Here is a 72,089-nt window from a genome sequence, read left to right as displayed (position 1 = left end):
CAATATTTATCAAACTTTGCATTTTGAAATTCTCCTCCATGATCACTACGAATCTGTTTTATCTTATTTTCATTTTCATTATGCAGAACCTTAGCTAGTTTCTTAAAGGCTTTATATGCATCATTTAGAAGCAAGAAACAAAGTCCATGTATATCTTGAAAAGTCATCAACAATCACCAAAGCATAATAATTTCCAGCTAAGCTAGCAGTCCTAGATGGTCCAAACAAGTCCATATGCAAAACATCCAAAGCTTTATTTGAAGAAACCATATCTTTTGATTTAAAGGTAGTTCTAATCTGTTTTCCCTTTACACAAGCATCACACAATCTGTTATTTTGAAACTTTATGTTTGGTAAACCAGAAACAAGTTCCTTAGACCTTAGCTTATTCAAGGGATTTGTGTGAATATGAGCTAGCCTCCTATGCCACAGCCATGACTCATCATTTTTAGACAACAAACACTCATTTTCAGAACAATTCTTTATAATATCTAAGAGATAGATGTTATTTACCCTTTTTCCAGTGAACAACACCTTACCAGAAATTTCATTTGAAATTGTACAAGTGTTGGCTTCGAAATTGACCTTGTATCCCTTGTCACACAGCTGGCTAATGCTTAGAAGACTATGTTTTAGCCCTTCAACATACAGTACATTCTCAATAGTGGTTGAGTCTTTAGTACCAACATCTCCTCTTCCAAGAATTTTTCCTCTATTGTTATCCCCATATGTGACATGCCCTTCAGCTTTGAGTTTCAGATTTATGAACTGAGTCACATCACCAGTCATGTGCTTTGAGCAGCCACTGTCAAGGTACCACTGGTTTTTCCTGCTGTTTTTCTGCAACAAAAAAGATTTAGCACATATGGTATCCCTTTAGTCTAGGGTCCAGCATGATTAATACCTTTCCTTAGGAAGCCATTTGGCCAATCCTTTAGGAACAAGGTACCTCCTAGCTTTACATGTTCTAGATATATGACCAGACTTCATACAATAAAAACATGTTGCAGTATGCATTGTTTTTTAATAACTAAGAGAGGAAAAACCTGTTTTGGAAGGAACAAAGAAACTAGACAGCTTTTTCACATTACTTTTCATTCCAGGATTATATCCTAGACCATTTTTATTGAAAACAGCATTCTGTGAACCTAATAAGGTTTCAAGATTTTATCTTCCTTTAGTGAAATTTGAAAGAGTTTTTAACAAATATTCAACCTGTTTTTCTAGCTTCTTACAATTATCACAGGTTTTAATTGATGCATGCAAACATGTTAATTCAAGGCTAACCAATTCAGTTTTAGCTTTGTGCAGTTCTTCTTCAAGAGCTTTGACCTTAGGTTCAAGTACCCTATTTATTCTATTCAATCTGTTGCACATTATAGCCAACCTGTTTGCTTCATCATGTGTTTCCTTAAAAGCTATTAACAGCTGATCATAGTTTTCAGAATCAGTGGAAAAATCACTTACTGAGTCAGAGTTGGATTCTTCATCATTCACCATGAAGCACAGATTTGCTTCTTCACTTTCAGTTGAGGAATTACTGGATGAGGATACATCATTTTCTTCCCATGATATGTATGCTTTTCTACCTTTGCCTTTGTCACTCTTCTTGCTTGCTGATTTTTCTTTATTTTGATTGTTTGGACAATCAGCTTTTATATGACCTGGTTTACCACATCCAAAGCATGTGTAATTGGAAGAATTTGAATCATTAGGTTGTTTGGAGTACCTCTTTCTTTGCTGAGTTCTGTCACGATTTTTCTTTCTAAGAAACCTGCTGAATTTTCTGGTGAGCAGACTCATGGTCTCATCATGTTCAGGATCAACTTCTTCCTCACTTGTATCATGTTCCATGGTAGTTTTCAGAGCAATTCTTTTGGCCTTCTTCTCCACAGTTTCTTGTTCTTTCAATCTTTTCAGCTCTATTTCATGCTCTATCAGCTTTCCAAAAAGTGCAGCAGTAGACATCTTGGATAAATCTCTGGATTCTGAGATTGATGTTACTTTAGGCTGCCAGCTCCTATCCAGGCATTTTAGTACCTTTATGTTAAGCTCTTCCTTGTCAAAGACTTTACCAAGGCCAGTGAGGTGATTTACAATGTGTGTAAATCGTTTCTGCACATCTGCAATACTTTCTTCTGATTGCATTCTGAACAGCTCGTACTCCTGAATTAGTGAGTGCTTCCTTGCCCATTTCACATCATCAGTTCCTTCATGAGTCACCTCTAGTACATCCCACATCTCTTTAGCTAAGTTACACTGAGAGACTCTAAAAAACTCATCCATGTTCAGTGCAGAAGTGATGATATTCTTGGCTAAGGAGTCATATTGGGCCTTCTTCTTCTCGGTTGACTCCATTCAGACCAAGGCTTCTTTATTGTTTCATCTTTGACAACCTGCATAGGTATAAAAGGTCCACTGACCACTGCATCCCAGATTCCCATGTCAATAGACTCCATAAAGATCTTCATCCTGATTTTCCAGAAAGCATAGTTAACACCACCAAACATAGGAGGTCTATTAATAGACGCACCTTCAGCAAAAGGCATTTTAAACTCAGACATCATGCATACACTTGAGCAAAATACAAGCCCTAGCTCTTGATACCAATTGTTGGGTCTATTAGTGTCTAAGTTCAAGAGGGGAGTGGTGAATTGAGCTTATAAAATTTTCGCAAGAACACACAATTTTCAGTATACCAGAGGCAAAAAGAACAGATTGTTTTTACATGAAACAGATTGATTCTTCATAGCAGTTTAGCACAATTTGAATTTGTTCAATATAAAATTGTCATCAACAGAAAATTATACCAAAATCAGATTAGCTGAATATTATGAGGATGAAGGATACAGCTATGCTTATACATCAAACAAATTTACTCAACACAAGGTTTTAAGGAGAATGATTCTTTCTCAGATTTTAATGATTAGACTGTTTGTTTACAGATCACTTAAACCATCATATACAACTGTCTTGTTTGTGATTAGAGAACTTTAACAAATCAGGAAGAACAGTTTTTACTTAAACCCATAATTAACAGATTCAATTTCAAAAGCACAGATTTAGTTCTTGACAGAATTAACCAAAACCAGAAATGAGTGCAGGGATGAAAAGAAAAGGCACACAAGTTTTTATACTGGTTCACTCATACAGAGCTACGTCCAGTCTCACCTTACCCCAAGGTGGAATCCACTAAAAAACAGTACCAATTACTTACAAACACAGCAGTTCTTGAACACTACAAGAACAACACAATCAATGCAACTGTCTTGTTTGTGATTAGAGAACTTTAACAAATCAGGAAGAACAGTTTTTACTTAAACCCATAATTAACAGATTCAATTTCAAAAGCACAGATTTAGTTCTTGACAGAATTAACCAAAACCAGAAATGAGTGCAGGGATGAAAAGAAAAGGCACACAAGTTTTTATACTGGTTCACTCATACAGAGCTACGTCCAGTCTCACCTTACCCCAAGGTGGAATCCACTAAAAAACAGTACCAATTACTTACAAACACAGCAGTTCTTGAACACTACAAGAACAACACAATCAATGCTGAAAAACCCTATTTCAGCACACCTTGCACTCCAAGAAACCCTATCAAGGAGTGACTAACACATACACCTTTACAAACCAGAATAAAGGAAAGATTACACCTGAAAAGAAGATGCAAGAACTCAAAACCAGTAGTTCAATTTGCTGCAGAACTGCACCAGCACCTTCACCAAGATCAAAGGTTTCCTAGAACAAGCACACTTGAAAATCTCTTTGGAAAACCTTTCAAAAATCTTTTGATCCTTCTTCTCACATGGAAAATGTTTGATCTCTGTCAAAAACGTAATTGCTCAGCACCTTTTCATGTGAGAGAGATTTTTCTTTATATAGAAAACCGTTTCTAACTTCTTTTCAAAAAACAGTTGAAAAGCAGTTATGAAAACAACAGATTCATTTTTGAACTTAACAGATTTATTTTGTGAAAACCGCCAACTCAGCTAACTGAAATAACTGTCTGAGTTGTACCTTTGGTGCCCTAACTAACTTGTGAAAAACCTTTCAGTTGACCAAAGAATAAACCTGTTCTTTCATAGTGAAACAGATTAAAAGATAGCAAACAGGCCAGCTCAGCTTTAACTGAAATAACTAACTAAGCTTTACCTGTGGTGCCCTAACAGAATTTTAGAAAAGCCTTTTAACAGAGAAGAATTAAACCGATTCTTTCTCCATAAAACTTTTCAAAAACCCTTTAACCACATCATGTGCTTGATCTAGACTTGGTTAGGCATCTAGGATGGGTCATACAGCAAAAGGCAACCTTACACAATTACAAGCCAACATACAAGATCATCTAAACCTATTACAAACTTCAAAGCAAACTAGCTATTTTTCTACATCAAACACACACAACACTAGGTAGAGAAAAGACTTCATCCATCTTCAACAACCTTGTCATCGTGTTCCTTGCTGAAGGAAAGGTGAGTTTGGTCATCTTTCTTAAGGCGGAGGATATCACGGTCGGAGTTGATGGATGAAGTCTCGCCCAACAGGGTTGCAGAGGCCCAAGGATATAGTTGCTTGTAGTTGGGAAGGGGCCTCGCAGCTGCGTTGGTGTGAGGTGGGTTTGGCTGCGCTTGGCTAGGTCGAGAAGGCGCGGATCTCACGACCTGGCTCGAAGGGACGTTAGGATCCCTTGGGAGGTTGCGGGAGGAGGAAGGGTTTGCCCTACGGGTGTTCGCCGGAAGGTTGCGGGGAGATGGAGGAGGGTTCGGTGTAATTGTGGAGCGAGCCATCGGAGAAGCTGCAAGAAGACGAAAAGAGGAAGAGATGAGAGTTCGTAAAGCAGAGAGACTCAACAGAAGAGAAGGAGACAGAAGAACGAAGGGGGGGGGGGGGGCTCGCAGAGAAAAGGTTTAGAAACCCTAAACGCAGAAAAGAAAAAGCAAACCAGAGAAAACATCCCACAACGTATGCACCAGACAGTTAATGGATGATGCAAACCAATTAAAATGCAGCAAATATCAGTGGGAGTGATAAAAAAGTTACCTTTTGATGATCAGAAAAGTGTTTCGCGAGATGTAGATTGAGGGAGTCGAAGCGCTCGCTGAGGTGTTTCGAGAGTTTGGAGTAAGGAAGAAGATAATGAAACAGTGAAGTGGCACGAAGTGTTTAAAGGTTTTGAAGAATCCCGAACGTTGCGAGAAGCGCAAGCGACGCGGGATTATGGTCGTCGATACGTCCACGTGTCAAGCGATCGAAGGGGGTTGGTGAAGTGTCAAATCGATGAACAGAATAAGCGCCAACGCGCAAGGCCACGTAGGTCACTGGAAATTTTACCCTATAGCCTTTTCGCTGAACAAGTCGCAGCTCAAGACTAGGGGGCTTGTGTACCGACCAGGTCATCGGTTGTGATGACGTATCTGCCACGTGACCGTGTGGGGCGTGCTCAGCAACGCACGTGGACAAGTGAGAAACGAATAGTCCAGGAGGGAGCATAGTCGCCGACTCATGGAAGTGGCGAGCTGCAATGAGCATGGCCGGTTGTCGCCGGGCTTCTGTGACATCGATGTGTTAGACAATGGAAGATCGGGTGGTCAGACATCGCCAATGGGGGGACATCGCCGGATCTTCCAGGAAACCTAGTTAAAACTGTTGGAGGCTCAGAAGAGCAGTTTCCAACGGGTAAGTCCAGTAAGGTGGTTGTTGCACCAGCATGGGGAACAAAGGTCAAGTAAGCTGGGGGAAACACCTTGCTCATCGGCGACGGGACTCCCAGAGTGGACATTCGTTGGTGGCAAGGCTTCCCCAGACCGAACGTGTATGGCGTAGCAATAAGAAGGGTGGCACTCACGACAAGCGATATCACAGAGATGATGCACTTTGTTGCATCCGATACTCGCCTTGTCATGTGGTGTTCCACAGCGTAGTACGTGCTAGATTACCCTTCGAGTAGGGGACTTAGCCGCGCGACTAGTTACTACACAAAAATAACGCTCAAGTTACCCCAACCATGATGACAGCACGTGTAGGGATGGATGCTACCTGTTACTCCAACCCAGATGATGACACGTGTAGGGTTGGATGCAATAGAGAAATGACGCTCGAGTTATCCTGGCTCAGATGATGACACGTGTAGGGCTGGGTGCTACCTGCTACCCCAGCCCAGATGGTGACACGTGCAGGGTTGGATGCGAGCCACGAGTCCAAAGCATAACTGCCTGGAGAGAGAAAAAACCTAGTTATAAAGGTAAACTTAACAGAATTTGCAGAGGTACGTTTTTCATTACGGCTCATTGCTAGGGTTGTGTGCACTTTAGTACGGTTCTACAGAGTATATTTTTCTCTCAGTTTTGGGTGTTCTTGTCACTGACTTGAGCGTCAGAGCGCCACCGGCCGCAGAGGCGCCACCTTGTGTTTTTCAGGTTCTCAGAGAGGCTATCTGTGGTGTGGACTTGAAGGGCACGTGGTGTTAAGCTGGTGAGGGAGAACGTGACGAGGCAACGCTCTTGCGCTAGGTCAACCGGCAGGAACACTAATCTTTTGCTTGTAGATAATTTTTTTAACAATGATTGACAGGATTTACTATAATATCATCTCTTTCATGTTAAATGTTATAGCATTGCGTTAGATGATCTCCACTGAAATCAATTGAATTTGACTACTAAACAACATCTCTTAATGGGAAAAATCAAATTTGGTTCATAGGTCAATTTCTTCTTCAATTCTTAAAAACTTCTCATGTATGCTTCACTCCAAATGAACTCTTGTCCCTTCTAAGTTAATTTTTTTAGTCATAATGCTAGAAAATCCCTTAATGAATTTTCTCTAAAATCTTGCTAATTGAAGAAACCTCATATTGGTGTAGGTATTGTGGGTCTCACCCAATGCATTAGTGTACCGATCAGGTCATCGGGTGTGATGACGTGGACAAGAGAAAGGTGGGTGGTCAAGAAGTCAACATAGTCGTCGTTTATGGATATGGCGTTCTGCGGTGTACATAGTCGCTGTTTATGGAAGTGGCGTTCTGCGGCATACATAATCAGTTGTCGCCGCTTTTGTGTGTCACCGACGTGTTAAGATAATGGAAGATCAGGTGGTCTGACATCGCCCAAGAGAGGCATCGCCCAAGAGAGGCATCGCCCAAGAGAGGCATCGCCCAAGAGAGGCATCGCCCAAGAGAGGCATCGCCCAAGAGAGGCATCGCCCAAGAGAGGCATCGCCCAAGAGAGACATCGCCCAAGAGAGACATCGCCCAAGAGAGACATCGCCCAAGAGAGACATCGCCCGAGAGAGGCATCGCCCGAGAGAGACATCGCCCAAGAGAGGCATCGCCCAAGAGAGACATCGCCCAAGAGAGACATCGCCCAAGAGAGGCATCGCCAAGCGGAGATATCGATGGTGTTACCCCCTGATGCCCATGGGTAGGAAAGACCGTGGAGGGGGCGACACCGTGAGGAAGCCTTGGACCTTGATAGCTCAGAACAGTAACAAAGAAAGGTGGCTTCGAGGTCATAAGTTCTAGTACCAGTAGGGGGTAAACCTGACTTGTGAAGTATCCACACCACTGTTGGGAGACCCTGGGACAGATACGACCCATGAGAGGGCCATGACCATGGGAGAACCACGTGCGTGGTAGTACGAGAGAACGTAGATACACCCCAGGTCAAGTGACTAGTGATTGGGACGCATGAGTTGGCACCCAGAAAGTCAACCCACGCGCCAAAAGCACTTCGAAGGAAGGAGGGCCCACACAATGGATTAACCCTAAGTTGGGTTGCGGCGCTGTGGGACCCTCTGCGCAGAATAACGATCAAGTCAGAAGGGCACGTGCTCATTAAAGGTTTCATTGAAAGTTTCCCAAGGTACGCGTTAATTCAGTTAAGATTTGAACGTTCCAAGGAATATTTTTATATGCTTTCAATGCGCTTTAACGCGCTTTAAACATGAGAGATGTATAAAAAGGGACCTTGGGGCATTTGAAGAGGGGAGAGTTTTGGACCTAATTCTCATAGTTACACAGAGCACAAACCCTAGTTGTTTTCGCTGCGCACCCACAGTGTGCACAAGGCAATTAGGGCAACACAGTTTCAGTGGTTCAGTACAGTTATTTCTGACCACCTTCAGAGCATCCGTTTACGGTGTTCCGATACGGAGGTGCGTCAGCTTAGATGTTTATCGTCGGAGTGTAAACGGTCGCGAGGGCGCCCTTTTGTTCACTTCTTTTCAGGTACTCACAGACGGAGCAAAACAAAGGTGCCCTAGCTCGCGAGAACAAGCCACGCGCAAAGACGATCCCGGTCAACCGGCGGAAACACATTACAACTTCAACCTCTGCTAGGGCTACCATAACACAACATGTCCTAAAAGTTGTACTTGTTGAAGTCGAAATTCACATGTAGAAAACTTAGCATAAAGTTTCTCCTTCAAAATTTGTAGTATCCTCAAATTATTTGTGTGCTTTTCCAATCTCTTAAAATAAATGAGACTATTATCAATGAACTCTATCACAAAATTATCCAACTATTAGCAAAAAATCTTATTCATGTAATCTATGAATAGTGTTGGAGCATTATTCACGCTAAAAATAATAACTAAATATTTATAGTCACCATAGTGGTTTCCAAGTTGTCTTTAGAGATATATTTGTAGATATTGGTATATTGAACTATGTCTAAGTCAGTTATCTAGTGGTTGTAAACTTAGTTAAGTCATTTGATAGTTGTAAACATAGTTTATTAGAAGGTCATCTGATGACTTATCATTTGGTTGTCTAGTGAACCGATAGTCATTTGTAAATGTTTATTTAGTTATTTAGCTTTTAATTTATACATATTACTAACTTGTAACCATTTTTTAGCCCTTAATGTGTTACTCATATAATACACTGACATAGAGACACATATACTACATATCTAATAACACTTATTACTAAATATTTGAGATGATCAATTCATTTTTGTGATTTTTTTTCTTTGTTTTTCATATCTAGTTGGTGTGATTCATTTATTAGTTTATCAAGTTCTTTCATATTTTGTTTCTCCTTTGTTGACACTATAACCATAACAAACTGGTATTAGAGTAAGTGATTTGCCTTGGTGATTGGTTCATATGAGTATGATTTGTTATGGGTGATGGTCCTATGTTTATGGATTTGGTCACACTGAGGGACTAATGTGATTTCTTTGGAGGATGTGCATGCACCAATATGGAAGGGAGTCACACTTAAAAGGAAATTTGTTTGAGTTAAGGCTCACATTGAGTAGAAATGAATAAGATAAAATAAGAAACTTTGTGAATTAGGAATTCGTCTATTAAACATAATTGTTTCTAGCTTGGAGTTTATTTCTATTTGGTAACAAATTTTAATTGATATTATGTGAATTTGTGTTGATTATATGTTTAGTTCAATAACGAATAAATTAAACAATTCAATCTGTGAAAATAAAATCAATGATATTGATGGAAAGTGTAAGGGTTAGTTTCGGTATTCAAGAACAAATAAGTTCTTAGAATCTTTCGACTAAACGTAAAATTAATTAACTGATTATTCAACTGTGAAAGTTTGATTTTAAAATAAACAAAAGACGAAAGAGACAGAAGAGGAAGAATAATTATTACCTTTATTTTTGCTCTCTTATTCAAAAAGCACTATAACTAATTTTCTGCTGATTAAATAATTGTACAGCAACAAACATCTGCCATATAGTCATTTAATAGTGTATATTGTTTATATTTTTTTTATAATTTTTTTCTGCTGGGTTTGGTAGTTTTCTAAATTTTTTCACATTTTATAAATTATTTAATTATTTAACTTTTTAATTTAACAAAAATTGAATTAAATAGATTTTATTTATTTATTCATTTTATCTTATCTAATTTCATATTTTTGTAATTATAATTTAATTACTCCAGAATAGTTTTATCCATAAAACAAATTTAAAATTTATATAAAAACATCGCATGAACATTTTTATTTGTCATTTGATATCTATAGGCCCTCTTAATTGTTTTTTTTTTATATATAAATTACTTTTCCATTTTACCTCATTTTAATATTTATTTTATTATTTTATTTTGAATATTTTAATCATTTTGCAAAGGTTCTTTCGTTGTTTCCTTTTTATTTTTCTTTCTTTTCTTCTTTTTTGGGCAATTCATTATCTACCATGACTTTAAATTATATGCATACATATTGCAGTATGTGGATGTACACTACATTTTTCTCTTCTGGAGTGAAGGATATTGATGCAATTTTGAGATAAAGTTGGTTGCGAAAGAGTCCTATTTCAATGGATATCAAAAAAGTGCAACAAATCTAATACATATACTTCAAATTTCTATATCTTAATTATAAAGCATTAAAGTTAAACACATATTAATTATTGTTTCTATGATCATTTGATATTTCTTATTTGTTTTTAAAACTAATATATGTTGTGATTTTCTTCTACATATCAAGATTTTTTGGTTTTTTTTAGTCTTCTCAATAGATTCTTTCCTCTCTCGTCGGATTCTCTCTCTTATTTACCGTCTTTATAATTTGATAACATTGAATTTGTATTTTCTCAATATTGCACTATATTATAATTCATTCCACCTCCGCAATCATAGAATAATGTTTTCTCATCATCACTCTAATTCAAATTTGAACAGTAACATTAGTATGTAAAATGTTTCAATTTTTTATTTTATGCATTATCTTATTTTGGTTTATAATTTTATTTATGAAGATCTGATTTTTTTTTATATGTTGTGAAACATAATTTAATGAGAGGTCTTTTAAAATTATTTTGTAAACAGAATAAACATAATTTTACTAAATTTAATGAGTTTTAATAATTTTCAATCAATATGCATTTAAAAAAAATATTTTTATGACATAATTTTCACAATCTATGTTAAAACAAAATGATTATATATGACTATCTATATATTTGATTTAAAAGGTTAAATATTACTATAATCACTAAAAAAAATTATTAATTAGAACCTAAGTTTCTTTTATTTTGAAAATACTAATTAAGATAAATAAAGTAATAAAATATTTAAATTAAAATGAATTTTTTTTAGTTGCAAAATTCATTCAAGTAATTTATCTAATATTAATTAAGATAAACATTTTTTTTTTTACGATATCACAATAGAAAAGTAAAAAAAAATAGATATAAAATTAAAAAATCATTAAAAATGAGCAAAATATGTGATAAGAATATTTTAGTAGATTAATACTTCTTAACAATTTTAAAGTTTAAAAAAAATCATTCTAAAACGTTTGAAGTAACATCCAATATAAAAACCACACTAAGTTAGAGAGTAAAATTGTTCTTACATTTGATAAAAAAGTAAAAAATATTCAAATAAATATAAATAGAATCATATCATATATGAAAGATTTTATTTAAAAAATATGATTTTTTTATTGAAAACTGGGCGTTAATCCCCAAAGATACACTTCTTAATCTCCTTTATCTTTCTCTACTCTTTTAATAATTAATTCTACTCTTAATTAACCAAAGTAAATCACTCACAATATATTGTTACATTCATTTTTCTTATACTATTAGGTAATCATTTCATTAAAAAGATACATTAAAAAAATCAAAAAAAAATTATTATTTGTGGTCCAAGATTATACATATTTAAAAATCAAACTACTCTAGATTTGATGAATAGACAAATCCATAAAAGTAAAAAATATCGATACAAAATAATAATAATAACATTAATAGCAAAACTAAAAAATGAAAATACACAATAATTATAAAAATAAAATACATAATAATAAAAATAAAATACAGATATAAATTAAAAATAAAAATAAAAAATAGGGATACCGTTAATTTATATTACTTCAATAGATAATTTGGTGAAGCATTCATAATTTAATTATATTTAGTTATAAGCTAATTTTCTTAACTTGCAAGTAATTATTCAGTCATCAACAAACTGTTTAAGTAGTTTTACCACGCATGACCTAACGCGAATTCGCTAACGAATATAGTTTAAAGGTGAAAAGTGTGCTGCTTTTCAGGTGAAGAAAGTGGGACTATATCTACTGCTGTTTGTCCATCGACGTAAAGCCAATTATGATGTTATCATTCAGAAAATTAGCCTTGCGAATAATTAACTAATCATTTGCAGCGTCAGCAAAATCTCAATCACATATTAAAATATTTAAACAAAATGGTAAACCCAAAAAGGTTGAGAATAATTTGTGTTTTGACTCTTACCTGACGGAATGAAATTCATAACTTTATTTTGTAAAGCTATGGAGACCCCAAAACAACTAACTGAAAATCTTGGATTTTTTCCAAAATGATATAATTCCATTTAATATTTTCTAAAATAGATAAAAATAAATTTTATTCTAAAATTAGATAAATCGAATACGACTTCAATTTAATTCAAGTCGTACTTGATGATTACGGTTTCATTTATATCAAATTCGATTCGACTGAAATTGTACATGTACGATTTATTCAATTTTAGAATAAATAAAAAATTATCGATTTCAGAAAATATTAGATGAAATTATACCATTTTGAGGAAAAACCGAAAATCTTGATTTGTAAGACGCCTAAAAGGAAATTGTTATCTAATAGAATATACGGTCATTACACTAAAGTCTGAAAATTTTGAACCTTTTTAAAAAGGATGCAGTGATAAATAGGTCGCTAGTGTACTGCATTCCTTCTTCAAAAGTTTGGTCAGTTTGGTGCCTTACGGTTTCATTCCCTCAATAATCCTTGCATAACGCAACAGGTGTATGGCACTTCTAGGTACCACACGTCTTTCCCTGTCCTCTTGAAAACGAAAAGAACAGATTCGGATATGTATAAAGAAGACCTATGCGTAGTGAAATTATTTACTATACTCGTCAATTATACACTCAGGTTAAGCACCAAGGCTTTCTGTTCTGTGAACATTTTTTCATTTCAGACTCGGCTCTCCTTACATTCTCAATAACGAGTTGAATTTTTGTGGACAGTTCCTCTGTCTCCTCCTCAACATTGTTTATAAAGCTCAGCAGTTTTTCTCGATATGCAGCACATAGTTGATCTTGGCGTTCCAACTCCATTGTAAGTTCTGAAATTTTCTTATCTTTATCACCCTACAAGCAAAGGAAAAATATATATATTTTTTGAAATGGTGTTGATCCAAATATCTAGTAGCATTGGAATAGGACAATGAAGATAAAATAAAAAACCACCTAACAAAACAAAACTAGGAAAACCACAAAATATTGTGTTCATATGTTTTTCACCCAAATACAGGAGATGTTTGATAATTATATGTACTTAGCATATTATGTATTGCAATAAAGCACCAAATGTCACCTATAACTCCTTAACTACATTCATTACTTCGCAATAGAATTATTCAATCCTCGGCTTTTTAAATAATGAAATTTGGAGAGAGCAGCAGTTTAGCTTTGTGAACTTTCTTGTTTGATCATTTTCATTCCATTATTTTTATGTTCACTAGATAGATGAGCAATCTCTGCCTTCTTGCACATGTAATGAACATTAACTACACATACAAAGAACACGGTCTTTCAACTCAATAAAACAACAGGAACAAGGCCTTTCTAAATTATCTTTTAGCTCACATGGTACTGGCAGCCTAGCTTCAACTGAGAACAGCTGGTTGTCCGTAGTCATTGGTTAGAACCAACTCGGATTAGGGTAAGAACTCAAGAAAGGATTGAAAACAAATCTTTTTATTGCTAACCGTAACCAATGTGATGAAAACCTTACACTTTAGAGCTATATTAAGAGTACCTCAGTATCACAAGTACATGCCAATAAATCCCAACTCCCTCTCTCCTCATTCATACTACTTATTCTGTTAGGTAGCTAGCCACCCCTGTACAAACAGTTATTCAGTTATTAGTCAGACAGCATCATTTTCCCCTTTTACCATTTTCTTATACCTCACAAAATAAAACCTTTTAATAAGTGATCTGCTATTATCACCTTGCTCATGTCCGACACTTTATTTTCCCAAATAAACAACAAAAAATAACCTAAAAACCAAACACCAAAATGTAAAGAGGAAGCAAGCAGATATAGACATCAACTTTTCATTATCTGTCGATATCTAGCAGAAAAATCCAATAAATATTATAGATGACCGACCGCCGTTGCCGTTACAAGTTGTCGTGTTTTATAGCATACGAAGTTAGTGTTCAGTCCGGACAATTAAAGCCCCGCAAGATCATAATTTACCCATAACCAAGTAATGGAATACTAATTCCAGTAAAACTTCATGGTGAATGAAGTTACACTCGGCAAACTGAATTTTAAGAGAGGAGGGGAAACAATACTCAAAAGTATGATCTGGAGAAGGAAAAAAGAATAATACTACAGAAGAGTGGGAAAGTAAGAGAGCACTGTAGTTCAAGAACAACAACCTCATTGCTCATGAAGATTTCCAAGGAATCAATTGGTAACAATCAAGAACCAATGCAACATAAACTAAATGTCCAATAACTTGGTCAAGGAGGCTGACCGACCATATCAAGAACTTTTAAAGCTTAAATTGTTGGGAGGAAGCACATAAATGGCAAGATTTCCATTACTGATCAATAAGCCTAGGAACTGAACATGACATCTTAAATAATTAATTTAAAAACTTGGTATCAAACAACAATTGTTATTCAAACATAATCTCCTTTTCAAGTGCATAAACTATATTAGATTTTAGAAGAAATGCTACTGTCATGATACAATTGTCTATATTTGATTAAAACCAACAAATAATGCATCTAGTTAAGCATGTTTGTAGACAAATCAGTAACCTCTATATCCTTAATGGTTTTGACCTATAGTTTTTGACAGTCTCCTCTACCCTCTAGTGATAAGACTACCCTCGCTATCTAGCATCTGCTCTACTCTCCTTATCAGTTTCTACATGTCTTCTTCACACATGCCCAAACCACTTAAGACAACATTCTACTATTTCTTCTATAATAGATGCTACCTGCTCTTTCTCTAACGTCTTCATTCCTAATACTATCATGTCTATGATTAGGAATAAAAGCATTACAAAGAAAAAATGGACTAAATATTCCCTAAATCTGACTATCAATAAAATTTCATAAATATTCCCCACCAACATAATATAAAATCAGCCGTAGTTATGAATAAAAGGCACCAGGAAAATTACTCCTGATAAATGTCATTATTTTTCATCTCATTTTAGAATTTAGCAATCCTGCAAAACACTTGTGACTCCATTTATGCAAAATCCAAATAAACAGAGTCTTACAAACTAGTGAATACCTATGTGTCAGATTGTGACAGGTATAAACAAAATATATTGAGATAAGATGACTATATTCAGCAATTAATGTTATCAGCAGTTACCACAGGTCTTACATGCACAATTCACAAACCCACCAGCAAACCATATCCCAAAAGGTAAAAAAAAAAAGAATACTATCACTTAAAATTGTATGAAATAAGTTGTTACCTAATGCACAATGAATAATACAGCATAATTTAAACAAGCAGAAAGCTCACCACTGTACCAAACCCATTAGCCGTAGCAATTAGAGGATGGTTGTGATCCTTTATAAATCTGGTGACAACCCATTTTCCAGATTTTTCCAACTTTACCAAGATAGTTGCCTTGCAACCTTCACGAGCACTAGGTCTTGGTTTTTTCTCTGGTCCCAATGCCCCCTTGTTATTTGGTGAGAATCCTTGTTTGTTACATCCAAGCCGACGAGCAAGAGTCCTCCCATCAATTCCAGAACGCCGCCTTTGCATTATGCGTACAACAAATCCTACCCGTCTGGCGTAATCAATATAAAATTTCCGAGCAGCTACTTCAGAATCAAATTCCATGCCCACATATGGCTCTTGAATTTCAACTCCTTCATATATACTTGTACTCTCTTCTAGACAGCTACACTCGGCTTCATTTGCCTTGTCCGAATCCACCACCACAAAATCCATAAAAGTCTGCCTATTGTGTCATTAAGATAAACAATTTCAAATATTCATGGAACAAATATATAAAATTCAGTGTTTTTGAGTTAGCAGATGCATTATCAATTCCCCCAAAAGTGTGTCCAACAAGTTCAGAGAAAAAAAAAATAGAGAATAAGCCTCAGCATGGACATATTTAATGTTTATTTAGTTTAGAAAAGGATATGACTGAAGTATCTCAGGGCTTTTGAGAAAACTACATTAGGCTGGACCAGAGTGACAGCTTTGAAGGAACAAAGCAAATGAGAAAGCGAAGGGAGAAAGTGAGGAACAGTAAAATGAATTACATTTTAAGGAAATTGAGTCAATTTCATATATAATGTGTCTAGAGTGTATGTATTATACAGGCATGGGTTTGGCTGGGTATTGCAATTATTTTGAGAAAACAACCACTTTATTTTTTAGGAAACTCTCAAGAAGATGGAAAAGAAAAAATAAAAATGATTTATTTCTATAAAATAAGTACAACCAAACAAACACTATATAACAATTGTGCCACAGCAAGATTAAACGGCTAAAACTATTGTATCATAATTTATCCAATCTTAACTCTTATCCAAGTCCATCCATCACTCCATTTCCTTTTGGGGGTGAAAAAAAGACCATGGAACATTTTACAATCAACTAAAAGATTTACATGAACTGCCAGTGCATGGTTTTTGTGATATATTAAATGAAAGAAAGAATAAAAATTAAGCTTCTATCCTAGGAACCACACAATCAAAAGGACAGCAAAGCAAGTTGTTTTCATTAGGTTTGTTATCTAACCAGAAGTCTGATAAATTTGATGGTCTTCTTCATTTTCTTTCTCATCTCTTCGAAAGTTTAGGGAATTTTTGTTATGTTTCAGCTTACATGCTTTTTATTCTATCGATACTGCCACCTTAGGTTTAAGAAACCAGGAATTAACTGGTCAGTGGACAAATTGCATCATAAATGTTGTCATCTAAGCTGTGACTTGACTACGCATTTTCCAAGTTGAACGGTTACTAATAGGTAGTCATGGCTCATGTCAAGGTTAGACAAGATCACACACCTGGCTATATTCCTTCTCCGCCTAAAATCTAAACCCTGCATTTGTCAGCTCAGTCATGATTAAATGCTACAAATTTGAAGAAAATAACACACTTCTTCTCCTGCAACCACCTTAGGTTATGATTCTTTTTTAGCCAACACACCAACAAAAAGGATACTATTATTTGAAACTATGGTTATCAAAATCTAGGGCCAACTCATAAAGAGTTTATGAGTTTACTCACCTGATCCGAGTTGAGTCATGTCCAAACTCATTTTTTGGTGGACTCAAATTAAACTTAGATCAGACTCGATTAATTTGGAGTAGACTTGTGAGACTGAGTTCAAGTGAACAAGTCATCTCATTTGGCAGAAAAGTGACGTGTTGCATTTGAAATGCAACATTTCAAAATACCATGGCTAATTTTGATCCTTTTTTGGGTTGTGCATCCGACTCTCACGCTCGCGATCTCCTTCTTACGTTTCTGATCTCTTTATGTGCAACTCCCATTTCTCCAACAATTGTATCACATTTTCTCATGCGATCACGTACATCTTCTAAGGCCATTATGTGTCTTCTCTGAATGCCACTGTCTGACAATCTTTGGCCTCTGTCTCGCAATCTTTGATCAACCACTGTGTCTTCTCCATTAACACGTAACGTGATTTTCATTGTAAACTTTTGTTCCTTCAATTGGTGGATTCAGATATAAAACCCACAATGGTCCATTAAATTAATATCAAGAAGAGGAGAAAGATCACCACTTACATTTATGGTAGAATAGTGCAAATTAGCATGTTGAAAATGTCTATAAAGGGAAGAGACTTTATAAGGTTTGGTATGACTAGATTTTCCACAACTTATTTTACTTTAGCTTGCCTTTATGAATTGAAAGCATCATTGATGAGCAATTTTAGCTCTAAAGAGTGGGACACAAGCAAGTTTGGAACTTCATAAAATGGGAGTAAAGTTGAGAATATTGTATTAGATAGCCAATTTTGGAAGAATGTAACCATATACCCCAAAGTTGCTACCTCTCTTATGGTGGTCCTTCCATTAGTGCATTGAGATATAAAACCCACAATGAGGTTCATATACAAGGAGAAGGATTGTGCAAGTGCAACTTTAATAATATTAAGAAAACGTAAAATTTATAAACCTTCTACCATTAAAAATTAAACTATTTATTCTGTAATTATTTCTAATATAGCATAATTGGTGGTATTTTCATAGCTATGAACATGTTTGGAAAATCATTGAGGTGGATAATCAACTTCACAAGTCTTAGCATGCAAATGCCTATTGCCTTAACCCCTACATGCACTATGAATCTAATTTTAGAAATAATGATCTTGCGGTGAAAGAGGGGTTAAGTATTCGTTTGACAAGACTCTCACGAGTCTATGAGTAAGGTCCACGACTCGAGTCTACAAACTCACCACAAGTCTATGTAGACTCTCGGGTCTACAAACTCACCACAAGTCTATGTAGACTCTCGGGTCTACAAACTCACCACAAGTCTATGCAGACTCTCGAGTCTACAAACTCACCACAAGTCTATGTAGACTCTCGAGTCTACAAACTCACCACAAGTCTATGTAGACTCTCGAGTCTACAAACTCACCACAAGTCTACGTAGACTCTCGAGTTTGATAACCTTGTTTGAAACACTTAAATCCATAATTGATTTTGGATCCATATGTCCAGAAAAATAGCAAAACATTCTCCAAGCCTTATATCGATATGCCAAAAAATGTTACTATTGTAGATACTAGCCAAACTATGGGAGATCAAACTTGGAGATCTAATTAGGAACAGTTTTAATACTTTATATGAATGTGGATTTCCGATTTAAAATGCTTGATTGAGTATCTTGCTCTTTCTTATAAGTGAGTAAATGAAAAGGGATGAAATCACTCTATTTTGCAACTTCATGGAGTTGACATTGAAATGATACAGGTAGCGTAAGGTGGATGAATTAGAAATGTTCAGAGTATATTTGTGTCAAGTTTCCTTTGGAAAAGATATGACATAGTTATCCTGGAAACATCATTTTGCTGATCAGCACTTAAATGAAGAAAGTTAATAAAACAGTGTCCACATCTGCATTCGTGCAGTTCAAGGCTGAAAGTTTGACCTGACCCAATGCATTTATGTATTTAAATCTGTACTGGACAGTAAAAAAAGGAGAGCTCGTTGTTGCAGTCCTGTACTTAGTGATAAACCCCAGCAGAATAGCAATGGAATAAAAAAAATTGATGCTGAGGAGAGATTTTAATGTATACTTTTTAGCCTAGAATAATTTCATTCAAACAAAGATAACACAAGGAAATTGGAGGATAAAGGATCTTCCAATCCCTCTCGATATCTATTGTAAAATTCAACTAGAAAAGGAAATTACCAAAATCCTAAACATCAACCTCATACAATAACCAAGCCCAGCTTAACCATTAAATCCCTTGGTTTAGCTCTGCTAAAAACCAAACTATTCAATTTTATTTCACTTTCTAGACTTGTATTACCACCAATTACCAAATCCACAAACCCCATACTCATTTTGTTCAAGTATGGACCTTAGCATCTAAACACCGCTACACTCATACGCCATAATCTTCCAAGATACACTCTCACTCTGCCTCAATTAGAAGACTACCACAGCCTCATGTTCTTTAACCCAATTCTAAAATATCAAGAGACCGTGAGAAAAATCACTTTGACAAAGAAAACTTATAAAACTCTCCGTCTCTCTCTCGCTCTCACACACAAGAATATATATACATATACATATACATATATATATATATAAAGGTTTCCTCATTGAGAGACCATAGTTGCCGAAGTGTAGAAGGTGCATTAAAAAGATCTGAACAAGTACTTGTTTGCGTTCTCGAAAGAGAAAAACATTTCTGGGAAGAAAACAAAAAGAAAAAAGCAAGCATGGGTTAACTTACTGCGAAACGGCAGAGGGTGCAAAACCAAGATCTTTTCACCGTGTCACTTTTTGTCGATTGTATGGAAGTTAGGTAAGATATTGAAGAAATCTGACTAATACGAAGGATCTTTGGTGTTGTATTGTGTGTGTAAGGTGGAAGAATGAAACGAGGTTTTGGGTACTCTCTTTTACTGTTTTCACGAGTAACCCTCGTCATGCGGGTTTGGTATAGGTGCTCCACTTTCAGTTTTGCACCGCCATTTCCACCCAATTTGGCTTCTACACTTAGATTTAAATATAAATAAATAAACGTATTAAAAAATATTAATGATGGTTTCATTTTTTTACTTTTAAAATTTAATTTATATTTTTTTATATTTTAAATTTGGTTTAATTCAGTTTTTTCCTTGCTTTGAATCAACTTGCTAACAATTTTAAGATAATAGTAGTTAAATATTACTCTAAAACAGTATTTAAAACATTTTCGATAAGAGTTATGTATGAACAAAAATATTATTTTAACGAGTATATATAGATTGTATAAAATTACTTTTAACATCATATATTTCTCATATTTATTAGTCTTTATATGACTTAAAGGTTTGTAACCTGTGACATGAATACTTGTAACTCTTCAACTTTCCTACCCATAAACAAGATTTTTTGTTTAGAGAAAATACATAAATTTTATTCTAAGAAAAAAAAATCATTTTACATTGTGCTCTAAATTCCTTTTATTTTATTAGTTTCATATATAATGTTGTTATTATTAACTTAATATTCTAATTTATTGTGTTAGATATGAGAAAAACTTTAAATTTTGCAAAATTTGAACTTGTAGCACTTTTTATTGTGAAAAATAATTATTTATTTTAAATAATGTATCGGTTGGCACCGGACAAGTCATATCACTCAATGACCGGTTGAAAACACATTTTAGGTTTTGTTTGTGTCTGGTTGTTCATTGTATAAAAAAAAGAAAGACACATATTCTGGTCGTTTGTTTCCATTGATTCCCCCGTGTATTTGTGAGCAAAAAAAGGTGTTGAAATAACATTTTTTCATCTTCACTGGTGCCCAAAGATTTGCCAAGAAAGACACATAAATTATGTGAATTAACCATATTACCCTTGATGTTATAAAATTATTTAATAATATTAATAATAATAATTAATTATAATAATAAAATAATAAATATAAATATAATTATTTATAACAAAGGATAATTTATATAATAATAGTATTAAATATAAAAAATAATAATATTATCTAATATAGAAATAATTTTAAATACATTTATATTTTTTTAAATGAAATATTTGATCAATAATATTTTAAAATATGTTTATATATATATATATATTATAATAATAAATTATAAACAATAATATAAAAATAAATTACATATTTAATAATAGTTAAAATAAATTTATTAAATAATAATATTAATAAAACAAATTAATTTGATTTGATGAAAATATTTTTTTTAATGTATTTATAATAAAAATAAATTATTCAATAAAAATAAATATTTTTTACATCAAATATTTTAATTAACTTAAAATCTATAAAAAAAATATCTCATATTTTATTATTCAAATATTTTTAAAGATAAGGGTAAATTTGTAAACTTACATTTTAAAAAGATTAAAAATCCTCTCGCAACTATCATATCAATCACAAATTTCAATAAACTTTTCTCACAAATCTACTCTAACATACCTTAATCCAAACAACCTCACTTTCTTCACACTTTTCCTTCAAATCCACTCTCTAATCCAAACAAAGCATTAAAGCAACTACAATAAATAACACAATTAAAGCAGTTGTAAGAACTCTCTGAAAATACGGGACACGTCGCACCAAATTTGGGTAACGCCTCAAGAAATCAGGGAACCTCTCTAAAAATAAGCTAACAATGATATATGATAGATTTGGTCCATTACAACAGATGGTTCATGACTAAACATTATAAATAAACTCTCTACCAAGGGATAAGGGACGCTTTTAATCAATTCTTAATATACACTTCATAAACTAAGTACTTACTTGATTATTAAAGTACCTTTTGCAGGTCAACCCCGACCAAGCACCAACAAATTAAAGAAGAAGACTTAGAGTGGGAAGCAAGGAAGCAATCGAACGACCGACACATCAGCAATTGTACAACGAGTTCCAAGTACTATTTAGGCTCACTTTGTCTATACAAGTACAATTGGTCTTTACAAGTACAATAGGCGCCCCCCGTGGGGCCGAGATAGAATACAACAAACAACAATGGTTTCAACAAGGCAACATCGAGTGAACAATGACTGAATGCCTGAAGACCTCGCTATGCTCCAAATACTTCAAAAACAAATGGAAGAGATGTGTCAGAAAGGCATTGAAGATCAACAAAAGAATGAAGAAGAGGTGTGTCTCCTCAAGGAGCAGAATAAAGAATTGAAATGACGAATCTCCAGATCTGAGCATAGAGAGCAATCTCTTTCAAATGAGCCTACCTAAAGTCAAGAAAAAACTGCAATCGTTCGGACTCATACCCATCAGGCATCCAGACAACATACCGAACGAACACGGATTATTGAGGAGGAGGATGACCCAAAAGGAAATCCTTTTACTGATGAAATCATGGAGGCTCAACCCCACCCCCCCCCCCCCCAAATGGAAAAGGCTTAACATCAAGCTTTATGATGGTTCCACAATCCGAACGAGCACATGAATGTTTACAAGACACAAATGAATCTTTACAAATGAATCTTTACACTAGAAATAAGGCGATATGGTGCAAAGTTTTCCCCACCTCTATCAAAGAAGGGGCACTTAGCTAGTTTACTCAACTTCCACCCGACTCGGTGGATACTTCAAGGCTTTAGCGCTCAATAAGCTACTAGTCGACTGCACCACATGTCATCTTTAGCTCTTCTCAATGTCAGACAAGAAAAAGGGGAAACCCTTGCAGGCATTCATGGAAAGATTCATCAAGCTATCTTTAAGCATCTGAAATATCATGCCAGGAATAGCCATTTGATTTCAACCCTTAAACCCAGACAATTCACTGATAGTCTGATAAATAAGCCATCAAAGAATCTAGATGAATTGAGAAATCGGGCAACCAAGTTCATGAAAATTGAGGAACTACGTGATTTTCACAAAAATGTTCGAGCTAACAAAGGAAGAGATAGGGGAAAGGAGAAAGACCGATCGGTCGACAAATTCAGAGATAACCGAGGTCCTTGTTCCATACTTATACCCCATTAAATGTTGATACAGGTAAAATCATGGATGAAGCTTTACATGCCGACCTGATCCTGACATTGAAAAAGCTGCAAAGTTCAAGAGATGTAGACATGTCCAAACAATGTTGGTATCATCACAACTTCGAACACACGACCGAAAAATGTCAAGCTTTGAAGGATAAAATAGAATAACTCAGCCAATTTGGTCACTTACGCAAGTTTGTTTAAACAATGAATAGAAGCTCGTACTGATCTCCACAAAGAGAAAGGTACCCTTTCAGAGAAGAACGAAGAGAATCATACCCTCGACGTGGTCGAGAAGAAAGATCATGATGCCCTGAGGATGACCGATGTCCTACAAAGCAACAAAGAAGGAGCGAAAGCCCTAGACGGGGTGATCGTTCGAGAAGAAGCAAAAGTCCTCGGAATGATGATCGTTCAAGATGAACATTCGTGAAGTCATAAACAGGATCGCTGGAGGATTTACATTCGATGATCGGGGCCGAAAACAAGAGAGATGACATCGTTAAGATCGACGTTCCTCACCAAGGAGCGAAAGCCCTAGATCTCGTTCAGGACAACGCATTGGCAGAGTAGTAAACACAATTGCAGAAGGATTTGCATGTAGAGGATGTTCCAGTTCAACCCGTAAGAAACATCTTCGGGCTATTCAATTAGTCCATTCAACCACTATCAGAGACAAGCCGAGGATCCCTCTAATTCTCTTTATAGATAATGATTTTACCGCTATTGATCCAGCTCAGGATGACCCTTTGGTCATCACAATAGAGATTGAAAATTTTTCCATTACCAAGGTTTTGGTAGATCAAGGGAGTTCGATTCACATTTTATATTGGAAAAATTTCATAAAAATGAGGATATTGGAATCCGAGATTCAACCCTGTGATGATCAATAGTAAGGTTTTCAAGAGAACAAATTGACACCAGGGGTTACATTGATTTGTATACCACATTCAGCGAAGGTAGATTACCTTTGTAAAACAATCAAAATCAGATATCTTCTGGTTAATGCAAATACTTTGTATAATATCTTACTCGGGCGGTCGTCCATCAACCGCCTTAGGGCAATAGTGTCTATTTCGCACCTTGTTATGAAGTTCCCCTCAGCTTCAGGTGACATATTCATCGTTCATGTTGATCAAAAAGTAGCCCGAAAGTGTTATGTTACAAGTTTGAAAGTCGATCCTACTAATCGACTACGATATAGAGAATTACCACATAGTCGGTCAAAAGAATACAAAGAAGGCATTCACCAAGGTTTAGATGGTTGTTTAGAGATCGGTCTCGTGAAATTAAATCTCCTAGAAGAGAGAATATGGTTGCATTAGTCGACTTTGACCCTCGGTTGAATGAGGCTTGCATTGAAACGACCCCTACGTGATGAAGAACATGCAACACATATAAAAACTTCTTTAAAGCCAACCGATGTCAAATTTGTAAGTCAAACATTATTTGACAATGTTGTTTTATTTGTTTGGACAACCTCAGACATTCCCGTAGTGAGTTTTAATGTCATTACACATCGTCTCTCAGTATACAAAGAAGCAAGACCAATTGCCCAGAAGAAAAGAAAAATGGGTGAAAAAAAAGCGCAATGTTGCACGCAAAGAAGATGACAAGCTCGTCAAAGTTGGCTTCATCAAAAAAGCACACTACACCACATGGTTGGCAAATGTGGTTATGGTAAAAAAATTGAATGGTAAATGGAGGATATGTATTGATTACACTGACCTCAACAAAGCATGTCTGAAGGATTCTTATCATTTACCAAGCATCGATTGTCTAGTCGACGGAGCAGTCGGTCATCACATTTTAAGTTTTTTGGATGCATATTATGAAGTCATGTCGTTCGGTCTCCAGCATGTTGGTGCAACTTATCAGAGATTAATATATTACATTTTTAAAGGGATGCTTGGCCGGAATGTTGACATTGTGGTCAAATATGACTCATGCTTACAACATATCCAAGATCTCAAAGAAGTATTTAAAGCTCTTCGAAACCATGGTATGCAACTTAACCCCAAAAAGTGTGCGCTTGGGGTAGAAGGAAGAATTTTTTGGGTTTCATGCTCGTTTATCGTGGCATTGAAGCAAATCCAGAAAAATGAAGGGCCATCACTGAAATGTGAAGTTCTAAAAATGTAACAGAAATTCAGAAGTTGATAGGTCAACTTATAGTTCTTTCAAGATTTGTGCCGAAGTTAGCAGAAAAAACCAAGCCCGTCGTCCAGCTTTTGTAGGCAACTAAGTTCAAATGGATGAATGAGTGTGAAACAATCTTTCTTCATTTAAAATCCTTCTTGGAAGCTCCCCTGATACTAAGAGACCAATTGTAACATATCTTGCAGTCTCAGAGGAAGCGGTCAATACAACTCTTGTACAAGAGGTAGAAAAAGAAGAACAACTGGTTTACTTTATTAGTCGAGTACTACACAATGCAAATGTTAGCTATCAAATGATTGAAAAGGTGGCCCTAGCACTAGTTTTCACTGCACGAAAAATGTGGATGTATTTTCAAAATCACTGCATAATAGTCAAGATCGACTACCCAATTATGAAGATTCTAGCTAAGCCTGATTTGGCCGGACGAATGATTGGATGAGCAGACGAATTATCCGAGTTTCAGATTCAATATCAACCAAGGGGGGGTAATTAAATTTCAAGCCTTAGCTGATTTTACAACTGAACTCAATCCTTTTCCAACTGAGGTTGATGATCTCGAATGGACATGGCATGTGGATGGCTCATCCAATAACAATTCATGCGGGGCAGGAATAGTTCTCAAGGGCTCGAGCAGTATTCTCCTCAAGCAAGCATTGAAGTTTGATTTTGATACATCCAACAATCAAATTGGATAAGAGGCCATTCTAGCCGACCTCAATTTAAGATATGATAGGGAAGCTCGACAACTTATTTGTAGAAGCGACTCTCAACTTGTGGTCGGACAACTTAAAGGGGAGTTTGAAGTGAAAGAATCTTTATTGCTTGCTAATGCGAAAGAGGAATGATTGATAATGCTCCAACTCATTGGCCATGGCTATCTACTTAGTTGTTGCTTCCTCTTCGGCTTTCAATCAGTCGGCCTTTTCAGTTTGAAATTTGGCTTCCAAGGTCACTACTTTACCATTCGCCTTGTCAACCTCAGTACTGACTTGGCGCACTTTCTCTTCTAGCAACCCCATCACATCGAGAGTTACCTTCACCGAATTGGAGGACTCGTCCAGTTTTTCCTTTAACTTCACCATTATTGTGGTTGAATTCCTCTCTAGCTCACTCCCGAGCGTCCGGCTCACCACGAGTGAATGACTTAGTATTTCAATTAATCCTGAAACCAAGACGCTCGTGGGAGCAACTGCCAAGACACTCTCCACCTCGGGCGTAATTTCCACTTGAACTCCTCGGGCAAGTTGGAGACGTTCTCCCAACGTTGAGGGAGAATAAAAAGACGACCCCACCTCAGTACAAGGTTGAGGCACCCGAACCAGACGCCCTCTTTTCTTTGGATTTGGGGGTTGCTCAGTGCTGATCGGAGGCTCAAATAAATATACAAGTATATTAAAACGTAACATAACGGTCAAATCGACCCATCGTTGGGACGACTCATATACAGTGATGATGTGTGCCTTCATTCCAAATCGATTTCTTGAATTGTTGATGGATTGGGCAGATGCTTGATGGAAGAAATGGAACAAGGATGGCTCCAATGGAGCTATGGATTTCTTGAAGGTGCATGAGAAGTAGGGAGAGTTATTGGTTGAGCCATATCACTTGGAGAGGTGAAGAAGAATACCAAAGGTGTCTAACCTAGAGAGGTTTAGACAAGAGAGTGTAAGAACTAGCAACTTAGCAGCATAACACTCATAAAATTGATCTTATTAATTCATGAGCCAAGCACCTCAATTTATAGGAGAGATGACTGAACATTTTGGAGCCAAAATTTGAAAATTCAAAAATAAAACTCTTAAATGAGAAGGTGCCATGTGAACTCATGCTTTCCTTTTTTAGCTCACACCTTCCATGCTAAATCCTCTCCACTCCTAGGTTTCCATGTGGACGTCCATGTGCTCCATGCAAAGATAATTTTCGTCCTCTAATATACCCTAGACGTTTTAGGGTTACATTGGGCTTAAAGAAACCTAATTGTTACTCTAACTAGTCACTTTTAACCCTAACTATACCTATTTTACTATTGGCCCAAATACAAGCCCAAAACCCTATGCTACTTGGCCCAAATATTTGGTCCAATTATTTTATGCTACTAGGCCCAATACATGACCCATGAAATCCTAAACAACATTTTACAATTTATTTAAGCTAAAGCTTGGCCCAAAAATAATGTTAACTAGTTAGCCGAAACTCAATCTTCATGTGTTCTTCTGACCAAAGCTCTAGTTTATGTTTTGATTAGTTGGAGGTCTTCTTGGATATGTTTGTACATTCCTTCATTCTAGATTTGTCCTCTTGATTGGGCCAACAAAAATAAACAAAAGCCCAATTAGACCCATATTTGCAAATAAATCCATAAACAACCTCTAGGTCTTCATCCTCCTTATTATGTGGTTGTGTGTGGCTGGGGGCTCTACCATCATCCCCTCCTTCTTGAGAAGATCTGTCCTCGGATCTACAAGGTTGATCGTGAACAGTACCTTACTTCTCCTTTAAAAACTATGCTCACCCTCTAGGATCAAATGACCATTTGTTGGAGTAATCAAACAAATCAAATGAGTTAGTTTCAGCAATTGTATAAAAATCAGTCTTATTAAGTTGCCATTCCTCTTGTTATTATATTGTTTTTGGCAACTTTTCACAAGATTTTATTAGAGAGGAGTACATAATTTCCTTTTATAAGTTTGTCCTCTATTGTTCTATTGAATCAAATGTGATCAAAAGCTTTGAAGAATCCAAATTCTAGCATTTGATGGAAGGCTGAAGTTGCTCCTGTGTTTAGAGTAGGATCTGGGTAGTTTATCTGTGTAATCCACTCTTTGTTGAATCTAAAGCTAAAGTGTTTTCAAATCTTTTAAGTTTAAAGTGTTTTTCAAACTAAGTGAAAAACAATCTGTTGTTTTGTCGAAACAACTGATTGTTTTACTCTTAGGTGTTTTTGAAAAGGTTGAAAACTATTTTGGTTGGTTGACTTGCTGTCAAACCAAAACAATCGATTGTTTCGTGCTTTCAATCAATTGTTTGTTTAAAAATCCTAACAAAATCTGTTTTGTTAGTTGAGTGTGCTTTAAATGATTTTCAAACTAAATACGCTCCTGTTTTAAATGCTTTGACCAAACTTTGAAAGCTATAAATATTTTTTTTTTTATGTTTTATAACAAAACAATGAAAAAAGAGAAAAACAGATTTGAGTTTTTCAGAGATTGCTTTCAAGATTTGAGTTTTCACAATTCAGCTTTAGTTTTCTCAAGAGAGAGTGGAATAGGATTACATCTATATTGACTTCAGTTCATTCTGTAACAAGTGTAATTTGTTCTTAATACTTTGTAAATTCTGATGTTGTAAGCTGTACCGCCCTGGAAGTCGGAAGTAATGACGTGGCACCAAGCTACAGAGTAGGTGTGTGGATAAGGCGCCAGAGTGGCAGAAGGGAAGGAAGTCGGGTGGTTCGTGTAATCGCCAGTTATTAAGTTGGCGTGCTCCGATCTTCAAACATGCCAGTTGAAGATGAAGTCGCCAGATGTAAACTCAGGCGACCAAGTGATTGGAGATCGCCAGAACAAAGCACATCGCCGAAGGTGAAGGTGGTGCAGATTATGAAGGCGGCCGGCGAGACCACAGGGAAGGTGTACGAGAGCACCCTAACTCGCCCGTTCTAGTAGAGATCGCACTCTCAAGTTAGCTATGCACTGGGCAGAACCATGCATAAGTAACTTAGCCAAAAGGAGAGCCAGAAGCAGCGCCCAAGTCAAGGAGGCTCCAGATAGTGGCACGTGTACGACCGGATGCGAGCCACGTGTCCAGGTCTGTAACTGCCAGGAGAGAGAAAGTGACCAGGTATATAAGAGTTCTCAACGAACTTTCTGAGGTACGCAAGTTCAGAATACACTCTTTACGCTTGCGAGTTCGAGAGCACACTGTGAGAGAGAACATTGCACGGTTCCTTGAGATTTCTTGAGTATTCTTGCTCCTAGTATTTGGTGGTGCTGTCACTGACTTGGGCGTTGGAGTGCGATCGGCCGCAGCGGCGCCGCTCTGTTCTTTTGCAGGTTCTTGAGGTGGATCTCGAAGAAGAACGGAAGCTTGAAGCAGTGCACACGTCGATCCTTTGACGAGGCAGTTTCCAGCGTTCTGGTCAACAGGCAGGATCATCAGGCGCCCACCGTGGGGCCGTGTAAAACTTGCTCCCATCCACAGCGTGAGTTCTTGGAGGTTTTCGAAGTTTTCTGCGTGGTTGTGTGCTGGTGCAACCATCGTTCGCTGTTTGTTTGAGATTCGTTCGGTGAATTCGCGTTTTACACTGTTCGTTTGGGTTTTTGATCGGTGAAGTGAGGTTTTTCTGCTGTTTACGCGTGTTTTGTTCGGTGGAGTTGAGTTCTTTTGATCGTTCGGTTATCCGCGGGAAAAGCGGTGGTTTCTGGTGAAGTTGCAAATTTGTTTGAAGGTTTGCGGTGTTTTGGAGTTTTCTTGCGGAGTTTCGCACAGTTTTTCCCGATTGATCGCTGAGTCGATCGTAGCTGAAGTAAGTGTTGTTCGCTGCATTCTGTGATTCACTGAGTTTCATGAGAAAAATGAGAAGCAATCGTTCAAGTCCAGTTGCGCCCGTCGCTGCTGAAGGTGCCGCAGCCATGACCATGGCGCAGATGGCAGAGATGATGCGTTCGTTGCAGGCAACTGTGGAAGCCTCGCGCATAGAACAGGCGAGAATGCATGAGGACCTGGTCGCCTCTCGCGCCAGGAATGAGAAGCTCAGCAAGGTGACTGAGGAGCTGCGTCAAGCTCTTCAGGAGCAGCAAGGGCGTTCTTCTGCTGAAGAGGTTGCGCCGTCGTCGCCACCTCGTGTTTTTCCCATGCCTTTCGTTCAGGCGATTACTGACACGCCTATTCCTGCGATTGTGGTTCCTGTTAAGGCTGTTTTCACCGGCGTGGAGGATCCTAAGGCTCATCTCACCACGTTCCATACGCAGATGATGCTGTCAGGGGGATCAGACGCCGTGTACTGCAAGATGTTCGTGAGCACGCTCCAGGGAACGGCGCTGGAATGGTTTGTGAGCCTGCCCAACGGTCACATAACCAGTTTTCAACAGTTCTCGAAGATTTTCGTCGAGCAGTACATTGTGAATAAGGCACCGCCCAGGGTGTCTTATGATTTGTTTGATATAAGGCAGTATCAGGGAGAGTCCCTCAGAGATTACCTGAATCGCTTTGGGGCGCAGATGGTCAGATCGCCAGCCAAAGATGAAGAAATGCTGGTCTATGCATTTAAGAAGGGCGTGTTGCCAGGACCATTCTGCGAGGCGTTGATCAGGGCACACCCCGCCACGTTCGCTGAGGTTAGGCGACTTGCGGTGGCTCACATTGCCGACGAGAGTGATGTCGCCGAGAAGAGAGGGAGCGTGGCTCCCGCTAGGCCCCGCGCCCAGACCAGGATCCAGCCGCAAAGGGTGCTGGAGACAGCGGCGGCGGCCAGGAAGGACCAGAGGACTCGCCATCCTTATGATAGTAGGAACAAGGGGAGGGGCCAGGGACGCCAGCAACTAGCACGCCGGGAATACAATCGCCCGCCTAAGCACAAGTTTGTTATGGGATTGGCGGACCTGATCGCCATTCCCAATATATCTGCTAGGTTGAAAGCGCCTGAGAAGGTGGGCGACAAGGTGCTGGGACTAAAGCCAGACGCCTGGTGTGAGTTTCACCAGGGCTTTGGCCACACTTTGGACTCGTGTTTGTCCTTAGGGTATCAGCTCGATGATCTGGTTAAGAGCGGGTTCCTAAACGACTATCTGCTGGACAGGAGGACGGGGGGAGCGTTGAATTCCCAGCCAGCGGGTGGAGAAGCCCAGCAACACGAGATGCCTATCCACGGGGAAATCCACACCATTGCCGGAGGCTTCTCAGGTGGTGGATGCACCGCATCGCAGAGGAAGAAGTACGCGCGGTCGGTGATGACAGTGGATATGTTTGAAGATCACTCGCCGGAGGTAGACATTACGTTCACCAAGCAGGATCTTCGGGACGTTGTGGCCCATGACAACGATCCCATAGTCATTTCGTTGATTACGGCGGGAAGGAAGGTCCACAGAGTTCTGGTGGACCAGGGAAGCTCGGCAGACGTGATGTTCTGGCCGACTTTCACGCAGCTGGAGTTGCCCCTTGACCAGCTAAGGCCCTATGGGGGGTGCCTGTATGGGTTCGCGGGTGACCAGGTGGAGGTCAGGGGGTACATTGAGTTGAGAACCACGTTTACAGATGAGGCTGGTTCGAGGACGGAGAAAATCAAGTACCTCATTGTAAACGCTCCTTCAGCATACAACATCCTGTTGGGAAGGCCCACGCTTAACAGGATAGGCGCTATACCGTCGACTCGGCACATGAAGGTGAAGTTGCCGTCTATGGAAGGGGTGGTGATCACGATCAAGTCTGATCAGAAGGAAGCAAAAAAGTGCTATGAGAATAGCCTGAAAAACAAGAGATCAGTGAGTTATGTAACAACCACCCCACCTCCCGGTGTGAAGCCCAGATCGACGGTAACAGAAGAGACCGCCGGAAGGGACGTGGAGATGGTGGACGCTGAGCTGGGGGAGGGGAACGCTGGTCTGGAGGAGGAAGAGGCGCGGAATCGCCCTGAGGAAGCGAGAGAGTAGGGAATCGCTAGGGCGGTGATTGCCAGAGAATCCAGGCCAAAACCTGTCGAGCAGTGGCTCGAGAAAGAGATCGGGGGAAAGATCTTCAAGTTGGGAAGATCTCTGGAGGTCGAGCTCCAGGACCAGATCGCCAAGGTGATTGAGCGGCATCTGGACGCGTTTGCATGGTCCGCTTCGGACATGCCCGGGATTGATCCCGATTTCTTGTGCCATCATCTGGCGATGGACAACTTGGTGAGACCAGTGCGACAAAGAAGAAGAAAGTTCAACGAGGAGAGGAGGCAGGCGATTAAAGATGAAACACGGAAACTCCTTGCTGCAGGCCACATCAGGGAAGTCCAGTACCCTGAGTGGCTGGCAAATTTCGTGCTGGTGAAGAAGAGTAACGGGAAATGGCGCATGTGCGTCGATTTCACCGACCTGAACAAAGCTTGCCCAAAGGATTCGTATCCTTTACCAAGCATAGACGCCCTGGTAGATAGTGTTGCAGGGTGTAAGTTGCTGAGCTTCCTGGATGCCTTCTCGGGGTATAATCAGATCAAGATGCATCCCATGGATGAAGAGAAGACAGCCTTCATGACGGAGAGATCGTGCTATTGCTATAAGGTGATGCCGTTTGGGTTGAAGAACGCGGGGGCCACGTACTAAAGGCTGATGGATCGAGTACTTGCACCAATGCTGGGAAGGAACGTGCAAGCGTACGTCGATGACATGGTCGTGACCTCGCCGGAAAAGAGCAAACACGTTGCAGACTTGGAATAATTGTTCACGACGATCGCCAAGTTCAGATTAAAGCTCAATCCAGAGAAATGCATTTTCGGCGTGGAGGCTGGAAAGTTTTTGGGTTTCTTCTTGACTGAAAGAGGCATAGAGGCCAACCCCGATAAGTGTGCCGCCATCTTGGCGATGAGGAGCCCAGCTACGGTGAAAGAAGTTTAGCAGCTAACAGGTCGGATGGCGGCCCTGTCTCGCTTCGTGTCAGCTAGCGGAGAAAAGGGCCATCCCTATTTTCAGTGTCTGAGGCGCAACAATAAGTTTGTTTGGACGAAAGAGTGCGAGGAAGCTTTCGTCAAGCTGAAGGAGTATCTGGCGAGCCCGCCGGTTCTGTGCAAACCGCTGGTGGGGACCCCTCTCAGGTTGTATTTCGCTGTAACTGAGAGGGCGGTGAGTGCGGTGCTCGCCCAGGATCAAGATCAGGCTCAGAAGCCTATTTATTTTGTGAGTAAGGTGTTGCAAGGCCCCGAGACGAGGTATCAGGCCCTAGAAAAGGCTGCACTGGCTGTGGTATTTTCGGCGAGGAGGTTGCGCCACTACTTCCATAGCTTCACAATACTGGTGATGACTGACCTGCCCATCCAGAAGGTCTTGAAGAAGCCGGACGTTGCGGGAAGGATGGTGAAGTGGGCAGTAGAATTGTCAGAGTTTGACATTAAATATGAGCCCCGAGGCCCGATTAAGGGGCAAATCTTTGCAGATTTTGTGGTCGAGCTCTCATCTGAGGCAACGCGAGTTGAAGGGGACGATTTCCGTTGGGTACTCTCGGTGGATGGATCGTCGAACCAGCAGGGTAGCGGTGCTGGAGTCATTTTGGAAGGACCCAACGGCGTGCTGATCGAACAATCTCTGAGGTTTGCCTTCAAAGCCAGTAACAATCAAGCAGAATATGAAGCGCTGATCGCCGGGATTTTGCTGGCTAAAGAGATGGGAGCCAGGGTGCTGATGGCTAAGAGTGACTCGCTGCTAGTCACGGGGCAAGTAACAGGCGAGTTCCAGGCTAAAGATCCACAAATGGCGGCTTACTTGGAGTATGTGCAGGAATTGAAGAGTTCCTTTGCCTCCTTTGAAGTAGTGCATGTGCTCAGAGAGCAGAATGCCCGAGCTGACTTGCTAGCCAAGCTCGCCAGTTCAGGCAAGGGGGGTAGACAGAGGACGGTGATTCAAGAAACTCTGAAGACGCCAAGAGCATTTGTAGCAGATCACCTGGTTCTGCAGATAAGCAAGTCGACGGAGAAAGCAGCGAGAAGTCATAAGTCCCTAACGCAAGAAACGCTGAGATCGCCGAGAATTAGAGCATGTCGAGGTGAGAAGGTGAAGATGACGCAGGTTTGCGCTATCCATGAGCCAGACACCTGGATAACACAGTACAAGCGGTGCCTGGCAGATGGCCTTCTCCCACTGGATCCGACATAGGCTAGGAAGGTAAAGAAAAATTCTAGCAAGTACACGTGGATTGATGGCGATCTGTACAGGTTTGGGTTCACTCACCCACTCCTGGAATGTGTACATGGCGAGAAGTGCACGAGAATCATGGAAGAGCTCCACGAAGGTATATGCGGAAGCCACGTCGGGGGTCGAGCTCTGGCCGCGAGGACTCTCCGTGCAGGATACTACTGGCCATCGATGAGAGAAGATTGCAAGAAGTATGCCCAATGTTGCAAACAATGCCAACAGCACGCCGATTGGCATAAAGCGCCTCCCGAGGAGTTGAAGTCGATCTATAGCCCTTGGCCTTTTCATACGTGGGGAATCGACATCCTGGGACCTTTCCCGCTGGCGATCAGACAGATGAAGTACTTGGTGGTGGCAATTGAATATTTCACCAAGTGGATCGAAGCAGAACCAGTGGCCCAGATCACCGCACACAAGATCGAAGGTTTCGTGTGGAAGAACATCGTGTGCCGGTTTGGAGTGCCTAAACGCCTGGTGTCGGACAATGGGACTCAGTTTGCAAGCCACCTGTTGAAGAAGCTTTGCGAAGGGGTGGGAATTCAACAAGTGTTTGCATCCGTCGAGCACCCTCAGATAAATGGCCATGTGGAGTCAGCTAATCGGGTGTTGCTAAGAGGATTGAAGAGAAGGCTAGAGAAAGCCAAGGGAAGCTGGGCTGAGGAAGTGCCCCGTATAGTCTGGGCATACCACACCACCGAGAAGTCAGGAACCCGTGAGACCCCGTTCAGCTTAGTCTATGGGTGTGATGCGATGATTCCAGTAGAGATTCAGGAGAGCTCGCCGAGATTCCAGAACTTTGTAGAGGAAGACTCGAATGAAGAGAGAAGGCTGAACCTGGTTCTACTGGATGAGGTCAGAGAAGAGGCGAGAGTGAAGGCTGAGGCGGTAAAGAGGAGGATTGAACGAAGATATAACTCGAAGGTGATGCCAAGGCAGTTTAGAGAAGGCGACCTAGTGATGAGAAAGGCCCACCAGTACGAGATGGAGAATAAACTGTCGCCTAAGTGGACTGGACCGTTCAGAATAACCGAGGCGCTTGGGAACGGCGCCTACCGCTTAGAGACGTTGGAAGGAGGGGTGATTCCTCGCACTTGGAACGCCACGCACTTGAAGTTGTATTACAGTTGAGAGCTTTGTAAGTAAAGATAAACACGAGTTATATTACAATGTCTCTGTTAAAACAGTTGAAGGGGGCACTCTTTTTTCCCTAAGGAGGGTTTTTAATGAGGCCACCCAATAAAAGAAGAGCTTTCAAAATACAAGTTGTTCTAGATTGCGTGCCTGTTGTTTTTAGAAAGTTTTGAAGAAAGACCTTGTCACTTATATGCGACTCAAGGCAAGTTAAAGAAATATAGCATGCTTTCTAAAAAGTTTTAAGTCCTCATCATTTTTCGGCGATTGGAGGCATCAGTTAAAGTTTTTAAGTCCTCATCGTTTTTCGGCGATTGGAGGCATCAATTAAAGTTTTTAAGTCCTCATCGTTTTTCGGCGATTGGAGGCATCAGTTAAAGTTTTTTAAGTCCTCATCGTTTTTCGGCGATCGGAGGCACCAGTTAAAAGACCTCAACGCCCTCGCGCGTCCTGAGGCAAGTTAAAGACCTCCTCGTCGTCGAGCGAGTGCAGGCAAGGAAGAGTGAAAAGTCCTCAGTGTTTCTGGGGGCGAGAAGATGTAACCCCTGGGGCAATGTAGAGGCACCAGTGAAAAGTCCTCAGTGTTTCTGGGGGCGAGAAGATGTAACCCCTGGGGCAATGTAGAGGCACCAGTAAAAGACCTTCTCGCCTATGAGCGAGTTCAGGCGAGTTAAAGACCTTCTCGCCTATGAGCGAGTTCAGGCGAGTTAAAGACCTTCTCGCCTATGCGCGAGTTCAGGCAAGATAAAATCCTTCTCGTCTCGAACGAGTTCAGGTATGGTGTTAAGGGTGGACGAAGTTTGGAAGGTGGCTAAGGCAAGTTCGAAGAGAGCGCCTAGCCACCTGGCCTGTGGTCCTGAAGTTCAGGAAGGTAGAGGAGGATCCGAAAGGCGCCTCTACCCCCAAATCAAAGAACAATGGCCAAGGCGTGAAGCCAGAAAGAAGCTGATCGCCAAGAGTTTCTGGCGACCAGGAAAAGTTCAAACAGTGGCGAAAAAGTTAAAAGACCCGTTTTGATGGAGCAGATCGGGTGAAGCAGTGTTTAAGCCATTCGAAGCAGTTAAGTCAAAGGTCGTGCCTACAGTTTTGCTAAGTCATTTCTTTGGAATTAAACAAGCAAGGAAAGTTGAAGCAATTGAAGAAGTTATGAGAGGAAGAACGTAGACCTTTGTCATTAACAGTGAATGTAAGTTCAAAACATATATACGAAAAGGCATAAAGTCTGTTACAAGCTATATACAAGGGAAAGTATAAAAGCAATGGATGGATTAAATCGATCAGTCTTCGGCGGGCACCACTTTTCCATCCACCACTTCATTATTCAGTGACACCATGCTGAGATCCAGATCAGGGAACAAGCAGGCGAACTGTTCCCGTGCAGCCTCGAATCCGGCAGCCAGAATTTGGGCGGAACTCAGATTGAGATCTTCAATTTGCTTCTTGAGCTCTTCAATCTGTTTTTCGAGTTCTTCAGCTTGTTCTTTCAGCCCCTTATTCTGTTGCTCCAGCTCTTCGACTTGCTTTTTGAGTTGTTCGTTGGTCTCTTGAGCTTGGAGAAGGTCTTCAGCAACCTTCTTGGATTCCGCTTGCATTTGGCCCAGTTCAGCAGTTATCTTTCCCTTCTCTTTGTTGGCCTCGGCGAGATCAGCTATGGCGTCGTCCCGCGCCTTTTCCACCTGCCCGAGGAGGGTCTCCCGGTCGGCTGACCTTTGCTCTAGCTTCTTCACCTTGACGGCGTCGGCCTTTATGAGAGCCTCCAGGTCAGCCACCCTGACGCGGTAAGGCACAATCTTGCTCTCTAGTTCGATCTTTTCTTGAGCAAGTTGTTGCACTTTGTGGCGGAGATCAGTGGCCTCTTTGCGCGCCAACCTGAGCTCGGTGCTCATTGCGTCCTCCACTCGGGAGTGTTCGATTTCTGCGAGCGTCAGGTTGAAGGACAACTTCTCCACCTCGACCCTCATGGTGCTGTTTTCAGTTCTGAGGTTGAAGAGGTCGTCCTGGAGTTTCCTGGTGGAGCCCTCCACGACTCTGGTTATGATGGCGGGAATGTCTTCCGCTATCGTCTTCAGTTTGGCGGTTAGAGGCTCCCACATCCTTGTAACCTCGAGAGGGAGGTTTGCTGCTTGTAGAGGCGCTGTGGGAGCCTGTTGTTGGTTCTCGTCGCCACCTTCCTTAGCAGGTTCTTCAGTAGGCGCTTGTTGGCGTGGTGACGGAATCGGGGACTCAGTGATCAGAATCGGCGAGGTATGAGCAACCTCATCCCCGATTGGAGCAACCTGTGCAGCTGAGGCGTTTGAAGGGGGACCCCCTCCAGCTGATACATATGGTGTGGAGGCACTCGGGGGGTCCTCCATGAAATTTGGCTCTTGGGCCTCAACTACAGGTGGCGCAGTGGCCAGCGGGATCGCTTGGACTGGTGAAACAGGAGCTTGTGGGGGTGGCGATGGAGGTGGAGCAGGCGTGGATGGTGGCGTTGACGTGGGAAGAGGGGGTGGTGCAGGTGGTGAAGAAGGTGCCACCCTCTTCCTTTTCGTGACAAGGCCATCTTCAGTGGCCTCGTCGTCCTCCTCTTCCTCTTCGTGAATCACTTGAGGAGCTTTCCTCTTGGGCCTCTTGAGGACTAGTTTCTTGCGTTGGGCGGCGGGTTCCTGAGGTGGCGATCGTCCGTGGACGATGGCTTTCTCCACCACCGAATTGGGCACTGTTTGAGAGCCCGTCGCCAACCCGTGGGTTCGGGCGAGCGCCCTCAATTCCGCGAGTTTGCCTTGGCCCTACATGTTATCTGCACAGAACGAAAATGCAGGAGTTAGTTCAAAGTCAAAGCCAAGGCACGAAGGCAGTATGAAGCAGCAAAGCAGATAAAGAATGCAGAAAAATAAAACCAAAGCCTTGCGCGCAACGCACAAGACGCCCAGAAACAAGTTGACAAAAGCGGTATTGAAACAACAGTTTAAATGTTCTAACCTATTCGAATTTCTAGTTGGTCCTCGTAGAATTCGAAGCATATCAGGGTGGTGGTGAGGAAAGTGATGTTGGCCTCCGCCACACTCTTCCAAAAGAGACAGAGGTCTCTGTCCAATGCACCCATGCTGTCAGGACTTCTGGGCCTCCTGAAGCAGCTCTTGGACTCTTTCTTCCCCTTGTCCACCCAGTACAAGGGGAAGCCGTCAAGTAGGGTGGCGTCCTTGTCATTGGAGCGCACTTGGATGAACCTCCCTTTCCAATCTTTATAGGATTGCTGGAAGATGGAGAAGATCGATCTCCCAGCAATCCCATTCAAGCTAACCCATAGGCGGTCTCCCGGGTGCTTGGCTTCGAAGAGAAACAAAAATACGTCCACGGATGCGGGCAGCCCCAGGTGGTCGCACATCACTTGGAATGCTCGCACGAACGCCCAGCTGTTGGGGTGAAGCTGGGCGGCGGCAATGTTGAGCTCGGTGGGGAGCTCCCTCTCGAATCGGGTAAAGGGAAACTTCAGTTTCACCTTCTTGAATAGCGTTGTGTAGACGAAGCAGAAGGGCCCGTCAGCACTCACCTTGTCATCAGCACAAACGGGCAGGTCGGGGGGGCAAGGTAGCGCTATCATCTTCTCATCGTGCTCCTTATGAAACGTTTGGTTAGGTTCATCCCCCTTAGTCAGTCGCAAAACTGCCCCAGCAGTGTTCACGGAAGACGTTTCCCTCAACAGGGTCGAGTTGGCCCAGGGGTAGAGTTTTTTGAAGTCTGGTGGGGGAACGGGGGCTCCTCCGGTGGTAGGTGGAGTCGCCTGGGCCAGGTTCGGGCGGGAGGGTGCAGGCCTCTCAGCCTGGGAAGATGAAGCACCGCGCGCTCGCGGTTGCGGGTTGAGTGCTTGAGAAGAAGGGTTTCGCGATGAAGGAGGAGGATTCGGGGTGATCTTTGAGCGAGTCATTCTCGAAGCTGCAAAGGAAGAAGAAAAGGAGAAACGATCAGGGTTCGCAAAGGCTGACTCGATCATGGGAGAAGGGTGAAAGACGAACGAACGAAGGTTCGTTGTAACGACAGACGAAGCCCTAAGTAACGAGAAAGGAGAAATGGAAAAACAACCCACAACGTATGCACCAGACAGTTACAGGATGATGCGAATCGGTTAAAATGCAAGGAAAACCAGCAGAAGAAGGAAAGTAGGTACCTTTTGATGATCAGGAAGACGATGAAGGATGATGGTGGGTCAGAATTTTGAAGAGCGCTGAGAGAGTTTTTCGCAGGAGAAGGTGAGAGCGTTTGGAGATACGAAGAAAAGTGATGGAACAGTAGAGTGAAAACGGGTTTAAGGGTTTTTTCAAAATGGGTTTGGGAAGCGCAAACGGTAACTGAAGGTAACCGTTGATGAAGCCACGTGTCGGGTGATGGACGAGGGGTTTGGTGGAGCGTCAGAGAAGCAGAAGGTACAACCGCTTGGAATTCTGCGTCAGTGCCACGTAGACCGGTGTTGACGTGACTCTTTCAGTCTTTTCGCTGGACAAGTCTTCGCTTAAGACTAGGGGGCTTGTGTACCGCCCTGGAAGTCGGAAGTGATGACGTGGCACCAAGCTACAGAGTAGGCGTGTGGATAAGGCGCCAGAGTGGCAGAAGGGAAGGAAGTCGGGTGGTTCGTGTAATCGCCAGTTATTAAGTTGGCGTGCTCCGATCTTCAAACATGCCAGTTGAAGATGAAGTCGCCAGATGTAAACTCAGGTGACCAAGTGATTGGAGATCGCCAGAACAAAGCACATCGCCGAAGGTGAAGGTGGTGCAGATTATGAAGGCGGTCGGCGAGACCACAGGGAAGGTGTACGAGAGCACCCTAACTCGCCCGTTCTAGTAGAGATCGCACTCTCAAGTTAGCTATGCACTGGGCAGAACCATGCATAAGTAACTTAGCCAAAAGGAGAGCCAGAAGCAGCGCCCAAGTCAAGGAGGCTCCAGATAGTGGCACGTGTACGACCGGATGCGAGCCACGTGTCCAGGTCTGTAACTGCTAGGAGAGAGAAAGTGACCAGGTATATAAGAGTTCTCAACGAACTTTCTAAGGTACGCAAGTTCAGAATACACTCTTTACGCTTGCGAGTTCGAGAGCACACTGTGAGAGAGAACATTGCACGGTTCCTTGAGATTTCTTGAGTATTCTTGCTCCTAGTATTTGGTGGTGCTGTCACTGACTTGGGCGTTGGAGTGCGATCGGCCGCAGCGGCGCCGCTCTATTCTTTTGCAGGTTCTTGAGGTGGATCTCGAAGAAGAACGGAAGCTTGAAGCGGTGCACACGTCGATCCTTTGACGAGGCAGTTTCCAGCGTTCTGGTCAACAGGCAGGATCATAAGCCAAAGAGTGTTGTGTGCTCTTGAGGTTGTCAAGATCAACATTCTTGGTGTGTGTTGTGCCAAAGGAAGTGTGTTTCTTGACGGGTTCAAGGTCACTTCTTTGGTGGTTTTGTGTGTAATCTGTAATTGATTGCTTAGTGGATTGCCCAGTGGATTCTGGGGATTGGATGTAGCTTTTGGTTTAAGAGTGAACCAGTATAAACTGTTTGTGTATCTCTTTCTTCCCTTAAACTCATTTAAATTCAGTTGTTGTTGATTTGCTGGTATAAACAACCGATTGTTTCGAAGAAACAACCGATTGTTTTTCTGGTGCTTTATTGTTTTGTGCTTTGTTTCTTGGCTAACTGAATTTCTAATCTGGTTTCTTGCAAAGAATTTCATTATAGCTTAAATTTTTTTCGAAAACCCCCTTTAAACAATTCACTCCCCCTCTCGTTTAAGGCCATATATTCTAACAATTGACATCAAGAGCTTGGTACTTGAAAAATACTCAAGTTTGATCCTAAAATCTTTTTTCAATGGCTGAAAAATTACCTTTTGGAGAGGGTGCTTCAATTAACAGACCACCTATGTTTTGTAGTAAAATAGGCTTTAAAACGAACAAAAACTGGTTTCCCGAGACGTGATTAATCACTGTCCGTAAGGACTTATCCGCGGTATATTGCGCAAGTCCCCCAGGATACAACAGGAACTTCCCGGCAATTTCTGAGGATCAGAACTAGCAAGTTTCTCTTTAAAAGAGTAATACCCAAATAGAACCCAAAATTATTATTATAATAAAATAATGAGGAGAGAGAAATTGAAAAGGGAAAATGGAGAAGGAAGAAGATGGTGAACGGAGGGTTTGAAGAAGATGAAGAGGTGAGTGTGTGAGATGCGTTTACTGAAGCAAATGGGATGCAGTATTTATAGATGGAAAAAACACACTGCCACATCTTTAAACCCTAAAGGAGCGGTCATGGCCGCCGGAGGTGGAGGAAGACCCGCGGGAATGGAGGAGCTAACCACCAACGAATCTCGCAACGTTCTCAAGATTCCACACGACCTGCAGAGCGAAGGCTTGAGCATTCCCAGAGGTGCGGCTACGATTCAGGGTGGAAGGGGCAACGTCGCGCGATCACTTTGGAGCAGATCCAGTCTTTGCCGAACCTTTGCGATCTCCTCCAACCTCACTGAAGAATTTTAGGGTTTGACTACTTACTCTGTTTTCTGTTTCGCAAAAACGCACTCTGTTTTTCGTTTTGCAATATATACAATTTTACAACATGTTTTGTGGTTTGAATTATCAATTCTGGAAAGTTAGAATGAAAATCTTTGTTGAATCTCTTGACAAAGGAATTTGGGATGCAATTGAAAATGGCTCTTTTATTTCAAAATTTGAAAAAGATGGATGTTCCATTGAAAAACCTTGGTCCCAATGGACTGATTCTGAAAACAAGAAGGCCAAATTTGATTGTATTGCTAAGAACATCATAACATCTGCCTTGAATTCGGATGAATTTTTCAAGATTTCTCAATGCTCATCGTTCAAGGAGATGTGGGACACTTTGGAGGTGACTCATGAAGGAACCAATGATGTGAAGAGAGCTAGAAAGCATACTTTAATTCAGGAATATGAAATGTTTAGAATGCTTAAAGATGAGTCAATTGTTGAAGTACAAAAGAGGTTCACTCACATCATCAACCACCTTATGAGCCTTGGGAAAACCTTTGATAAAAAAGAACTAAACATCAAGATCCTCAAGTGTCTTGATAGATCTTGGCAACCTAAGGTGACAACAATTTCTGGATCAAAAGATTTGACATCCTTGACAACGGCTTCATTGTTTGGTAAGCTTAGAGAACATGAGTTAGAAATGAATAGACTCAATGTTCAAGAAAGTGAAGACAAGCATGTGAGAAGCATTGCCTTGAAAGTTGCCAAGCACAAAAGCAAACAAGAGTCAAGTGATGAAAGTGAAGAAGAAAACCTTAGTTTGTTGTCCAAAAAGTTTAGTAGATTCGTGAAGAGAAATCGCAACAAAGAAAGGTATGGCAACAAGAAAACTAGTGATTTCAATTCTAACAATTATACTTGCTTTGGTTGTGGTGAACAAGGGCATATAAAAGCTGATTGCCCAAATAAAGAAAGCAATGAAAAGAAATCAAGCTACAAGGAGAAAAAGGGAAAATCAAGAAGAGCATATATTGCTTGGGATGAAAATGAAGTTTCCTCATCAAGCTCCTCATCAAGTGAAGATGAAAAAGCAAACATATGCTTGATTGCAAAAGGAGATGATGAGTCATGCAGCTCAAGCAATGTAAGTTCATGTGCTTCCTTAAGTGCTGAAAATTATAGTAAATTGCTTCAAGCTTTTCAAGAAACTCATGAAGAAGCTAACCGATTGGTTCTCTCAAACAACCAATTGAAAGGGCTAATCAACTGGCTTGAAAAGAGGGTTAAGACACTTGAAGAAGAGCTAGAAAAATCAAAAATTGATTTTGAAAAACTTGAAAAACATTGCAAAACTTTTCTCATGTGTGTGACTCTCTTGTTTATGAAAATTGTGAAAATCTTGAAAGAAAGTTCATTATCTTGTTAGAACTGTGGATAAGATTTCAAAGGAATGTCTTGGCATCTCAAAATTGTGTTTTTGGAAGAGCTAGATTAGGTTTTAATTCACATAACAAGTAAGATAAGTTTTCAATGAATTATTCAAAACTGCCAGTAAAAGAACCAATTGTTAAGTCGAAACAACCCATTGTTACATGCTTTTATTGCATGAAAAGAGGCCATTCAGTCAGATTCTGCAAAATAAGGAAATATTTTGTTCCCATAGGTTTTATGAAATGGATTCCGAAAGGTTGTGAGGTTTCAAATGATAAAAATAAATCAAATGGACCCACATTTGTAAGGGGACCAAATCTTGTTGCTTGAATTCATTTTTATTCAGGGATACTAGAAGAACATGAAGCTCTAAGTCATCTGATTAGGTTCTTGAAAGAAAAGGATTAAGATTGGAACTGAATTGAGGGTGTGTACCAGTCCAAGCCTTTTCAAAAGTCAAAAGAAGCTTCTTGATCACAAACAAATGACTCATTGAAGGGACTTCATAAAAGGATAAAACCTTCCTTATCTTTGCCTTTGTTTTTAACTACTGATTCATGCTTAAAATTCTTTTTCAAATGAGCATTAACATCTGTTTTGAACCTTTCTCAGTTTATGCTTGAAAATCACAATTTGTCAATAAGTTGCAGAAAAACAACCGATTGTTTCCTCAAAACAACTGATTGTTTCTTCTTTGACATCTGTATTGATTTCAGTTCATTTTGTAACAAGTGTAATTTGTTCTGAATACTTTGTAAATTCTGGTGTTGTAAGCCAAGGAGTGTTGTGTGCTCTTGAGGTTGTCAAGATCAACATTCTTGGTGTGTGCTGTGCCAAAGGAAGTATGTTTCTTGAGGGGTTCAAGGTCACTTCTTTGGTGATTTTGTGTGTAATCTGTAATTGATTGCTTAGTGGATTGCCCAGTGGATTCTGGGGACTGGATGTAGCTCTTGGTTTAAGAGTGAACCAGTATAAATTGTTTGTGTATCTCTTTCTTCCCTTAAACTCATTTAAATTCAGTTGTTGTTGATTTGCTGGTATAAACAACCATTTGTTTCGAAGAAACAACCGATTGTTTTTCTGGTGTTTTGCTGTTTTGTGCTTTGTTTCTTGGCTAACTAAATTTCTAATCTGGTTTCTTGCAAAGAATTTCATTCTAGCTGAAAATGTTTTCGAAAACCCCCTTTAAACAATTCACCCCCATCTCTCGTTTAAGACCATATATTCTAACATGTTCTACATTTTTATTACTAGACTCTATAGACACTACCTTTTGTTCTGGAAGAGCTAGTGATTTTTCAGTTTTAATTTTCAGTTTTAATCTTAATTGATCATATAGCACCTAGGAAGGTGTTAAAGGATAAAAAAGGAATAAATGGGGTTGACCACTCTTGGATGACTTTGATTTTCTCGGGGTCAACATGAACCCTATTTTTGTTGACTATAAATCCTAAAAACACTACAGACTATCTACACAAAAAGTGCATTTATCTATATTAGCAAACAAATTATTATTCCTAAGAACTAATAGAACCTCCCTAAGGTGACTTAGGTGGGACTCTAGACTTTTACTATATACTAATATATCATCAAAATAAACTACTACAAATTTACATATGCAATCCATAAGGACATGATTCATAAACCTCATGAAAGTGTTAGGTGCATTAGTGAGTCCAAAAGGCACCACTAACCACTCTTATAGTCCAAACTTGGTCTTAAAAGCAGTTTTCCACTCATCACCCTTTTTTATTCTTATTTGGTGATATCCGCTTTTGAGATCAATCTTGGAAAATATAGTGGACCCATGCAATTCCTCAAACATATCATCAAGTCTAGGAATTGGATGTTTGTATTTGATGGTGATGTTGTTGATGGCTTTACAGTCACAACACATTCTCCACTTGCCATCTTTCTTAGGCACCAACAAAACAGGTACTACACAAGGATTTAGACTCTTTTGAACACAACCCTTCTCCAACAATTCTTGAACTTGTGAATTTATCTCCTTAGTCTCTTTAGGATTAGTTTTGTAAGTCGGTTTATTATGTAGACTAGCTCACAGAACTAAATCTATTTGGTGTTCTATACCCTAAAAGGTCGAAGTCCAATGGGTCCTTCCTTAGGAAATACAACACCTAATTCTCTTATAAGATTTTTGACTTTAAGAGGTCGCTCACTAACTTCAAAAAGTGTGGCAGTGAATGTAAGTGTTTCTTTACAAAGAAGGAAGCCTTAAGGTTGTTCAGATACAAGTATTTTCTTAACTTCATTCTTTTCAAATTTTTGTTCTATTTGAATGACCTTGTGGGAAGGAACATTTGATAAGTGCCTAATTTCAGTAATGTTTTATATTAAAATATAGACACTTATGAGGATTTATTGCTAATTTTCATATAAAATAATCCCTAATTTATGAATTTATACCTTTTTACATTTTTATGGGCTTTATTTGAATAAGAGCATTTTATTCCCAAATTTGGTGTTGATTGCAGATTTCTAGGGAAGATTGAAGATTTAAAATAAAGGAGAATAATTTGAGCTAAAAAGATAAAGCCGAAAGGTCCCAGAATGGAAAAAGATGCAAAGAAAGATTGGGTTTTTTTTTGTTTTATCATTTAGCCCATTAGCACGACATAGGAAGCAACCTAACCCTAGAAAACTAGGATAAATAGAGGGTTAGAGGCTCAACCCTAGTGTGCCAGATTGAGAGGAAAACACAATAGAGTGAATTGTAATTGGGAGAATGGAAGGTGCTAGAAGTATGCGTAGCTAATTCTACCCTTTGGGTTTGGGAGTAATCTGCTCAAACTCTTATGTATTGAGGTGATATCTTATATATTAATATTCAGTTCTTGATTGATTATTGGTATTGTTGTTTTACTTTTAACTTTCCGTGACAAATTGAGAATCTTAAATCTGACCGAGAGGTATTTTTAGGGTTTGGACCTAAACATCAATACTTAGCATATTTGAGTGTTAGGGATAAACTTGAAATGTTAATTGCCATTAACGTCTGAGTGTGATTCTAAGTTGTTTTTATAAATATGCGAGAGATCGATATTTAGGAAACATTCTTAAGGATTTTATATGCGAGAGATTGATATAAATGAATCAAGGGAACCTCCTCATCTTCTTCCATGTCCATGACAACAAAATCCGTGGTGAATATGAATTTATCCACCTTAACGAGAACATCTTCAACCACACCATATGGATACTTGGTTACTCTATCAACTAATTGTAATGTCATCTTGGTGGATTTAATCATCAAATAACCTATTTTCTTTAGCATTGCCAAATAAATTAGATTTATGCTTGCCCCCAAATCTAGTAAGGCCTTGTCCACAGATAAAACACCTATAGACACAGGAAGATTAAAACTTCCTGGGTCCTTCAATTTTTTAGGCAAGCCTTTTTGAATAGTAATTGTACCGACCCGTCTTCGGGCGTTGACCAAAGTCAACATGTGGTAGGACCCACCAGGGGCTCCAAGAGGAAAAGTCAATATGTTGACCGCTTCGAGTGTTTACAGGCCTTGGGCGTCGACCATTGTAGGGCCTTGACCACCATAGGCATCACCCACCTTGAAGGTGTAACCAGTTGTCCTGAGAACGTGATTTGGCCTAGATGGTGCCACCTCCCAATACCCACAGGACCGTGGAGGGGGCGACATAGAAGGAAGCGACACGGTAGACGCCTGGAGGCCTCGGGCCTCGGTATGTCAAGAGGTGAGCATAACTGAGAAAGGTGGATTTAAAGCCACACCTTCAGTACAGTAAGAAGAGCCCCAATCCACGACTTATCCGCGCATGAGGTGTAGGAATGCGGTAGAACGCACCACCGCTGATGCCCTCTGGAGCAGATACGACCTGTAAGAGGCCACGCCCCAGAGGGGCGTCTACGTGCAGGGTATGTGAGCAACTCAGGGGACTCCCAGGGGAAGTGACTCAGAGACAAGTGTATCAGTTGGCTCCCATGCAATCACCCCTTGGCGCGCCAACACTCCAACAGGGCTACCGCACGTGTTGGGATACTCCTAAGTCTGGAATGCAGCTTCGTGAGGTGCGCTCGTTAGTAAGCTTAAGTCAGAGAAGCCACGTGGCAGAAACACGGGCAAAGGTATATAAGGAACAAGAGAAACAACATAAGGTACGTTTTCCAAATACTCTGTCATTGGGCAAACTGCATGCACTTGTGAACTTGAGAGGGAATAGGAGAGGATTCAGTTACACACTTCCAAGAGCACGGTTGTTGCCCTGTTCTAATACGGAGGTGCACGGTGTTTTCTGCCTCGTTTACTGACTTGAGCGTCGGAGTGCAAACGGTCGCGAGCGCGCCATTTTTCTCTATGTTGCAGGAAATCTTCACGGGAGAAGGAGTAGGTTCGAAGGTTCGCGTTCCATCGAAGAGACACACGAAGGTGCTCAAGCTTCTGGCAGGAACAGTAACACTGCATCCAGCCTCCAACTATATATTTCTCTCTTCAATATAGCTCTTATTCTTCATAAATCTCTCAAATGTTGACTTTTTCTTCAGATTTCCTGCAAAATAATTTTTAGGGAGCAAATTACATGTAAATGTTTATTCTTTTTATAATTTTGATATTTATGTAATTTCTATTTGATACTTATTTAAATATTTATGTAATTACAATTTCTTTCTTGAAATTTGACATTGAAGAAAATAAATTGCGTGCTTTTTACATTGAATTTTTGATAATATGATGTTTTCCTAGTGTGATTTTATTTTTTATAAGAAAATTACTTAATATTTGGTATAGTGTGAAAATGGACATGAGTGAGGGTACATGTATACACATTACCCAATGAAAACAAAGATATGATACAAATCTCATACTTGACGAGGTAGAATTGGCTTGGATTGTAGAATCTTATAGGGAAGAGAAATGGAATCAAACTGGTGAAGAAAGGCTTCTCCATGTATTTTTTTACTTTTAAAGAGTTGTAATGTTAAATTTGCATCTCACTTATTCAAGCAGTCACCTTAGGCTTGTCTTCTCTTTTCGAGCTTCTCACAAGACATTTTTCTTGTGAGGAAGGTCGAAGGTTCTCTTTAGAAGATGATCCTATTTAGAAGGAGAATGATCGACCATGAGAAGGAGTAAATGGAGGAAAATTCAAATTTGACGTTTCTATGTGATCTTATAAACATGACACTAGAAGTGGATCTATTGCACATAGATCACACTTTTCACATTTAATACGTGTTAAATGTATACTCATGCAACCCTAGCACGTCTAAATGCACCAACTAGCTTAGGATTTTAATTTAAACTTAAATGAGATCAATTAAAACCCTAGCATAATCCTAACATCTGTCTACAAGTCTCTCTAAAGCAATTATATAAGGTAAAATACCCTAGTTTGCTTAGTCCAAACAACCTAACCTATTTCACATAATTACAAACTTTCTTATTCTTAATATATATATATATATATATATATATATATATTAAGTTACATTATTTATAATAAGTCATTTGATACTAGTTTGAGTAAGGTGAGTAAAGACTTGATCTTCTTATATCCTCCTAATTATAACTCTATTTATTAGTCTTTTAACCTGAGATCTTCCATCATACATACATAATTCTAAATGAAATAAAAATTTATTTTTTATAAATTACTTGTAAAAATAATTAAATATATTTATTTTCATAAGTCAAAATAATTATCATAATTTGACGGATAAAATTGTAAAAGGATCGTAAAAGTAACAATTTAAAAGGATCGTAAAAGTAACAATTTAAGAGTAAAATTGTTAAAAAATAAGAAGCATATATTATTCATGGTTATAAATCTATATGATTGTATAGTTGGTAACAAATAATTACATAATTTTTTAAAGTAATTTATTTTAATATTATTGTAACAGAATTAAACATATTTTAAATTTTTTATTTATTTTAATATCATTTTTCCAAGATTAAATGTTTTAAAACTCTATTATTTTAATTTTTGAATATTATTTTATAAAGTTATATATTTTTAAGACTTTTAAAGTAATAGAAATTGGGTACACATGCCTTTCTCCCATGTCCTTTAGCTACTTATGGGTAAAGATGAATAAATGAAGAGTCTCGTTAATTTGATGTGTTTCTTTTAAACGCGGTATCCTGTCTTTTTCAACTTTCCTTGCAGAAACACCCCAAAAGCAAAGCAAAGCAAAGCTAAGAAGCTAACCAGCCACTGAAAACCAAAGCATCTCCCTCTCCGCTAAGCAAACAATTGCCGTTAACCCTAAAAGCCAAGCCACCGCAATCCCACTCTCTCTTTCTCCGCCGGCATTGATTCCCAATGGACGAGTATCTCTCTGTCCTCTCTCTCCACACACATTTTACTCACCACCAAATTATTTTCTAAATCGCTTCCATTTCTAATCCAAAAATGTAATCTTTTTTGTTTTGTTTTTGTTTCCTTCGATTTGATTGACGCAGATCAGAGCAGTACCCAAAGGAGATTTATCCGAACGATGGAATGACCAGAAGGGTGTCTTCCTCTTCCTCCTCCTCCACGACCAGCGTCCACGTCACGGCCTTGGACGGCTTGGTCAACGTCAACTCCCTTTTCACGATCGCCGTGTTTGTAGGGCTCTCCCTCACCACGCCGGGACAGCGTAGCCTCGAGAGCCGTTCGGCGTGCGACGCCGGCACCGACATGGCCAAGAAGCTCCTCGTCTTCGAAGTGGTGTCGTTTAGCTTCTTTCTTTGCTCCTCCCTGGTGGCGCAGGGGCTCAAGCTGGCGCTCAACTTGCTCAACAGCAAGGACACAGACGAGGCCTTTCGGGCCCACATCAACCTGAAGGCCCTGAGGCTGGGCATGCTGGGCTCCGCCATTGGGTCCGTCATGGGTTGCCTCTTCCTGGTGTTGTCCATGGTCAACGTCATCCAGATCCGCCTCGGTGTGCTTTCCTGCGGAAGCAAGGCCGCCGTGCACGCCGTCACCGCCATGGTTGTCTTGGTCTCTTCCGCTCTCGTGCTTTATATCTCTACTGCTATCTATGCCTTCACCCACTAAAATCATAAAAAGGATGCATTTTTCATTTGTGTTTTATATGAAATGGTTCCTTTTCAATATGGTTCTGTGGTTGCTCGAATCGGTGATGAGGTGAGCAAGTCGGAACTGGAGAGAAATATTTTAGTGTGTTTTCTCTCTTTACATGTTTTTAAAACAAAAAGGAAGAAAGAAATATGTGCTGACAGTTTATTTTGACTGCCTGCCTTGTGTTTAGTTATTGGTGTTGTTAGGAATTTATTTCAATGGGGACTCAAATGAGATGTGATTGGGTTATAGTTTGCTTGGATAATGTACAATTTGGTTAGGCTGCATTTTATAGGTTTGGGATAAAGTTGGCAAACTTAATTTTGGAATAGTTTTCATTTTGCAAACTGAGGATGTTGAAAGAACTGGGTTTTGCATGTATGGCAACTTGCTTTAATGTAAAATATAAGTGTGTGTATTTTAGTTTTGAAAATAGCTAAATAGGTTATGAAACTTAACTTTTCAAACTGAGTTGGAGCATTTCAAATAGAACATGTTTGAAATCTATTTTAACGTGGTGTGCTTTGGTTTAGATCATGGGCTTGTTCAAATTAGTGAAGGTGGCAAGATAAAATTTTTAAGTCAATGGCGTATTTGGTGGGGTATGATTTTTTTGTGGAAGATGCAAGAGGAAAATTTGATGGTCATGTTTACGGATGGAACTTATTTTGAGTTAATTGAGCTTCTGGTGTAATCTGTGGTTACAGGATTTTGTAAAAGTTGCACTGGTTAGAAGATTGTTTTTGTTTGTTAAGTCACCTTTTGACAGATGTTTCTTTGTGTGATTAGAGATCTGGTTCTGGTTTTCTGTTAATTAACATGATAAATGGCTTAATGGCATAGGATTTTAAGTTCAAAGGGTGTGGATTAATTTTATAAAATGAACATTTTTTCCCCTCGGTGCTGAGTAGTGTTCTGCTTTCATGCAGTCAAGCTTATGTTGTTGTACTATGATTGAAATGGATAAGATCAATGCTAAAATGCTTAGGTAATGACTTCCTTTTTATCGGTCAAACCTAGTCTTTTGTCCTTGGGTTTGGTCAATTGATCTCTCTAAATTAAGTTAGTGCACACATTCGTGTAAGAGCATTCAACTCTGTCTTAATTTTTACGTCTTTGTTAAAGGGTTCATTACATGAGAAGTTTATATTTTGAACCGTGGTTGGTGAAAGGGTTTTCTTGATGAAGCCACAAAATGGAAAGTTGATAATAATTCTTAATGGGACTTCGACTGAATTGAGGATATGGTCCGAACTGCAGTTGTGGACTAATGTTTTTCAATATACAGTTCAGAACATTACTTTTGCGTGCGATCAAGCTTTAGTTGATGTTTTCAATTCATTTACTTTTAATAGCTTGGTGACCAACTAATTAAAGTTCAGTTGATGTGAATTCTTCATTATTAGAAGATTGGTGGATGAATTAACAAACTTGGTTCCTGCTACTTTCTGGACATCTTTTTCATTGTATCACTGCTTGGCTGATTTGAAGGGCATGTGATTGTATGAAATTATAATCGAAGTTATGAATATCATGAATGATTTATCAGGGTTGCCACTGAGCTCAACCTGGTTTAACTTTTCCTTCTTTTCCTCTAGATCAAATATTAATCTACAAAAATATCAAACAAAAGTGGAATAACTTTTTTATTAAAGGAAAACTAAGAAAAATGTTAATAAAAGAATATGTAAAGAAACAATGTCCTTTATTATTTTTTTTAAAAAGTTATTATATATGGAAGACTAATGTCATTTTTTTACATTTTTTTTTCAATTTTGTTTTATCTATTGTTTTGAGCTATGCAAACAAAATAAAGTAATTTTTTTTTATCGAATTTTAAGAAGAGTCAAGATAAAGTGATTTTTTTTATATAATTTTTTGAAAAGAAAAGTTAGATGATTCAAGTGAAAAGAAGAATTCAAATATTGCAATTCTTCTCTAAACATTCTTTCTTATTTCTTAATTATGTTTGTAGGGGTGTGTAAGAGACTTTTTTTTCTGAATTTTTTTAATATTTATTATTATTTTTTCTCCTTTTCTCTTTTTCTATTCTTTCTTTTCTTTTTTCTAATAATGGGTGCACATTCTTTTAAACTCTTTATTTCTCCTTATAATTTATTTATTTATTTATTAAAGACATGTACTTTTTCTTTAAACTCTTTATCTCATTATAAACTATTTTTTTCCTATTATAAATATTCTTTTTTTTCTACCGTCTCTTCCATTTCTTCTTTAAGTCTTTTATTTTTCTCATAAGAATACATGTCAATTTTATTTTTTTATGCAAACCTTTAATTCAGTGTCATAATATCTTTAACTTTCTTCAAATGACAACATTCTTTAACTCGGTATATCCTTGAAAGCTTAAGGTAGTCATGGATACTTCTCTTCATAAATTTGGTGGCATTCAAAAAGTTGCTCACCCTTCACCTCCCAATCTAAATATTCTTCAACATGATGTTCTTTTTTTAAATATTTTTTTAATCTCATGTCTAAATTTAATTCCTCATTATGGTTCTTATATCTTCCATGCACACTAAAATGTCAAGAATGAGAATGATCACCATTTTTCGATCAAAATATTTTTCAAGGTTTCAAAGGTTTAAAAAAAAAGAATGGTTTGACAAAAATATTTCACAAAACATTTCAAGTGTGATGCCCTTCCTTAGACCAAATGAAGCTATCCATGCGTGTTGAGATGCGTCCTAGTGTTTGCCAAGGCTCCTTTTAAAGAAAATAAAACTTAAACTAAACTAAATGTGTTCCGAGGGTGAAAGTTCGAGTGACTCTTGGAGCCTCTTGGGACACTTTCACAAGTCTAACACTTTTATTACAATATTTTAGTTTGGGAGATAGGATTGTACCAAAACCCCTAGGTAGGTTTCAGAAACCTAACCCTAATCCTAATTTACTTAAGGCCAAAATAAAAGCCAAAATCCTCTTAAGTAAGAATTTTAAATCCTGCTTTAAAAATTACACTAGGTTATGGCACCTTCAAACATATATAAGAAAGTGTCTTTGTCATTAGTAGAAGAGTCTCAATCTTCTTGGATTCTTCTGGCCATTGCCCTAATGGTTAATCATGAGCTGAGGACTCTGGCATCACAAGTGCTAGGTGAACCAATATACATCTATGTATACTTTTCTCTTCTCTTTTTGTTTGTTAGATGTTGTTTTTGTATTGTCATGATTTGAGTTACATGTTCCATTCAAACCCCTTTTAGAGCTAGTTGTTCCTACACTTCTCACATCCATCATTTTCACTATTTCGAGCTTTGATGTGTATCCCTCTCAAGCCACATTGTTGCTTCAATTCTCTCTTCTTGGTTGACCAGAGGTGAAATCCTTCTATGATGTATAGAGGTTATTATATTTCATTCTCTCACCTATGTAATTTAGGGTTTTTCTTTTCTTTTTCCGTCGGAGTAAGAAATGTTGCATTCATATACAATTTTCTACAATTAGAACAATCAACATCTATGAGTGTAATTTGAGGCTTAATTTTTTTGGAGCAATCTAAAATCTCTCATCCCCAAGACCAACTTTCTCTTTATTGTTGTTGTTAGTTTAAAGTACCCAGTTAGTGAATTTTTTTATGTTTAAAAATAATCTCATTCCAGTGGTTAATAGTAAATGAATAAATGTTAATGTCCATTTTAAAGTTTTTAAAAGTACATTTGTAACCTCGTACTTATTTTCCACCAGTCAATGTTTAGTTGGTCTAAGTCATTTACATCACTGGGATGTTTTTGCAATTAGAACAATGAAGGAGTTAGCAAAGTAAACTATCAACACTTTTGTGTGTTCCAATGCTTAAATTTATTTCCTCCCTAAGTACACTAAGATCAATTGTTTTATCTACCTATGTTCCATATGTCTCATTATTTTATTTTGTAATGGTGCTTTTGCTTTCATAGCTTATTCAACATTGCTTAGAGTTTGTTTTGCAAGAGACCTTAACTCTAGAACTTTCATTAATGCATTTTTTACCTCACGTTTAATCAATGCTAACTCTGAAAATTTTCAAACTTCCCTTACAACTCCAGTTTTCTTCTGAACTAAGGATTTTCCTATGACATGGTTGCTTTTGTTCTCACTATTTATTTTTTTAGCTTCAGCCTTTGAGTCTCAATCCAAGTTCTTTATCAAAAGTTACAAGCATTTCAAGTTTTTCTCAACTAAATTTTTGTATCTCAAAATCTATGACTATTTTATCAAATGTAAGGACTTTACTATTAAATATACACTAAAAGAAGTTATCACAAAAAAATTGGATCATTTGAGCCATTTTTAATGATTTTTACAACATGAGTCTTAGGTTTGTTCTTGTTTGTGTTTGAGTTGTTTTGGCACTTTTAATTCAAGAACTTTACATTCTTGTTGTTACCTTTCTGTTTTAGGTTTATTTTGAGTATTTCTTGTTGTTTTTCTTGTTCTTATTACATTGTGTTTGTGTCATTTTGATTTTTGAATCCTTATAAGTTTTGTCAAAGTCATGTTTCTCCAAAAATGTTATCAATTCTATGTAGTCCTTTTGTTGATAATTTTTGTTTCTTGATTTTGTGTTGAGTACAGTTTTATGTGTTTGTTTCTTGATCCTTTGGTGCATTTTCTTTTTAGTATTGAGTTTATGCTTGTGTAATAGACCTATACAAGTTCTTAAACATCACTTTCTATTATGACTTTTGAAGTTCTTAATTCTGTTTTTCATTCCAGTTAGGTTTCCTCTGTTTTCTTGAAAACGTGTTGATTGTTTCGATTTATTGCAATTTATTTGCTTACTGAAAATTTCTAAAATTCTGGATTTGATTTCTTCAAAGTGTTATAAAAAATTAGAAAAAAGAAGTACATCAAAATTCCAAGTACAAAAAAATGATAAATGAAATATGTCCAGTGTGTAATTCTGGCGAAAAAAATACGGTAATCTGGCAGTGATTTTGCAAAATTTATCACAATTAATTGGCTTACTGTTTTTGTGTAATTCCAGTGCCATTGTTGAGATAAGATCTTGAACTTTCTGTGGTTACAATTTCATAATCCAGTTCGCTTTATACAATTCCAGATAAATCTGTGAAGTTACGCACAGTTTGCACAAAAATATTTTCCAGTAGTTCTGTTTTTGTTTTCTTCATGTATTCTAGTGCTTTTCTCTAGGTTTCTTTTGTGTGCCATCCTTTAATTGAGTACCTTATTTTTCTTGCTTGTCTTTTATTCACTATTCTTTGTGTTTGTCATATCTCTTGTATTCCTTTTGCTATAGCCTTTCTTGTTTACACCTTTTCTTGTTTGTCTTTTGTTGTTCTTTAAGTTTTGTGGTGCTTTGGCTTTGAGATAGAGTGCTTTTGCTTTGACATATTTCATTTGAGGTTACTAAGGCCTCAAGAGCAGATTGGTTGAGGGAAGTATTCTTTTTTGGAGTGACTTGAGTGATTTTTACTTTTCAGCACATTCTTATAATTGTTCTTTTTGCTAACCTTGTTTTCTTAAAATTGGTTGCTCTTGTATTTGTTGTTTTCCTTTTCTAATGGATACATATTCAAGTGCTGAATCTTCAAAACCACATTCTACTCATAAGGCTTATGTTCTTAATGAATTAAAAGAAGCAAAGAGAGCTCTTGCTCTCAAAGATGAAGCGTTGCAAAGATTGGAAGAACGAATGGCAAAAGTTGAGTTAAAGCAAGAAAGATCTTCACATTCCATTCATGGAAGACATAATTCTCCTAGGCATTCTTCCAAAGATTCTTCCAATGCTCACGGCCATGGAGAGGATTATAGAAGAAGGAGGCATCATCATCATTCCCATGGAGGAAGCCACCACCATCACCAAGAAGCAAAGCCTCAATTTCCTTTTGTAAAAGTACCTAGCTTTAGTGGTGATAGTGATCCTAATTTGTATTTAGAGTGGGAGGCTAAATGTGAACAAATTTTTAAAGCCTATGAGGTTGATGAGGACCAAAAGGTGAAAATAGCCTCTTTAGAATTCATAGATTATGCCATGAAATGGTGGCATAGTATTGTAACGGACATTTGCTATAACAAGAGACCTCCCATGGCCTCTTGGAACGATTTGATAGAGTGTATGCGCTTTAGATTCGTGCCACCACACTTTAGGAAAGACCTCATGTTGAAGCTCCAACGGTTTCAACAAGGCACGCTAAGTGTGGATACTTATTTTAAGGAATTAGAAACGCTTTTACTTAAAGTAAATTTGAAAGAGAGTGAGGAAGCTATGATAGCTAGGTTTGTGAGTGGCCTAAGAAGGGATATTCAAGATGTTGTTGAACTTCAAGAGTATTCATCCTTGGGATCTTTGGTTCACCTTGCAATGAAGGTCAAATCCCAAATTGCTAAGAGAAATGCTTTCAAAAACTCTCCCAGTGATGGTTACTACAACAATTCTTGGAAAAATAAAAAATCTTTTTCAAAACTTCCTTCTAAGAATTCTTCTTTCAAACCTAAGGAGTCTAAGCCTTCTACTTATACTCCTAAATCACCAATCAAATCGTCTAGTAAGAAATGTTTTAAATGTTTGGGATATGGTCACATTGCTTCTAATTGTCCTTCTAAAAGGAATAGTATGTGCATAATGGCATTGTAGTTAGTGAGCATGATTCTGATTCACCTAGGCATTCTTCACCTTCTAGGCCATCAAGTGAGCATGAGAGCGAAAGTCCATTTGAAGGAGATTTGTTGGTTGAGAGACGTCTTCTTGGTCAAGTTTTACAACCCTTTGATGAAAGTCAAAGAGAAAATATTTTTCATACAAGATGTCTCATTCAAAACAACATTTGTTCTTTAATAGTGGATGGGGGTAGTTGTGCCAATGTGGCTAGTACAAGAGTGGTAGATAAGCTTGGTTTGCCTACTATCTCTCATACAAAGCCCTACAAGTTACAATGGTTAAGTGAGATGGGCGAAATCATTGTTAACAAACAAGTCCTCATAAATTTCTCTATTGGTAAATATAAAGATGAGGCCTAGTGTGATGTTCTGCCAATGGAAGCTACACATGTTCTTTTGGGAAGGCCATGGCAATTTGATAGAAAAGTTTTTCATGATGGCTTTACCAATAAACTTTCTTTTGACTTCCATGGTCACAAGGTCATATTAAAATCTCTCTCTCCAAGAGAAGTTCATGAGGACCAAATTCTTATGAAGAAAAAGAGGGAGAGTGAAAATACAAAGAGTTCTAAGAAGGCCCTTCTTATCTCTAGCGATGCGGTCAACAAGGTAATAGTTTCTCACACTCCTATCTTTTTAGCTATTCCTAGACCTCTTGAGTTAGAAAAACTTGAGGATAGTCCACATTGTTTGGATAATTTGGTAGAGGAATTTCATGATGTGTTTCAAGATCCTCCTAAAGGGCTTCCACCTTTAAGAGGGATTGAACACCAAATTGATTTAATTCCGGGATCTTCTTTACCAAATCGTCCCGCATATAGGACCAACCCAAGTGAAACTAGAGAAATTCGCCAACAAGTGGAAGATTTAATTGCTAAAGGGTGGGTTCAAGATAGTATGAGCTCTTGTGCCATGCCTATCATACTTGTCCCTAAAAAGGATGGGTCATGGAGGATGTGTTCCGATTGTAGGGCCATAAATAACATTACAATCAAATATAGGCATCCCATCCCTATGCTTGATGATTTGTTGGATGAATTGCATGATTCCCAAATTTTTACCAAAATTGATCTTAAAAGTGGGTATAATCAAATTCGTATTAAACCGGGAGATGAATGGAAAACCACTTTTAAGACCAACTTTGGCTTGTATGAGTGGTTAGTTATGCCTTTTGGTTTAACTAATGCACCAAGTACATTCATGCGTCTCATGCATCATGTTTTAAGACCATTCGTTGGCAAGTTTGTGATTGTTTATTTTGATGATATCCTCATTTATAGCTTGTCTTTGATTGACCATAAGATGCATGTTAGACAAGTATTAGAAACCCTTAGGAAAGAATATTTGTATGCTAACCTTGCTAAATGTATGTTTGCACTTGATCATATAGAATTCCTAGGGTTTGTTGTGAGTATTAAAGGGGTGCATGTAGATCAATCAAAGGTGGTAGCAATTCAAAATTGGCCAACACCCACCAATGTGAATGATGTACGCAGTTTTTATGGCCTTGCTTCTTTTTATAGAAGGTTTGTGAAAGACTTTGGTATAATTGTCGCACCTCTAAATGATATAGTAAAAAAGGATGTGGTTTTTAAATGGGGAGAAGAGCAACAAACGACTTTTGATATTTTAAAAGAAAAATTGACTAATGCTCCCATTTTAGCCCTTCCTAATTTTACTAAAACATTTGAGATAGAATGTGATGCTTCAAATATAGGCATTGAGGCTGTTCTCCTTCAAGAGGGCCACCCCATAGCTTATTTTAGTGAGAAATTGAAAGGTAGTCATATCAATTATTCCACTTATGATAAAGAATTATATGCACTTGTTAGAGCTTTGTATACTTGGCAACATTACCTTTTTCCTAAAGAATTTGTGATTCATAGTGATCACGAATCTCTTAAATATTTGAAAAGCCAAAACAAGCTCAATAAGAGGCATGCTAAGTGGGTGGAATTCCTTGAGCAATTTCCTTATGTGATCAAGCATAAGCAAGGCAAAATTAATATTGTGGCCGATGCACTTTCTAGACGCTATACCTTGCTAAATCTTTTAGGTTCCCAATATCTTGGGTTTGATCACATCAAGGAACTTTATCATGATGAACTTAATTTTTCTCTTATCTATCAAGAGTGTGCTAAGGGTGGACAGAAAGATTTTTTTATACAAGATGGCTTTCTTTTTAAAGGAAAAAGACTTTGTGTGCCCCAAAGCTCTATTAGACAATCTCTTGTTAGAGAAACACAGAAGAAGGGTGGATTAATGAGACATTTTGGGGTAGCCAAAACTTTAGATGTTTTACATGAGCATTTCTTTTGGCCTCATATGCAAAAATATGTTCATAACTTGTGTGATAAATGTATTGCTTGTCGTAAGGCTAAATCTAGAGTGCAACCCCATGGTTTATATACCCCTCTTCCTATCCCTTCAATGCCTTGGGTTGATATTTCTATGGATTTCATCTTCAAAATAGAATTGTACACCATATAAAACAAGTATAGCAGAAGGATCAAACTGTTTCATGAAGAACACTCAAAACCAGTTTCTACATAACCCATAAGCAGAAAAATCAGAGTGTGGCAAAAATAAATAAATTAGAGTATGGCAGCAGATTATGCAGAATTTAAAAGCACCATAGTGTAGCAAAATTACAACCAAATGAACCATAAACTTCTCCCCCTATTTGTCTTCACAAATAGACAAAGAGAAGGGATACATAAGCATACAACAAAATGAAAAGAATGCAACAGTCCAACAGTACAAAAAATATAGAGAATAAAAAGAAATAGAAAGTGATACTGTAAACTCTCAATCATCCTTGCCATACTGAAATTAAAAGAGCTAGGTTTTCACAACTTCAATTTGCTCATCTAGTTGTTGGAACCTGGCAGCACAAAATTCATAATGGTTCCTTTGACCACTAGCCATATTGTCCAAGCGGTTGGTTATCAACCTTTCAAACTGTGACATAAGAATCCCATGATCTATGGGTGACTCATAGCTCATCTTAATAATTTTATATGTGAGGAATCGATATAAATGATTTTTATATGGGCATCAACATCAATCAGAGGACACAATATTGTTATCCTAATCAAAATACAAAAGAGTGAGAAATGTGAATCCCAATCCCTATTTTCCCAATTGAAGCAACAAACTCTTTGACTTGTTTTCTTTTTAATCATTGCAATCATAACAAACTCCAAGAAACTTTATTATTCTGTTTTGTATTTAGTGAATTTTTTACTTGATTATTCAACTGTTCCTTGTGGGTTCGATATCCGTCCTTAGGGACAAATTATTACTTCTAAGATCAAGGTGCACTTGCCGCAGAAAAGTCATCAATATTTTCCCAAATTTGTGTATTCAATAGGTTTTTTAGACCAAGTGTTGACTTGTCATTGTTACATTATTGTATTATAAGTAAATGACAATGCCCTTTAAGAAACTTGAAGGCTAGTGAAGTGGTTGCTTGAGTTAATATTCTATCATCAGAAGGTTGTGACTCATGCAGACTTTTTTTCTTTTGCATATATTTCCAAATTTCTATTTGAAACTAACTAACATATATTTCATTTTTTATTTGTACACTTTCTATTATAAAGTTTACAAAAGAATTTTAAAGGTATATATATATATATATATTTATATTCATTGGAGCTGCCATCTAAAGGATCTTGTTGTCTTGAAGGCATGATTTCTTTTTTACTTTCTGAATTTATTTTTTCTATAAATTAATTTTCTAATTTCCATATTCAATCTACTTAAAATCTCTATTTCACTGATAACATTTTGCTTCTAAGTTGGATATGTTGAACAAGATGCTTTGATGTCTCCAAATCCAAATGGAAAGTTACCTTGTTGTTGTGTGTGTATGTTGTCTAGTTGTTTGAAACTTATTAATTCACTACTTAAGATGATCCAAGCTCAATTGAATCTTTAACCTTTTGAAAATATGGTTTTTTCTAGAAGAAAGTGAACTTTCAACAGGTTGAAATTTCGAATCAACAGGTTGTTTGAAACTTAGTGGATTTTAAAATGATTTGGAAAAGCTTTGTCTCTGCCTTTGTTGTCAAACAAAAATCAATCGATTGTTTCAATAAATCAATCGATTGTTTTTCTGAAAACCTTAACAAAATTTTGTTAAGTGTTTTTTTTCTGTTTTAAATGATAACAACAACTTTTGTTTTTTTTTTTTGTTTTAATTGTTTTAACCATTTGATTGAATAATAAAAAGGGTGTTTTACGCTCCTATTCATTATCTAAGAGAGATCAATCAAAAACAATTCTCAAAGAGCTTTTGGATCATCTCAAGTGTGGAATGGGATTGTGTCTTGTATTCTGAACTTTGATCTTGTGATTTACCCAGGTGTATTCTATTCCCTTCTTTCTTGATAATTGTATTTGTGTACTTGTGTTGCCAAGAAATGTTGTGTGTTCTTGAGGGGATCAAGATCAACATTCTTGGTGTGCTTTTTGCCAAGGAGTGGTGTGTGTTCTTGAGGGGTTCAAAATCATCCATCACTCTTGGTGTGTGTAGCTTGTAATCTAGTTGATTACATAGTGAATTCTCAGTGGTTTCTGAGGATAGGATGTAGCTCATGGTTAAGAGTGAACTAGTATAAACATTCTGTGTGAATCTCTCTATCCTTACTCTCTTTAAAATGCTTTAACTTTGTTTTTATAAACTGCTGATAAAAACAACTGATTGTTTCGTAAAATCAACAAGTTGATTTTCTGCATCAAGATTAAAAACAGTTTTATATTTGGCTGGACAAATTTTTCCATTGATTAATTCTTCATAGCTTTTCACTCTACCTTCAATACTTGCGAAAATATTTCAAAAACAATTCACCCCCCTCTTGTTTTAACCCTGTAATTCTAACAAGATATCCTTTTGTTGTTGTGGTTCCTAGAAACATGTGAGGTATTTTATATGTTAGTTTTTGTTTTACTTTTATAATAATATATTTTGTCAAATGATTAATTCACCATTTAAAGTTTAAAGATTTATCTTATTCTTTAGTTCATTTGTGTTACTTAATAAAAATAGGGATGGAAAATTATTTATTAATAAGAAAATGAACTACTAGGCTCTTACAATTAAGAAGCCTAAGAAATACTCAACCTAAGCTCCTATAGGAAGATAAACTCCTTGCAACAAAACTAATTTTGGTCAACTCCACCACTATACATACATGCTTCCAATAAACCATGACTCAAACCAATCCCTCTCTCCTCACACTTTCTACATCACTAATTTCCAATCCACTCAGCCTTTTTGATGTGAGTTGATTCTAAGATTGCAAATTTTATGGGTTACTCTTTTGATTAGCTTTTTGATATTAACAATTTAAGGTGAGAACCCAAAGAAGATCCCCACTGGACACGAAATTAACCAAGTGGTTAAGTAACTGTGAAGATTCACTTTTAAAGGGCAAATAGAAAACACAATTTTAAGATGAAGATGATGATGATTACGAAATTAAAGAGTATAAAATGAAGCAAGGAATGAAGATGATGACCAAATGGTAAAGGCATAAACAAGAACATAAAGATAAAAGGAAATGGCGCAAGGAAAAGAAGCAAAAGGAATGAAAGGAAAAGATGAAGAGATTAAAGAAAACTTATGCAGGATTGGTGTCACACCACTTGAAGCATGGGAGACTCCAAGACAAGTGGTGCAGAGCTGCCACTTGAAGTGCATTGCACACAAGATAAGACCCAAAGAACAAGGAGTACTCAGACTCTCAAAACACTCACATAGAGTTTCTTTACTTTCAAAATTCAATGTGTTAAATACATGAGGAAAGACAATCTATTTATAGGAGAGAGTGTCTTGGAAAACAAGATAGAGGGGTAGGGGTGTCATTTGTGAGAAACCTTCCAGAAGGTAGGTCAAAGAAACCTTAAACCTAGAAGCACTTGTCAAGAAAGGTGGGCTTGGCACAAGCCCAAATTACTAAGTTCTGTTAGAATTGATGGCTTCAAAAAGAAGGGGGGGGGGGGGAGGGTGAATTGTTTATTAAAGTTTTTCACAAATATTTGATTAAGAATGAAACTTTATCAATCAATCAATCACAGATAAACAACTAAGGAAAACAATTAAACAAGGATTCATAAAATTGTTTCAGAATTTTAATCGGTTAAAAATACGTTTTAACCGGTTGTTTATAGCAGCAACAAAAAATGAATTTACACAAACAATTATGAGAGTTAAGAGATAGAGAGATTCACACAAACAAATTATACTGGTTCACTCAACCCTGAGTCCAGTCCTCAGAACAACCTCTGAGTATTCCACTATGTAAACAATCACAAATTACAACAATACATCACAAAGAGGTGACTTTGAATCCCACAAAGCCTACTCACCCTCTTTGCACCAGCACACACCTCAAGCCAAAATCACACTGACTTTACAGGATTTTACAAACACGTTTACAATATTAGAATACAATTACAAGAAACTAAGTAAGGGTAGAAAACACCTGGAATTATAGAAAACTAGAAACCCTATGACCAGTTCTTGAACCACAACAAAGCTTAAAAGCAATCTTGCTAATCTTGGAAAACTTCTTTCACAAACAGATTGTAATCTTTTTTATTTTTTTTATCTCAAATCAGAGTGTAAAAACTTCTATATGAAACATTTGAAAGAAGGTTGTATTTATAGCATTTGAAATCTAGCCGTTTAAGGCAACATAACAGAGTCAAATCAGTTTTGTTCTCATTTAAAAAGTTGAAACAAGTTTTCAAAAAACTGTTAGCACAATACTCATTTAACCAGTTAAAACCACGATTTAACCGGTTGAATGGGTTAGGTAGTTGCAAAACCAATTCAAAAACAGTTTCAAAACCTCATTGCTAGCTAAGTGACAAACAACCGATTGTCTCGACAATTCAACCAGTTGTTTTCCCTTTGCATGGAAAAACACTTTGTTTCTTTTAAAACTGATTGATCAAACTTTGTATAGGGATTAGAATTGATCTTAACAAAGATTCTAAACACCCTAATCTAAATCCAAACCCAAAAAGCAGCACAACTTTAGGCTTCATGTGGATTTGATACATCAAAGCTCCCATCTTCAACAAGCATACCCTACTCAAATTACTAAGCACACCCTACTCAAATTACTAAGCACACCCTGCTTAAATTACTAAGCACACCCTACTTAAATTACTAAGCACACTCTACTCTAGTTTATTCTTCTATTTGGAACCCCTAAAGTGAGTCCAATTTATTTACATAACTTTTTTTGTTGAAAGACAAAGAAGGAAGAACTTCTGATATTCTGGTTTATATCTTGTTCTTCTTCTGCTGATGCTCTCTCGAGGTTTGGTGGGGCCTGGCTTTGTATACTGAGATGACTGACCTTTTTGTGAAGTGCTTGATGTGTCTTTAGTCATCTGTCGGTTACTGCGGTTTGTATCACGTTTTCTTTTAGAATATACTTTCCAATTAAATGAATTATTTGGTCTTAGTGACCACTCACTATAAGAAAATCTGTAAATAAATACTAATTTTAGAGATAAAAATAATTAGTTACTATATTGACTAAGTTAGTTACACTACAAGAAAAAATGGTTAAAACCTCTATTAAGTCATTTATCCAGGGTTGCAGTTTCCCCCGCTAAATAATGCCTGGGGAATGTGTTTCCTGGGGTTTTTTAGAACTTCAGGAAAAGTCTTTCAGAACCCCTGTTAAATACCCATGGGTTTAAGAACCTCTGTAAAATACCATGGATTTAAGAACTCTGTAAAATACCATGGGTTTAAGAACCTCTGTAAAATACCATGGGTTTAAAAACCTTTGTTAAATACCATAGATTTCAAAACTTTCGTAAAATACCATGGGTTTCAAAATATTCGTTAAATACCATGGTTTAAGAACCTTCGTAAAATACCACGAGTTTCAATTTTTTTTTGTAAAATGACTTGCCGATTTTCTACAATCTCTAACGATCCTCTTAACTTCTCACTTCCACCGTAGACACACTACTCTCGGTATAGGCTCAATGGCCACTGACGACAGTCCTAGCAAGGAATCACAATTCAGCCACACTTATGTCTATTATATCCAAGGAGAAGAAACACTAAATAAGGCACTATCTTCTTCTTACTCCAGTATTATTTCTTCCATCACCTTACTACCCAACTTGGAAACTAGTGTTTATCACTACTTTATTTACCTTAATAATTGCATTACTTGTCAGATGTGGGCTTCAAATTCATGTGTGTTCTTGGCTACGAGGACTTCAAAGATTGCAAGAACATATTGTGAGGAGAAATTAACTTTATCACTTCTCACTTTCACAGTGAATTAATTATTGAATGCATTTTAAAATTATGAGAATTAAATATTAACAATTATAACTAAAACTAAAATTGCACATAAAATATACATATATCAAAAGCTAAAACAAAATAAGTTAGGTTTTTTGAAGTATGAGTTCGTAACAAAAAACACCAGGGATTATAGAAACCAACTACCATCAATCGTAATAAATATGCAAATACTTTTGAAATACTTATTGTTCAAGATTAGTTGTTGAAATACTTATTATCTGAGGTTTTGCTGAGTTTTTAAAATAAAATTTTGAAACTTTAGCAAACTTATTTGTAATATAAAGTTACACTTTCAAAATCTTAGAGAATTAAGTTATAATATATATATATATATATAATATTAAAAATATATAGTTTTTTAATTATTTATTTATAAATAGATTTAATTATATTTATTTATTAAAGTTTGAAAAATCTGGAGTGTTTTATTGAGGTTATACAATAAATCTTTGGAATTTAACGAATGTTGAAATAAATTTTCTGTTAAAATTTTCATAAAAACAACCAACTGTTTTATTGAAATAACTGGTTGTTTCAATTTCACAACAAAGACAAAATAAAGCCAAACTTTTCCAACACATTTTGAAAATCACTAAGTGTCAAACGACCAGTTATTATTAAATAATATTAATTTTTATTTAATAACTTTCTTATAATGAATATTTTAAAAGGGAATGATACTTTGCATAATGTACATAAAAAAAGTACTAATAAAAAAATGTACTAAGAGTAAGTGTTTTAACGGTGCTTCCCTTTACTGCTTCAACTCCAATTGTGGCTAGTTATCTATCTTGCATGAATAGTCAAGGAAATATCTTTAAATATGTGACATGGTGGAACTAAATTTGTACCTTCAATTTTTTTTTTTATCAATAATATCAAATATAAAAGCAACATAGCTTTTTGCCTTGTAGGGTCACGAAGTAGAGGTGACATTCTTATAGTTGCCGTTATGATAACACAACCTATAAATTAAAAAATTAATTTTTAATTGCTAGAAGAATGTGATGAAACTAGTCTTACTTCAACATACAAACTGCATGAATTAACAGCGTATAGAAAGAAGATTGCTAAGCCAAAACTTATTCCACTCTTTGAAAAATAATTATGTGCGGTGTTTATTGTAATGCAGCCTAAATAGCATTAGGATGACTAATTGGCTTTCAAATTTTTATTATGAACATTTGGTACCTTGTTTTACTCTATCAATTATGATCCAATATAATTATTAGCGGATCAATGCAATCAAAGAGGTACAAATCTCTTTGTAAACGTCTGACTTTCAACTCTTTAGTTAACTTATTTTTGGGTCACTTAAATAAATCGTATAAAGTTGTTTAGGATATAATGGGCCATGTATTGGACCTAGTAACATAAAAAAATTGGACCAAATATTTGGGTGAAGAACTGTTTCTTCATGCACCTCCATAGGTTATTCTGCCACCCCCATACAAAATGTGAAAATACCTTTTATCCTTCTTGTGCCACCCTCATAGAGTAGCTTTCGGATTATGTAATCCGGACACGCATTTGAAAAAAGACTTTCGGATTATGTAATCCGGAAGCTAATTACGAATTTGAAAAAAGACTTCCAGATTACATAATCCGGAATATTACAAAAGGGTATTTTTGGAAATATGAAAAATTATGGAGGTGAGAGAATATATGGAGGTGCAAGAAGAAACAACCTGGGTGAAGTAGTATAGGTTTTTGGGTTTGTATTTGGGCCAATAGTAGAATAAGTCTAGTTAGGGTTAGAAGTGACTAGTTAGGGTAAAAACTGGGCTTCCTTGAGTCCAGTGTAACCCTAAAATGTCTAGGGTATATATAGGATGAAAATTACCTTGGCAAGGAGCACATGGACGTCCACTTGGAAGCCTTGGAGTGGAGATGATTTAGCATGGGAGGTGTGAGCAACACATGGAAATCATGAGTCCACATGACACCTTCTTATTGGGGAGTTTTATTTTGAATTTTAAAATTTTGGCTCCAAAATGTTCAGCCCCTTCCACTATAAATAAGTGGGTAGATTACATGAAAAGTTAGATCAATATACATGAGTTATGCTACTGAATTTGCTAGCCAAACTCTCTTTGTCTCCTGACTTTAGGGTAGACACCTTACTTGATCTTACTCTCCTTTTGTCCAAGTGATAGGCCTAACCTATCACTCTCCACACTCCTCATGAAACTTCTTAAAGCCCAGAACTCACGACAATTTCTCCTTGTCCTCCATACTCCAATTCTTTTGTCATTCTCACCATCAAGTCAAGAACCAAGCCAATCCATAGAGGTTTCAAGCTATCATTTTGTATCATGAGCAAGGCTATGATTCAAGTTAAGTTTCCTTCAAATTTTCTTTGATTTTGTGTTGTTTGATTCATTTTCGTGTTGTTCATCATGTTCCTTCCATGTCTTGAAGTTAATTCACCGATTGATTTTTGTTCTAAATGCATTGTTCGGTTCAAATTCATTCACTCTGCTTGAACCATCCACATTTTCAATTTGGGTAAAACCTATATATTTTGTTATTTTTGCTTAAGTCTCTTTTAAATTGTGTGCTTAAATGCTTTGTGTTTGAGCAATTATAATTTTTGAATCCATTTCAAGTCATGTCAAGTAATGTTAATCCATATATGTCATCATATCTAAGTAGTATTTTCTTTCAATTTTAATTGTTTGTTTTGTTGATTTCCCTAAGAGTTTTGAAAAATTTGACGAAAATGCAGTATGTTGTGCCTTTGATTTGCTTTTGTTTTTTGTAATTAAGTTTTATACTTGTAATTAGTTCAGTAAAAAGTTCATAGAGTTAGAATTTCTATTGTGTCTTGAGTTTGTGTGCCAATTTTTATTGCATTCCTTTAGGTTTTATATTCAGCAAATTTCCAGAAATTGAGCATTAGTTGAAATTATTTGTCATAATTTGATCCGTTATTAAACAAATCTGAAACTTTGGATTTAAGTACCTTGATGTATTAGAAAACAACAGAAAAAAAAGTATATCAATTTTCAAAATAGAAAAAAAAAATACAAAAGGCAGTAAGATGAACTTCGCCTAGCGCGTTGAATGTGCGTTCAACGCGATGAACTGACCTCAAGAATTGCCTGAATTATTAAAATTAAATGTTGTGGTGTTTTGATGAAATTATAGTGCCATTCTTCAGTTAATTGATCATATTTTAAGTGATAAAAATTTTAGAAGCCGAAACCAATGATAAATCATGCAAGTGCATTAGTAATTTGACTTCTACTCTTTAGTAATTTTGGTTTTGTTAATCTACTTTAGCTCCAATCATAGGTTCAATCTTTATGTGTCAATCCTTAAATCAGTACCTTAATTTCAGTTTTTCAATTTATTCTTACTCACTTGGTGTTTGTCAATATCAATTTCATTTGAAGTAGTCAAATTTCAAATTAAACTTTTGTTGCATATTTAATCTTGTTTGACCTCTACTTGGAGTGTTGGAATATCCTTGGTGTGTGGAGCTGTGCTTAAGTGAAGAATAGTCACTAAAGAAGGTAAAGCAGTTGAACATTGAAGGTTGAATATCCTAAGGAGAGCAAGGCAAAGGAGAGGCATCAAAGTTTACCAAGAAAACAAACACCTGAAGTGCATAGTTTTTAGAAAAAAAGTTGTATAAAAAAAATATTTTTCATTGTATAAACAAGTCCAAAATGAAGCCTATATTACTTTATACAATGTTTATAAAACTAGAGAAAAATGGAAGAGTAGACAACAATTAATTTTTCCTGAGATGAGAGTCTTTTGAGTTCCTTTTTCTTCTTCCAATCTTCTTAGCCAAATATTTCGAGACTGGATGGATTTTCATCACTAACAATGAAATTTGTGTATGAAATGTTTATTATGGATTCAATTATATTTATTTTAGTCTATATATGTTGTCTAAAGTGTTGTCCACACTTAAAATTGCATGGTCTTAGTTGTGTAATGTTGAGATTTGAAGGCATAAATAACACTTATATACTTATTGTTTCCATCTTGAACTTTTGTATGAACAATCTATGTAAAATTAAAAGAAAATATTTTTCATAAAGCAATAGTTTAATAAATGTAGCTTAAACCTAAATTCAAGAGATATATAGTTGTGGCATAAACCATTTTGAAAATAAGGTAGAAAGAAAACCATGGCTATTGTGAAAATAATGCTTTTAAAATTGTTCTCTTACTAAAAGACATTGCTTATTATAAATGGGGAGACCCACCTCGACCACAGTGGAAAACATTTAGGCCATGATTTTATATTATTGCCTAGTGATATTTGTTGTGGTGAAGTCAAACACCTTTTGAGCAACTATATTGTAACATTCCTTCTTAGTTAAAATTAAAGTTTTTGAATATCTTTCTTATGAAACTAATGGTTGTGTTTCACATAATATAACCAATTATCATTAAATATAATAGATGTAGCTTTCTCCGAAATATTTTTCTACAAATTATTTGCAATAATTTTTTTGTTAATCTTGTTATTAAACTTTTTACTACACGAAGAACCCATTAAGCATATTTTTTTGCGTATTTTATGAAAGTTTTCATTGAAAGGAATTTTGATGACTTTGTTGTATATATATTTTTTTATCTAAATTTGTTGGATATCATTCACACCATGTCATTTCTTTCTAATACTATTTTTGCTTTCTACACCTTTTTATTGTGCTTGTGCAATAGGTTTTTGCATTGAATGATATCTTTGGAAGTGTTTGAGATATTTAATTCACATCTTGTGTGGTTATATATTCATATTTCAAGTATGATTTTAATATACATCATCTAGGTGGGTATGGATTAGATTTTCCAAAATCCAATCTACATAATAAAATGGATTGGATTTAAAATCCATATCCACTTTAATTATATCAAATATATTTGAATTTTTTTTAAATCCATTTAAAGTGGATTAAATATAGATTGAATTCACTTTGTTAATTATATTAAATCCACTTTGTCAATTACATTAAATTCATTTTGATATGAATAGAGACTAACTTGGCTCGAACTGGACCTAAGCCAACTCAACCTGGACGCAGACCAACTCGGTTCTACATCGACCCCGACCTAGACGGCTCGACATCGGCCTGGACCCGGACGACTCGACATCGGTCCAGGCGCAGACACCTCGACATCGGCTCGGGCCTGGACAACTCAACATCGGCCCCAACCCAGACGACTCGACATCTGCCCGGGCCTGAACGACTATACATCGGCTCGGGCCTGAATGACTAGACATCGGCCTGGGGCCGAACAACTCAACACTGGCTTGAGCCCGAACAACTCGACATCAGCCTGGGCCTGGACGACTCGACATCGGCCCGGGCCCGAACGACTCGACATCGGCCTGGGCCCGCTCGACTTGACATCGGTCCGGGCCCGAACGACTCGACATCGGCTCGGGCCCGAGCGACTATACATTGGCCTTGGCCCGAATGACTCGACATCGCCCTAGGCCCGAACAACTCGTCATTGGCCCGGGCCCGCTCGCATCGACATTGGCCCGGGCCCGCTCGCCTTGACATCGGTCCGGGCCCGCTCGCCTCGACATCGGTCCGGGCCCGCTCGCCTCGACATCGATTTGGGCCCGCTTGGCTCGACACCGGCCCAGCCCTGAACGACTCGACATTGGCCCCGACCCTCATGACTCAACATCGGCCCAAGCTAGAATGACTATATATCGGCCCAGGCCCGCTCAGCTCGACATCCGTCCGGGCCCGCTCGTCTCAACATCAGTCCGGGCTCGCTCGGCTCGATATAGACCCAAGCGACTCGACATCAGCCTGGGCCCAGACGACTCGACATCGTCCCGGCTTTGCTTGGCTTGACTTTTGCCCGAGCCTGCTCGGCTCGACATTGGCCTGAAATGACTCGGCTCGACTTTGGTCCGAAATGACTTGGCTTGACTTTGGTCCATACCGACTCAATTCGACTTGGGCCCGGACGACTCAACTCGACGTGGACTTGGGTCAACTTTGCTCAACCTAGGCCTGAATTGTCTTGCCTCAACCTGGATCGGGCCAAGTCAAAATCCAACCCAAAATACAATTTGGATAATCCAAAAATGTATCCAATCCATATCTAATCCATATCCAATTAAATGGATTGGATTTAAAATTCAAAAATATGGATTTGGATTTGAGATAAATCCATTTAAATGGATCAAAACTAATATGGATTTGGATAATTATGGATTGGATTTTGTAATTTGGTTTTTTTCCCACCCTTAAGATTATCAAGATAATGGAAATGATCTCTCTCTAAGGTTATTTTTTTTCAGCATCTCTCAAAGTTAAGGTGATTTAAATATAAAATTAATTAAGTAGACTCAAATTAATATAAAATCTTAGTATATTCTTTCCATTTGTTATTTCTTATTTTTACTTTTGAATATTAAAGAGTGTCCTTTAAACCTAACTCAAGTTTACAAAACCGACTCATAAAGTGAGATTTGCAACTACTATAGTCGATATGTGATCTCCAATACACACCTCTCTCACGTCGAGACCCTCCAACTTGTGCATGCGACTATATATTTATGGATGGATCAATAACGCACGATAGCGACTGGCCGGATAAACACAATAGACTCTCACTAGAATGGACTCTAAATGACTTGGGTACTTTACTAAAAAGTGGATTTTAAAAATACCTTTGATTCAATTTTACAAAACCGTCTCATAAGTGATATTTACACCCACTTAAATGTTGAATTTGTATAGTGAAAAAAAAGCAACTAAAGACCAAGAGGCACGTTTAACTATGAAGAGAAGACGTT

The 72,089-nt window shown here is 37.9% G+C and overlaps 2 protein-coding genes across 2 annotated transcripts; one reads left to right on the top strand and one right to left on the bottom strand.

Annotated features, from left to right (window-relative positions):
• Positions 1-12,830: 12,830 nt before the first annotated feature.
• LOC137826119 (protein FAR1-RELATED SEQUENCE 2) lies at positions 12,831-20,197 on the bottom strand. The gene is given in 4 exon segments (XM_068631979.2): positions 12,831-12,926; positions 12,928-13,107; positions 15,521-15,968; positions 19,958-20,197. Coding segments are annotated over 3 exon segments (654 nt in total). The 5' UTR covers positions 15,959-15,968; positions 19,958-20,197; the 3' UTR covers positions 12,831-12,890.
• Positions 20,198-49,385: 29,188 nt separating this feature from the next.
• On the top strand, positions 49,386-50,621 carry LOC137825794 (maternal effect embryo arrest protein). Its single transcript, XM_068631584.2, has 2 exons — positions 49,386-49,598; positions 49,731-50,621. The coding sequence occupies exons 1-2, from the start codon at positions 49,591-49,593 to the stop codon at positions 50,308-50,310; spliced, it is 588 nt and encodes a 195-aa protein (XP_068487685.1). The 5' UTR covers positions 49,386-49,590; the 3' UTR covers positions 50,311-50,621.
• Positions 50,622-72,089: the final 21,468 nt, after the last annotated feature.

Source organism: Phaseolus vulgaris, chromosome 8 (assembly GCF_051622355.1).
Source record: "Phaseolus vulgaris cultivar YP4 chromosome 8, ASM5162235v1, whole genome shotgun sequence".
NCBI classification, from domain to species: Eukaryota; Viridiplantae; Streptophyta; class Magnoliopsida; order Fabales; family Fabaceae; genus Phaseolus; species Phaseolus vulgaris.
This window is presented reverse-complemented; position numbering and strand designations above follow the sequence as displayed.